Source organism: Microtus pennsylvanicus, chromosome 12, assembly GCF_037038515.1.
Source record: "Microtus pennsylvanicus isolate mMicPen1 chromosome 12, mMicPen1.hap1, whole genome shotgun sequence".
Lineage (NCBI taxonomy): Eukaryota > Metazoa > Chordata > Mammalia > Rodentia > Cricetidae > Microtus > Microtus pennsylvanicus.
Genome location: NC_134590.1, coordinates 63,241,091 through 63,310,786, shown reverse-complemented (window position 1 = coordinate 63,310,786; position 69,696 = coordinate 63,241,091). Strand labels below are relative to the sequence as shown.

At 50.3% G+C, this 69,696-nt stretch overlaps 2 protein-coding genes across 7 annotated transcripts; one reads left to right on the top strand and one right to left on the bottom strand.

Annotated features, from left to right (window-relative positions):
* Window positions 1-14,467: 14,467 nt before the first annotated feature.
* Fgfr3 (fibroblast growth factor receptor 3) lies at window positions 14,468-28,550 on the top strand. Of its 6 annotated transcripts, none has more exons than XM_075943953.1 (18): window positions 14,468-14,645; window positions 14,988-15,201; window positions 20,163-20,432; window positions 20,736-20,789; window positions 21,413-21,582; window positions 21,665-21,788; window positions 21,873-22,063; window positions 22,909-23,059; window positions 24,344-24,534; window positions 24,834-24,982; window positions 25,211-25,332; window positions 25,418-25,528; window positions 25,605-25,795; window positions 25,905-26,027; window positions 26,105-26,175; window positions 26,390-26,527; window positions 26,649-26,754; window positions 26,908-28,550. In XM_075943953.1, the coding sequence occupies exons 2-18, from the start codon at window positions 15,099-15,101 to the stop codon at window positions 27,052-27,054; spliced, it is 2,412 nt and encodes an 803-aa protein (XP_075800068.1). In that variant the 5' UTR covers window positions 14,468-14,645; window positions 14,988-15,098; the 3' UTR covers window positions 27,055-28,550. The 6 variants fall into 6 exon arrangements, with proteins under 6 accessions (XP_075800068.1, XP_075800067.1, XP_075800071.1 ...); XM_075943952.1 differs by having other exon boundaries at window positions 24,344-24,541; window positions 24,838-24,982; XM_075943956.1 differs by lacking the exon at window positions 22,909-23,059 and adding an exon at window positions 23,737-23,881 and having other exon boundaries at window positions 14,469-14,645.
* A 2,294-nt stretch (window positions 28,551-30,844) lies between these two features.
* On the bottom strand, window positions 30,845-68,653 carry Letm1 (leucine zipper and EF-hand containing transmembrane protein 1). The gene is made up of 14 exons (XM_075943958.1): window positions 68,386-68,653; window positions 63,787-63,847; window positions 53,369-53,819; window positions 51,683-51,826; window positions 50,783-50,920; window positions 50,007-50,210; window positions 46,549-46,668; window positions 43,338-43,469; window positions 42,775-42,915; window positions 42,075-42,209; window positions 38,449-38,583; window positions 36,268-36,455; window positions 34,858-34,996; window positions 30,845-33,707 (listed from the first exon to the last, which is right to left on the bottom strand). The coding sequence occupies exons 1-14, from the start codon at window positions 68,462-68,464 to the stop codon at window positions 33,558-33,560; spliced, it is 2,217 nt and encodes a 738-aa protein (XP_075800073.1). The 5' UTR covers window positions 68,465-68,653; the 3' UTR covers window positions 30,845-33,557.
* Between the last annotated feature and the right edge of the window lie 1,043 nt (window positions 68,654-69,696).

The following is a 69,696-nucleotide window of genomic DNA, read 5'->3' as shown; positions in this document are numbered from 1 at the left end:
GGGACCCCACTCATGCCTTCTGTGGCTGTCCCTGAGCAAGCATGGGTCTTGTCCATCTAGCTGACCGCGGGTTCTGCCCTCTTAGCCCCTTTCCACCCAGCAGCCAGGGAGCTCTCGAAGCCTTAATCATATCATGTCATGCCCCTGAGTAAAGCCTGTTATTGAAGGCAGGCTGGCTGACCCTTCCTTTGCATGCTCTCCCCTCAGTCCCAGCGAAACCAGGGCCCCTTTCTCTGGTTGGTGCATAACTGTCCCTGCCTAGCACTGCGAACACCCTCACATATTTGAGGATTCAAGGTTTGAATGCCAACCCCATTGCCCAAATTTCCCAAGACCTCCAGGTCCCTGGGACCCCCTAGAAGGCATGGTGTCTTCCAGGTAGCCGTGTGGGCAAGGGCACAGTGGCAGTTCCTATCCCAGCCCCACTGAGTCCCCAGAGCTTGAAGGCAGTGCTGTGGGGCTGTCTGAAGCCCGCTTGCTCTCTGTATTCTGCCCTATGGTCCCACCACTGACCAGGTACTAAGCTGAGCAGTGCCCACCAGCATCTCCAGTGCCCCAGGCTGAGCCTGCGTTGACCCTGGGCTGGACTGCAGTGCTGGTCCTAAGAACTGGTGTGCAGTCTGTTTTCTCCTGCCAGCCAGGACCAAGCCCCAGGAGGCTATCAGAGAAGTGGAACCTGGAACTGGCAGTTACCAGGAAGCGCAGAGGCTCTGCAGGGTTGCAGGAAGTCCTGGTTCTCATAATCAGCTGACTAAGGAGTGAGGGCAGGCAGCCTGGCACCCATCCTACGTGGACACGGCAGCCACCCCTGTAGCTGAGGGGCGGTGGGCCCCAGACAATAATGGATAGTAGGCTGAAAGAGCAGGCTAGGTGGAGCCTCTAACAAGGAGCTCTTGGCAGCACCCTAACCCACCACCACTCCCAGCTCTTTTCAAAGTGGCACAGCAGAAAAGGGGTGGGGGTATTGTTGGGGATCACTAGGCCAACCTTCCTCTACAACCATTTTCCAGTCAGCCATGGCTCTCCAGCTACAGAGGCAGGGCCTTAGCGTATATGGCTCGAATGACCCCAGGGGCCATGGGAGGTGTGAATGAGCAAATGAATGACCATCCAGATAGAGCTAATGTGAGAAGGGGTGGGGAGAGCTAGTGACCAGCCATTAAGTCGCGGGCCTGGACCACCCTTACTTTGCTTTGTCAGAAGCCCAAGACCTAAATCCCTCTGTATCCCTCTCTGGGCAGGTAAGGGATATCTAGCATCTATTGAGATGTTGGTTCTAGAACAAGCTGCAGGCTTCAGTTTGGCCCCTGCGGGAAAGCCCTGGCCATGGCCAGGTCTGGCCCCCTAAGCCTCTGTGCGTGGGTGGCCACATATGATCTACTTCAAAGAACACTTCATTAGACATGCCTTTGAAAAAAGCCCTTGGTCAGCTGGACCAGCAGAGTGGAATGTGGCTGTCCTCTAGTTAGCTGGGCCCAGGAGCCACCTTCTAGGCCATCATGCTTTATAGCATTTGTCTGGGCTGGGTTGGTGGGAGGAGCAAAGTAGCAGCCAGGCTGAGAGCCAAGTTGTGAGCGCTGTGGGTACTGTCTACCCTGAGGGTGCTAGCTTCGGCTAGGTGTTCATGTGCAGGTTGGGGCATCCATCATGCCTCGGGGCTTAGCCAATCACTCACTGGTCACTTTATAATTCTGGGTCCAATCACAGGCCCTGCTCCAAGTCAGGAGGTCATCACCCTCAGGGCCCTCTGCCCTATGGTTGAGAGTGAGGCAGGAATGTTTCTCTAGGGAATGAGATAGGAAACCGGGAGGGAGTGGGGACAACCCCAGGGAGAGGAGCTGACTCTCAAAGGCCCTGAGGTGGTCTGAGAAGCTGCGGTGGAAGTGTAGGGAGAAAGAGAGCCCAAAAGCTTGTGCTAGAAGCCCTGGCTATGTAAGGGGCCCAAGAGCCATATATCCCTGTCAGAGAGTAGATACAAGCCCACTCGGGGTTGTGTTGTACATACAGGCTCCTGGGCTGCCTGGAAGGAAGCTAAAGGGGAATATTGTTAGGAGGCCATGAGGACATCAGGTGGTTTTGGGCAAATGCAGTAGCCAACAGCTCTGTGGGCTGCATTCCGTCCTACTCACGGCCAAGTGTTAGTCATAGGTGTCCCTGCTCAGTGTCCCTCGGCTGTCCTGTGGATAAGGTGTCTCAGTGTCAGAATATGGTCACACTGTGGCTCTGTCCTCTCCGAGAGTGGCTCCTTGCTGTTCTCCACACGTAGTTCAGGATGGGAGGGGACAAGGACATAGACTATTAAGGTGGAGATGAGCCCTACATTTTTTTCTACTCAACTTGGCTTCAGTGTTCTTTGTGTTTGTTTGGAAACAAGGTCTCATTATGTAGCCCTAGTTGACTAGGAAACTTGCTCTGTAGTCTAAGCTAGATTTGAACTCACAGAGACCCATGTGCCTTTGCTTAGGGTTGGGTGTAAAGTTGTGTGCCACTACACCCTGCTTGTTGTTTATGAGATTGATCCTATTCTGTAGCACAGGCTGACCTTGAATTTGAGATTCTGAGTGCTGGTATATTTTAAGTGTGCTACCATACCTGGCCACACTGTTCTTTTTTGTTTTATTTTTTGTTTTGGTTTTATTTTCAAGACATTATTTCTCCATGTAATAGCCCTGGCTGTCCTGGAACTCACTTTGTAGACCAGGCTGGCTTCAGGCTCACAGAGCTCCTCCTACCTCTGCCTCTCCAAGTGCTGAGATGAGATTAAAGGCATGTGCCACCATGTTCTGATATTTTGGTTTTGAGACAAAGTCTGGATATATAGCCATGGCTGGACTGGAACATGCTATATATCCCAGGCTAGCCCCAAACTTCTCGGGATCCTCCTGCTTCAGCCTCCTAAAGGCTAGGATTATAGGCACAGAACGCCATGTCTGGCTTTTATGTAGTGCTGGGGATTGGACCTAGGGCTTCATATTAGAGGCACACACTCCCTAGCTGTGCTTCACCCCAGCCTTTGCCCTGTTCTGTCCTCCTTTCAGCTGCCAGGGGGCTCAAAAGTGCTCAAAGGCCCAAGAGCAGTAATTCTTCCTCTCTGAAGTTCTGGAATGCTTTTGTTTTCTTGGCCTAAATAAACATGATGTGCAAAAGCTGTATTTTCTAGGAAGTGCGAGGCTCACCCTGCACAGCAGCTGTGCCTGCTTCCCCAACAGGCACTTTCCTCTCTGGCAGCCGAAGGCCTGGACAGGCTTAGCCTCCCCCAGTGAAACTTCAGCAAAACCTCCTTTTTAGCAACCAACCCTAGACTAGGAAAGAGTCAGTGATTAGCCTGGCCAATGGTCTCCTAGTGGGCTCTAAGCCCTGGTTCACACACACAGCCCCTCTCCTAGTGGACCCTAGACCCTGGTTCTCTCTTTCTCTCTCTCTCTCTCCACACACACACACACACACACACACACACACAAACACACACACCCCGTCCCCTATCATGGGCAGTGGACTTATCTGAGCTGCCTCCTAGCACGAAGTGTCATTCACAAAAGTGTCCAAGCTGTGGGCAAAGCCACCCTGGCAGGTGCTGGTCTAGTGGAGAAAACACACCAAAGAAGTGTGGCAAGAACAACTTAAGTTTAAACGCCAAACCTTCCAGGAGTCTCCCAGAAGTCCATAGGTTGCAGGCCTGGATCATGGGGAGCTGACACGCATCAGGCATCCTGAACAAGAAAGGCTCATAAGGCTCTTGTGTTCCTTAAGGGCTACAATTTCTGCACACTGGTGGAAGATATCTATCCATGCTGGCTGTCCTGCAGGCCAGCTGGTAGCAGCTGGGGGTGGGTCACACACCGCCCTGTTGTGGGAGTCCGGATGTTGTGTAACAGTTTCCTCTCAGATGGAAACATTACATCCTGCAGGGAAGCTCCTTGAGCAGGAAGGTAAATAACTCAAAATAGCTTCAGGAAGTCCCTGAAACTGACCAGATTCACTACGCCCCTCCCTGACAGAGTAAACAAGGAATGCTGAGAGCCCCCCTCAGACAAATGAAGAGGCAAAGACAATGCATGGGATCAGACCAACTCCCTGGAAAAACCAGAAACCAGTCAAGCTGCTTGGAAGAGATTTTAGACCAACTGAGGCACTTGGAAAGGCCACTCTCCAAGTTGGTGAGCTGCCTGCAGGCTGTAAGGTATGCTTCAGGCTCCCAGCTCTGTAAGCAGTCACCTGTACTGGGGTAAGCTTGGGTGAACAGTTGTCATTGGTTCATTTCCACTCCTATAAGTAACTCCTTACTCATGTTCCTGTAAGGAACCCCATTAAGGCTCATGTTTCACCAGGTTGGACTTTGGTGGTCTCCGTGCTTTAGTCTGTTGTGTGCTCCCTAACTGGGAGGAGTAAATAGGTATGTTCCATCTCCCCAGGAAGTTTTACCACATACCACTGGGTCAGAAGCCGGTGCTCTCCCAAGGTGTGCAGGGGCTCCTGCAAAGTGCAGTGTTCAAGTTTTGTGCCCTGCTCATTTCTGCATCTGAAATGCTCTCAGGGCCACATTTGCTTCTGGAGGGCCTAGCACAGGTAAGACACTGGTCAAGGCCTCACATAGCTGTACTTAAGTCACCTGATGAGCTGGCCTTGAGTTTTAGGAGCCCCAAGTCAACCTGACGCCCATCCACATACCCCAGAGCACTTCTGAAAGTGCTGATGGACGATGACTGGGCTCAGCTTGTCTCCATTAGCCATTAGCTCCTCCCCTTTGGCTAAGGGACCAGTGGTCTGTAACTAAGGACAGAGCCCCTGAGAGAAGCGCTGGAGATCTTGGGTGGCATGGGGACTGGGCTGAGACCCAATCGCAGACTTTCTCTGGATGGCTTGTTGATGTGAACTCACGGACTGGGTTTTTTGTTTGTTTTGTTTTGTTTGAGACAAGGTTTCTCTGTGTAGCCATGGATGTTCTGGAACTCCGGGCATATGGCAGCATGCATGTTATGGAGGTACTACCCCAGAGTAGAGATTCTGATGCCCCAATTCTGTCAGATTAGAATCACAAGGTACACACTCTTAGAACTCACCTCTGGTTTTCTCATCAGTCTCTTATGTAAGTCGAGATTTCCTCCAGGCCCACCTGGTTGGTTGGGGAGATGGCTATAGGCTGAGGGCCTTCAGAAAGCTTGCCGTGGCATTGGTGGACTCTGGCAGAGGACAGGGCCAGGGCTGACCTCCACGTGAGAGAGAATGAGGTTGCAGACTCTGAACGTGTCTTGTGGTCAGGTCTGAGCCACCCCTTTCCTGCATGTCCTGGTCACAGGTACCAACACAGTCGCTTCACCATGTGTTTGCTTGTGCTTTGCTGCTGGACCATTGCTGTTGCTAGGCTACAAGCATCCTGTTTAACTCTGAACCCTGACTTGGACCAGGTCTACCCACCTTCTCAGCACTTGTCCCTTCATCTCCATCTCAGCCTCCTGCTTTCAAACATCTCACCGTAGATGCTTTTTGTCACTAAGTTTGAATCTTCTTTGCTCCTGGCCAGCCGTCCCAGGGCTGAGAGTCTCCTGATTGGTAGTGATTACAATGTCCCCAAGATCCACACTGTGCCCTCCAGAAGTCTTCAGTTCCTAAACCTTCTCTTAGGCCTAGGTCGTACTTTATGGTCCACATTTTACAAACAACACTGCAGAGTAGACCTGACCAAAGCTTTTCATGAGCTGGGAGTCCAGGCCAGCATTGTCAAATAGTGGGAAGGATGGTCAGGTGGTTGTCTGCTGGAGGCCAAGGCTGGAAGCCAGTAAGGGATCATCTCAGTCCTGGTGTTGATGGGGTTTGTCATCCTGCACATGAGAGATGTTTAGGAGCCCCCAGGAAAGAGCTGCGCTGACTGTGGAGGCCTGGGAAAGCCTGTGACATCAGGGCAGGTGGTCTAACCTTCAAAGCTGAGCATAGCTGAGGCAGGTGGGGCTGTCTTCACTTTCTCTTCCAGAACAGGAGGTTCAGGGCAGGCCTGGAGAAGTCAAATAGAGAGGCCTAGGGGAGCGGCACCCATCGAGTCTCCACCTGCCCAACCTGCTGGTTTCTGGCATTACCAGTTCCGTGAGCTCGACAGTAGCAAGCAGTAGAATCCTTTAAGCCCTTTACAAGAAGAACAAGTGTGTGTGTGTGTGTGTGTACACGTGTGCGTATGTGTATGGGGGGGCTGAGGGTGCTATTCTGGGATCCTTAGGTCCATGATTCAAGGTGAGACACAGACCTGTCCCTGGGAGCAGAAATGGGGGCTCAGAGTGACAGGGAGCTTCACTCCTGTATAGGGACAGGGAATGTAGTAAGGGTCCTGGGCAGAGATTGAAGAGGGTCTCTTAATGCTGATAGGTGGGTGTGCAGTCATAGTTTGGACACTTGCCTTCTCTTATAGACCTAGCAAGGGAGACTGGGATCGACTTCATGGTGGGATGTACAGAAAGGCGGGCCTGGGAATCCCAGGCCTCTGTGGGGCCAGAAGGTGTCCCAGGGATGAAGTAAGCGAATGGAGAAGGATGCCCTACCCCTCTGCATCCTACCTTCCATGAGCCAGGTCAGTGTTACCCCCTTGTACAACCAGAATGAACACTGGGCACAGAGGGTACCGCTGTGCGAGGCTAGCCCCATAGGCATGGGATAGCCATTGCGGATCCTGGCAACTTTTCTGGAGTAACCATGAGTGAAACTGGCTGGGTGCTCTGAAAGTCCTTGGGTGGGAGGATGTGCTTAGGGGTTGGGGGCAGGGAGCCCGGATAGATGTTCCTGGGGCAGGCAGAAGGGGTGGTTCTTGATTTGCTGTGTGCCTCAGGGCAGGTGGCTTGCGGCCCTTTTGAAGACTTGGCATCAAGTACTACTTTATCCTCATCTCAAAGAGCCCCAGAGGTGCAGGGTCTCAGCAGCAAGTCCTTCCCTGAGGGCAGTGATCACTCAGGCTGCCCAGTATACATGGGTTACCCAGCTTTGGTGGGCTAGCCTGGGCTTGGGACTGTCTGCAGCTGTTCTGACCTAGGGCAGTCACCTGAGGGGAAGAAGGAAGCCGAAAGCTCTAGCTGAGACTCTTGTGGCTTCCACATAACTGCACATGAGTGCACACAAGTCAGGAGCAGCTGTGCCCAGATGGGTATAGGTCCCAGGTTGCCTCCATGAGAGTCCCTGCCCTGCCTTGGGCATACGCTCTGCTAGGTGAGATGAGGTGGTGCTGACACAGGGGCCTGCCCAGCCTTGCTCTGACCCAGTTTTCCAAGCCCAACCCAGTCCTCTGCACCCAGGCAGGCAGGCAGGCAGGCATGGGGCAGCAGGAACTCGCAGAACATCTTCTCAGGAACATCATTACCCTAGTCCACAGCAGCTCTTTGGTCCAGGGCATTTGACTGACTGTATATGACCACACAGGCATCTCCAGGACCTGAGATGCCAATGATCCCACATGATCCTACCTTGGAGTCATTTGTCCTGAGCCTCTGTCTTCTGCCTCCAGGTTAACTGATGTATTGTCCATAGACGGGCCCTGTAGTCCTCTACTGCAGACCTGGTAGTGTCTACCCCCTCCTTGAAGCCCGTCATAGCCTTCCTAAAGATGAGGACTCTTACGTGACAGGGAGATGTGGAAATAAGCCACGGAGTCACAGGAGTGGGTATAAAGGCTCAGGAAAACATTCCAGTGAAGGGGAGGGAGGGAGGGTCCTTGTGGACAAGGAGGCTGGGGTAGCAAAGCCAGAATGAAGCCTGCTAGGAAGGGGAAAGGGGAGGGAGGGTGGATGACTGTGGGAATCCAGCTCTGGTGGCAGGCTGGGTAAGCGGCTTTGATCCACACTGAGGCAACACAGTTTTTTTTTTCTAGTTTTAAGATAACTTGGACTTGGGAACCTGGGCTCTGGCCCCAGCTGCCGCCCTGGGCTTTACCCCTGCTCTGCTCCGGGGAGACACTGGCTCTCTGGGCAGGCTCTCCTGGATGCTGGAGTATATATATAGTTCTTGAGCTGAGTTGTCAGGACCTGAGGACCACAAAGCTCCAAGGAGAGGAGCTTGGTGTGCCCACCTCAGGAATAGACAGGACCTCCCCTTAACCCTGCTTCTCAGAATTAAACTTTCTGTATCCCTGTCCCAGGCATCCGTTAATCGTCTTTGACTTGGGCTTGAGAGGCCATGGCACCCTAACTGGGGCCTATGAAGATGGTGATCACGGGGCAGACTAGTGTGAACAGGGACTAGTGTGATCATGGGCACAGTAATGGACTGTTGTGGGGGTGCACACTGCCTGGGAACCCCATATCAGACTCCAAACGTCTGCCTTGGTGGTGATCTGTACCTTCACATCCCAGAGGCTGCCCCACCACACCCTGAGTCCCTCTCCAGCCCAGTGGACAATAAAGCTGTCAGCAGCCAGGGCCAGGGCAGGCAATGGGCGTGGCTAGGAGGAGAGGGCATCCAGAAGCAAAGACATCTCTATTAGGGGTTTCAGACTCTGCGTGTCCATCCTGCTCAGTGCTGGGGCCTTGAGGGCCGAGAGCAGGTGGTGGCTCAGAGAGAAGGGGCTAACTAGATGGTCAACGAGGAGCCCCCAGTGAGGAGCCGTGACCTTTGTCTAAGGAGCAACTGCCTGCCCAAGCCTCAGGACTGTTAATGTACCTGCAGGCAAATGTATTTGCCTTCTGGGCAGGAATCTCCTGGTTGTACATTCTGCTCAGCCCCTGAGAAGACCCTGACGAAAGGGATCCTGGCAGCACCTGTACTGGAGCTGAGCTGCAGAACATCGCCCACCAGCCCCTGGTGGAGTCCAGCAGACAGCAGAAGACCTTCAGATGCGGACTGAAGAGAGCAGGCCTCTGCCCTTCACCCCTACATCTAGTTCCCTTCACTTAGCTCCCAGGCCCTGGATGCCTAGTTTGTGAACCAGGGCAGGGACTAGCTTAGGGACCCAGGTCCACTGCTAGGCAGGCTGTATCTTCTTACTGGATTCTGCTGGAGACTTAGGAGCTTAAGGGTAGGCCTGTGGCCCTGGGGAGGCTCCTGAAGTGGCTACAGGTCGTGAGTTGGCAGCCTCTACCTGGTGAGTTCTTTGCAAACACCCACCTCTTCTAATTAGCCACAAGCAGCCTGTGTGCTGGTATCGCTAGTATTCCCCAGGATCCCCAGATCCTCCAGCACTTTCAAAGTCTCGGGTCTTGTGGGTGGGCTGGCCCTTTTCCTCAGGCTAATGGGGCTCTGAACCCGACTGCTCTGAGGACTCCCTAAAATGTTCCACCATTCCTAAGCTCAGCTGAAACATCTCTGGAAGCGCCGTGGTCACCTCTGGTGACTAAGTTCTAAGACAGTGCCTCCTTATTCCCCATCTGTTAAATGGGGCTGCTGTGACTACCAACTTCACTTTCTCCTGACCACACAGGACCTGGATTGTCCAACACGAGCCATCTGATCTTTTTTTGTTTTAATTTTATTTATTTTTAATTTTTGGTTTTTTGAAACATGGTTTCTCTGTGTAGCTTTGGGGCCTGTTCTGGAACTTGCTCTATAGACCAGGCTGGACTTGAACTCACAGAGATCCATCTGCCTCTGCCTCCTGAGTGCTGGGATTAAAGGCATGAGCCAGCACTGTCTGGCCAGTCCAAGCAATCTGTAGGAGGGTTAGGAACACACACACCCCAACTAGCTACTATCAACTCAGAGATGGAGCTGGATGTTTGGTTGAGGGTCACATGGATGATGGGTGCCAAGGAAACCAGCAGAGGGGGACAGAGCAAGACTGCCATAGGTGATGCCAGGGGGGCCAGTGGACTGAGAAGATGGGGTACAGTGCGATAGAGACCCACTGGGGTGGAGGAGGAGGGTGTGGCAAGGACTGCTGGGCCCTGGGGCCTAGATTCCTAGTTCTGCCGGAGCCTGCAGAGTTAGGACTTGTTTATTCTTGGCAGGAAGGCTAGTCCTGGGGAGTAGGAGGGGGGAGCAAAGCCTTAAAAAAAATAATAAAACATTCATTTAGAAGGCTTCCAAGGCGTGCTGAACTGCAAAGGGGTCCTGGAAAAAAATGCTGAGAGGGTTTAAGTGTAAATGGACCCAAAACACCATAATTAAATTTCCCTTAAATTTACCAGAGTTTGGGGTCAAAGAAAAAATAAAACTTTAGGGAAAATACACTTGAGGTTTCAGGCCAAGAGCTTAGGAAAATAGATTTCTGAACTGCTCAGCAGCTACCGGCCTGGCCCTGCCAGTCCTTGAGTTGTTGAGGCCTTAACCCCTCTTTGCTCGGCACTGCCCTGTGCACTCGCTGCTCCTGGGGACTTCCGTGGCACTGCCGTGGCGTCTTGTCAATTCTTCCCGCTTTCTGCTGAGTAGCCCTTCTATACCAGGCAGCCTCACCCTTGCCCTGCCATCTGCCCACAGCTCTGATCTCCATTCTTTGCTCAGCCAGGCATATTTTCCAAACCCAAGTTAGGACCTGAGGTCTAGTGGTCTGAGTGAACCAAGGGACAGAAAGGCCAGAAAGCTTGGTCTGGAATATCACAGTATGTCCAGGCTCCCAACAGTGCGTGACTCATGTTATTGCCCTTTTTGCTCAACCTGCCAGGAAGCTCAGTGCTAAAATTAAGGACCTTATATAGTAGCTAGTATTGGCTGAAGGCTTTTGGAATATTTTCTCTTCTTGTTCATGTTCTTCAAAATTCCATTTCTGTGCTAGGTGGTGGTGGTGCACACCTTTGAACCCAGTATTTGGGAGGCAGAGGGAGGTGGATCTCTGTGAGTTGAAGACCAGCCTGGTCTAGAGAGTGAGTTTCTGGACAACCAAGGATACACAGAGAAACCCTGTCTTGACTCACCCCCCCCAAATCCATTTCTGTTATAATGTGCAAGTCAAAGATACTTTTTAAATGATCAAATTCTGAGAGTAAATGTGAAGAGCAGAAATTCCCTACAGTCACTCATTGCCACACCCCCTTCAAACCTGCTCTCCTTCTTCTTTGGGGGAACCGAGTGAGGCCAGTCCTGTAAGGGGGAGTTCTGAGCCCCTTTCACATGTTGTTGCACTGACTCCTGAGCCTGTTGGCACACAGTAACATGTTTCCCATTATAGATGAGGAAATGGGGACCCCTAGGAGGGGCAGAGCAGCTCTGGGACTCTGAAAACCTGTCCTTTCGGCCAGGATGCAGAGTTTCTCGGGCCTTAGTTTCCCTATCTTTTCACTCTGCCACATTGCAGCAGCCCCCTGCTGGACCAGACATCCTTCCTGAGGGCAAGCTAGTTCCAGGCATGGGACTACCCCTGCCTGGGTTCCAGGCCCACTGTCCCTATAGCAGCTGCCAGGAGCCCTGTAGTAAGAGGTGAACTATGAATTAAGGTCTGTCCAGGAGGGTCCCTCTGATGACAGCACCTCACTGCCATCTCCCCGGCCTTAGCCCTGGCCTGGCTGGGGAGGTCAGAGAAGGGCAGATATCAGGGTGCCTACTCCTAGCCTGTGGGGATGTTTTTCCAGGGCACATGTAGCTGGTGCCCCTCCACAGTCTCTCTCCTTGTTGTTGAGCAGCATAGGCCCCCGAAAGCTGAGGCCACCAGCTTCCACTCAGATGGAGCTGAGCCCCTTCGCGTGCCTGACTTGGTCTTTGCCTGACTCATCGTCTCTGAAGACTCCATCTATCTCGTGGGGCTTAAACAGTTGATGGGGTCCCAGGAAGTAGCCAAGGAAGTGTAGGTATAGATGGGGACTTTAGCATTAGGAGACCTTCCCACCCCATCATCAACACTGGCTTTTGGCAGGCTCCACCTCTTGTCCCCTGGGATTCTGCCATGGACCAAAGTTGCCTACCTTGTCAGAGTTTTATTTATTTATTTATTTTTTAATTTCTTTTTTTAAATTTATTTATTTATTAATTGTCAGAGTTTTAGTACCAGTCTGGAGTTCAAGTGAGGGGCCTGGGATAAAATAGTGGCTAAGTTTGGGACAGCATTATGGAGATTTAAGGGCTGGTGCCACTTGGCACAGATGACAGAGTGGTGGGTCAGCCTTACCTTGTGTAGCTCTCTGAGAAGCATGTGGATTCTTGCTGAACTCACTGACTGGGGAAAAATCACTCTATACAAGAAAAAAATCACTCTGAGTCTGGGGTTGGGGCACATGCCTTTAATCCCAGCACCCAGGAGGCAGAGGCAGGCAGATCTCTGTGAGTTCGAGGCCAGTCTGGTCTACAGAGTGAGTTCCAGGACAGGCTCTAAAGCTACACAGAGAAACCCTGTCTCGAAAAACTATGAAGTAAAATTAAACGGACAACAGCCATGCCTTTCAGGAATTATGTCCTGGTATAAGGTAAGACAAAGTGAGCTGCAGCTATGGGGGCTGGTCATGGGGACCAGGGACATGGGGATCAACTCCAGAGAATCAGTGGAGTCTCAAAAATGCTGTGCTCTTTTGATGTAAGGGCCACCAGAGAGTGGCAGCCATGCTGGAGAGTCCTTAACACCCAGGCCATGTCAGGATGTGCTCAGGAACTACCAGGTACATAGTGTGCAAAAGCTGGCTCCCCACAGGCAGGTCTGTGTGCCGACTCCTGGGATGAGAGATGGGAGATGTGGATAAGGCACAGAAGAAGCCATGTGAAGATAGAGACTAGATGACCACAAGTCAAGGATGCCTGGAGGCCCCAATTATAACAGGCAGGAAGAAGCTTCCTCTAGGGCCCACTGGCAGCTCATCTTGATCTCTTGACTTCTGTTGTCCTGAACTGTGAAAATAAATTTAAGACAATCAGGTTTTAATCTGGCAGTAGGCTTAGAACAGGAATACATGTTGTGAACCCCACACAACTAATCTTTAAAGACAGGGACTAGTTCCCCACATTGCTGCAGGGGAGCAGGGTCCACAGGAACTGGCCAATGCCAGCCCACATGGTTGGGGAAGGAACAGAGTAGAACCCTGTCTGGAGCCTTCTCTTCTGCATGTATTGCCCATTGTTCAAATCTACCCAGAAGCTGGAAAGCAAGGAAGCCTAGGAGATATGGTCTGTCGGGCACAGGGTTCAGAGAACAACCACCACTGGTCTGGGATTCCCAAGTGAATATTTCTGCCCAGGAGTCATCCCAGGAGTACAGAAGTACTGCTGTCTGGACGGATGCTCAGCCTCCAGGAACAGAGTGTGGAGGGGTCTGCTAAAGCCTCCAGAGGAAGGGGGTGGTGGTGGGGGAAATAGCGGTCAGAGTTCACATTCTGGTTCATTTACTGATAATTAATCTGCCAGCAGATTAGGGGAGAATGTCTGCTATGATCCCCTGGGGTGGTATCCTGGGAGTGGGCTGCTACCTGGGCGTGCCATAGGAACCCAGGCCTGGGTCCTAGCCAGTCTGCAGTGAGGTGTGCTTGGTCAGAGCAGGCAACGTGAGTGTCAGTAGACTTGAGGGCTCTGGGGACAGCCCTGCTCAGAGATCCGGGAAAGGTTAAGAGTGACCAGGGAGCCGCTGAAAGGTTCTCAAGGCCCACCTTCCTTGTATCTGATAAGCAGGGTGAGTCCTTCAAGCCCCACCACAGCCAGACTGGACAGAAACGTGGAGCCAAGACCCCACCTACTTCCCTATCTCGCCCTGGCCTCAGGCCTGAAGCTTGATCATGAGACAAGATTCCCGGCCTTGTGAGGGTAGATACAGAAGCCACCAGTCACAGGATGGTGGTGGTGGGTGCTATTTCAGAGGGTCTACAAGGCAGCACTTACAACAGCTTGCCAACATGATGGGGTGGCCAGGTTGATCCTCCTGGGAGCAGCTGTTAGTGTGACGCTCCGCAGATGGAATGTGTCCCCAGCATGGATGTGCTGCGTTAAGACCTCCCCAGGCTGGAGTTCAGACAGCCAGTTCTTCCCCCTGGTATCCCTAGCTCTTCTCTTATTCCGAGGCTGGGAACTAAGTTTACTTCCAGCCTTGTGTCTTGGGGAAGTGTGAACATCACCCTGAAGCAGGGCATTCAGGCAGCTGAGTTCATGTGGGTCACCACCGGTTGGTTTGATAAGTACAGTATCCTTTTCTAGGATGCAATCCCTGCGTCTTCAGTCGTCGTGTAAACGCTGCTCCATCCTTCACCACAAGGCCTCTTCACACCCATTTGTCCGCCTGGAATGCGATCAGGCTTAGCACCCGCGGAATTGCGACTCTGCACAAGGTTCAGCTCAGGGGCCGGTTCACTGTGAAGCCGCCTTAACACCTGGAAACGCCACCAACGCCGCCCCTCTGAGCCCCTTCGTCTTATTGGACGAGGCAGCATGCTGGCAGACAGTCCTGAGCTCGACGTTGCTTCGAGGGGTCGAGTGTGCTACCCTGGCATCTCCCGCTCGGTCCCAGCTTGGCTCCCACGCCCTCCGGGACCGCCCGGCGCCCCCCGCCTGACCACGCCTCCTCGGATCCCCCGCCCCTCGGCCTCCCGGGAAGGGGCGTTTCGGGGCGTGGCGGGAGCAGGCCGTCCCCCGACTGGCTGCTGCGCGCCCGGCAGCCCCAGTTCAGTGCACTCTGGCGGCGGGGGTGGCGGGAGCAGCTGGCGCCGTGCGGTCCACTCCGGCCCTGGGACTCACCGGAGGGCGGACGGCCGCTGGGACAGAAGAGATCCTGGGAGGTCTGGTTGAGAGCTGAGACCGGGACTGCGCGTGGTGAGCCGGGCTCTAGCAACCGCCAGGTTGGTGTGAAAGACCCGGCCGGCGCTCGGAGGGGTCGGGCGGGCGCTGAAGCGGTCAGGACCCGAGGCGGACTGGAGCTGGAGCGGTCCGTGCGTGCGGCGAGGCCGGGCCAGGCACGGGCTTCCCGATCTAGAAAGTTTGCTGCTACTGCCGCTGTCCTGGGAGGGTTCTGCGGCAGCCAGGGAGGGGAGGAGGGAGAGACCGCGGTTGGGAGGAGGCGGCCGGCGCCAGGCGGCCCCGAAGCCCAGGGAGGCGGCGGGCGGGGCGGCGGGGGTCCGGGCGCAGGAGCGAGGCCGCCCTCCTCCCCTGCCCTCCCGAGTAAACTCTGTGTTCTCCCGCAGTTCTCCCGCAGACTCCGGAGCGGCGCCCTCCCACCGGCGCCGGAGCCGGGCGTGGGGGGTGCAGCATGCCCGCGCGCGCGGCTTGAGGACGCCGCGGTCCCCGCTCCAGCCATGGTAGTCCCTGTCTGCGTGCTAGCGTTCTGCTTTGCTGTCGTGGCCGGAGCTACCTCCGAGCCACCCGGCCCAGAGCAGCGAGTTGTGCGGAGAACGGCAGGTAAGGAGGACTAACCTATGGTGTCTTCCGGGGGGGGGGGGCGGGGAGGGCGATCTTAATGGCCCACAGAGGTTTTGAGAACTGAAAACTGTCCTTGAGTGGGGAGCATCACGGCCAGTGCGTCCCGATTCTGTGTCCCGTTCGCAGATCGCTGTCAGATCTGGAGCGGCGGTTTATGGTGGGTCTGGAGTCTCAGAACCACCACTCAAGTGAGAACGGTGCGCGGTGACCCTGGTCCCCGACACGCGGGAGGGCTCGCGAGCCGATTTTCCATGATTCTCACTGTCGCTGCTCTTATCTGCGAGGACGGAAAGTGTCTGTTGTTGGTTCCCTCGTGTTCCTGGCACAGTTGCTCGGTTTTGGCCAAAGTGAAGGTTGGACTTTGGAAATGGACGGGAGTAGTATCCCAGCCAGAGCTCAGCACTGTCGTCCAGGGTCTCGCATGACAAGGTGACAGCTTCAGCGCCGCTGCTCCTCTCTGATCCTGCAGGCGGCCTGAGGGGTCGGTTCCCAGGGGCGCGCACGGACCGCCCTTCAGGCTGCACTCTGGGAGGTGAGGGGCGGTTGTCCCGGGATCGTGGCGCCGCCTACGTAGCCGGGCTGGCCGCCAAAGTCCGTTGGGACTCGGAGTGCCGTCAGACGGGGCCGGAGGCTGAGAATACGGGAGGGAGCCATGGCCAGTCAGCCCTGCGTCCCGCCGCCACCCAGGGGTGCGACGCGCGCGGCCCCTGGTTGTGCCCGGCGGCAGCGTGGCAAAGCAGAGCAGTGGTCTGGCGGGAGGCCGCGCGGAGGGAGGCCTTCACTCGGTAAGCTGTCGCCCCACCCGAGCTGAGGCCGAACAGCCGCTCCTTTGTACCCTGGCGGCCACAGGCCGCGCATTGATGGCGGCGCGGCCTCTCGGGGAGGTGCGAGTGCGGCGAGCGCAGCGGGACGAGGCAGATGGCGGCGTGCCCCTCCCGGCGCCCCCTCGCCCCTTTCTCCCTCAGCGGCTGCAGCTTCTCGGAACAATGTCATTTTTTTTTTTATGAATGAAAGTGGGCCGGTAGCCTGAATGTGCGTGTCTTTCAGCGGCGTGACAGAGGCGGTCGGGAGGTCAGCGCGCGCTTTTAGCGCCTGCTACGACGGCCTGGCTCCCGGGCGCCGAATGGCCGGCGACTGGACCACATTAGCATGTGTATTCAGATGAAGATATTACTCCCTGCCTCGGGTGTCAGTGAGCAAGGGTAGGGGTGGCGGGGCGGAGCGCACACCCTCACTGTGCTCCAGGCAGTGACTGTGGCGGCCTGGCACGTCCTTGCTATAGGAACCAAAGTTGAGCCGGGCGGCCCGGGATCGGTGGGATTTGCGCCCATCCCGCGCCCTAGCGTTTGAGCCTGTGAGACAGGTAGGGAATTGATAGACCAATAAACTTAATCCGGTTCCTTAACGAGATGGGCCGGGCAGTAAAAATACAAAGACCTGGTGAAGTTTACAGAGGTCTCGGCTGGCGCTTTCCCCGGGAACATAAATTACCGAATTGGAGCTGGCTGGGGTCAAGAGTGCGGGGCGGGGCTAAGGCTTCAGCCTACCCTGGCCACCCCTGGAGGGACGAGCCCAGCTGGTGTGCTCTGTGGGTAGAGAGTAGGCCGCAGGGGGTCCAGAGTTGACCCCTACAGGGGCCTGAAGCAGAGGGTGACAGAAGTCGAGCCTTGCGCCTCTCTGGGCGTTGCGTGCGGCCCCCCCCCCCCCCCCCCCCCCGCAGAGCTGGACTTTGAGCCCTGCAGGCCCTCGGTGGTTCATTAACCTGGGCTGATCTTAGGCCCTGAAGCTTTGGGTCCTATGCTGAGCCTAGCAGCCCCTTGTGCTTCGGGCCACATTCATGTTTCACTTGGGGCCTGTCGGACCTGGAACTCTCCCCCTTCCCTTTTTTAAACCGTTGTGCCTACAAGGCAAATGAATTACCCAGGGGAGGTTCTGGGTATGTTGAGGTTTGGGGGAAAGGGGGCCTGCCAGGTTGGGAAATGACTGAGCTGTGAGTAAAGCCACCTGGGGTTGAGGCCTGCCTAGGCTTGGGTACCCTCCTAGAACTTAAGTTTCCTCACCTGTCATGCCAAAGAGGTCTGGTAATGGCTGGGTTGTTTCGGGGATTAAACCAGATAATCCCCAGTAAACCCTCATTAGCCCGCCCAGCCTCTGGATTCTTTTCGTTTTTTCTTTCTTGACTTTACTATGAAACTGGAAAGTGGGATGCCTCCTGGTGGGATGGCAGGGAGTAGGGGAGGAGAGGAAGGCGAGAGACCCTTCCTTGGCTTCACAGTTCTTGGGGCACTCTCCTTTCTCTTTGGTTGTTTGAATCATAAACCTGCTCATACCTTCTACGCCAGGTGTGTTCCCTCCCAAAGCAGATGTTGCCTGGATCCGGGTCCTGGTGTTGCTCCAAAGCTGAAGTCCCTGGAGTCCTTAGGGTGACCTCAGAAACAGGTCTGGATTTGCTGCTAGTTCTGTAGTGGTCACTCTTGTCTCAGCAGTAGTGACCAGACATAGTTTCGGGTCCTCAGGACCGGATGCAGCCCTTGAGACAGCTGGTCAGCCATGGGGTCTCCACAGCATTGTTTTATTCAAGATGCCGAGAAAGAGGTTCTCCTCATCCCCCAACAGGGCCCTAGCCTCTTAACCAGTCCTTTTTGGACCTCAGGTCTGCAAGTACGGATTTGTACATGGTATCCTAGCGAGGGGAAATCTAGGCCATGTGGGTGAGGACAGACCCAGCAAGGCCTGAGTGGGACACAGTGTCTCCTAGCCTGCCCCGTAAGCATATAGGACACACGGGTCCACCTCCTTATGTGGTGGGGGACGCTGTCTCCTCCGTGGGTACAGCAGAAGTGCCAGTGCCTGTGTGTTGCATTTGGTCCACCTTTGATGGTGGCTCCTAGGACGTTATCTGTGCGCTTCTGGAGCTGATGTTATGGGAGCACCACTGGCCAGTGCTCTGCTCCTACCATATTCTGTGTTGTCTCAAGCACCATCCTGCACTGTCCTTCCCTTGTTACCTGCCTAACTCAAGTTTTTCTAAGCTTTGTGACCCTGGGGTGGTGGTGGATAACGTTGCCCCAGGCCTCCAAACTTCAGGCTTCTTGTTTCTGCTGGCTCCTAGTGGACAGGGATGGGTGGGCAGGTCAAAGGTCAGGTCTTAGATGACAGAACCATTTCCCCTCGCCATCCCAAGCCACCTACTTCTTTCTCCAAGGGGCTGACCTAGGGGCTTGTTGTGTCCTCTTCGTTTGCCTCTGAATTAGTTTGAAGCAAATACTTGTGTTGAATGGCTTGACCTGTTGTCTTGCCCAGACCAAACCGGAACCAACTGACTGTTGCCCTTGGGCCAAAGCCTAGACTGAGGCTGTGGACTAGCCTGTTTTGGGGGGGGGCTCAAACAGCTCCCAACACTGGGTGGTCTCCATAGGATGGGGCAGCAGGATTGGAAGTCCAGATAGAAGGCCCCTTGCTGTGGCACCTGGCCAGGACAACTTTTAAAGCCCCAGGGCTCTGTGGCAGATGATCATGGGTAACTCCAGGGTCGTCTGGATCCCTCTGGCTCTCAGAGTCCTGGTGGACTATGAACCCTGTGGTCTGACTCTGGGATGGACAGAATTGGGCCTGACCAAGGACTGCTGTGGCCAGAGTGGACCTCTGGGCCTCGAATCTAGGCCATGCGTCGGCAGAATGACAAGTGACATTATAGCCAGTCCAGCTGGATCTGAAGAAGAGGTCTGCTCAGGGACCACCCACTCCTGTCCTGGGCCGTGAGCCCAGCTGCCCCTGTGATGGGCATTGTTGGATCCTGGCAGGGAGGCCTGGAGGTGATCGCCCAGCTGGTAGTGAGTCCCTGAGTGTGAGGTCTTCAGTGCCCCTCATAAGCCGGCTGCACCTGGGCAGGAGAGATGTGATGGGGGTCCCATGTCCTTAGTCACCCTGTGAGCTCATCTGGATCCTTTATCCCACTGGCCAGAGACAGATGTATCCAGGTTGATTGGTGTTCTTAATGTTTGTCTGCCCTATCTTTCTAACTGACCGCTGTGTAGAAGGGGCATTTAAGCCGCAAGACCTGGACTGTCCCAGCCCAGGGACCTGGTGCACGTGGCTGCTGATGAGGTCCACAGCTCCTGTGATAGCAGCCCTTGCAGAGTGTCCCAGCCAGGGCTGTCCACCCAGGTTCTTGCACGGCCTTGTGTCGTCCCTTCTTTCATTCATCTTTATTTTGTGTCTGAAACAGTCTCACGCTGTAGCCAGGCTGGCTTCAGCCTGTGGCAGTCCTGCCTCAGCCATCTGAATGCGTGAGCCCCACCATACCCAGCTTTCCCCTTGCTATTGCTGAAGTGTGTTCTGTTCCCTGGCTCTCCACTAATATGGTTTAGAAGCCAAGACGAGGGTTGGGTGCTAAGAGGGCCCTTGAAAGGACTCCCTATTTCTTTGTGTTTTGAGCCAGAGGCCCGTGAAGAACAGCCTGTCCCCAACCTGCTTTTGTGCCTCCCTTTAAGCCAAGGGTTGTTTGTGCATGTCCACATGGTGGAAGAATCAGAGGAAGAAGAGTTGTTGATGACCCTTTTCCTGGTGCTGGGAATGAGCTCAGGGCTTTAGACATACCTGGGAAGTACTGTACCAAAGAGCTGTCCCCCACTTTCCACGACACTTGTAGATCTGAGTTAGTGGGGGTGTTGCTGTGTCTCTTCATGTCTTTGGAAGACAGCTTCTTAATATAGGACAGAGGCAGAAGCCTTAGCCCAGACCATTGAGAGCTGCGACGCTGATGCTCCTGGGCTCTAACTAAACCAGCTCCACCCCTGGTTTGAACACTGTCAGTCACCCGGGCCCCAGGAGCACAGCCCTCACTTGCCTGCTATAGCTTTTGCTAGTGTGTTTACAAAGTGGAATGCGGGGCCTTTGGCGTGCTGCTTTGACACATCTCTTTCCATTTTCATCCACAGAGGTTCCGGGGCCTCAACCTAGCCAGCAGGAGCAGGTGGCCTTTGGCAGTGGGGACACCGTGGAACTAAGCTGCAATCCACCTGGAGGTGCCCCCACAGGTCCCACTTTCTGGGCTAAGGATGGCACAGGGCTAGTGGCCTCCCACCGCATCCTGGTAGGACCCCAGAGGCTCCAAGTGCTGAATGCCTCCCATGAAGATGCCGGGGTCTACAGCTGCCAGCAGCGGCTCACTCAGCGCGTGCTGTGCCACTTTAGTGTGCGTGTGACAGGTAAGTGGTGGGTGAACGGAGCTGTCAAGTGTGTTGAGTATCTTAATAGCTGGGAGATCATGCAGTCCTGGGCAGGGTGGCTGCGGCATCCCTTGCCCAAGAGTGTTGCTTGGTGCAGATACAGAGGAGGGGGATACCCCCAAGTATGTACTGTCTAAAAGAGTCGCATTGCAAAAGTAGGACCCCAAAGACAGGGAGCAGTGGGCCCTGAATGTGGAGAGCAGGGGACACCAAATATGGGGAGCAATGGATCTCTGGATGTTGGGGTATCACAGAACCCCTGTCTATTTGCAACTATTGCAGATGCTCCATCTTCAGGAGATGACGAAGATGGGGAGGACGTGGCTGAAGATACAGGTGAGCTTAGAACCTATGCACAGAGAGCTAGCCAGGGTTGGGCTGGGCTGCCTCCTCCTCATAGTCTGGTGGCAGGAGGATGACATTGCTACAGCTCCAGGAGCAGTGAGGAGGTGGAGCTGGCCTGAAGGATTTCGGTCTGAGTACAGTCAGTCATGGAGCTCAGGTTGCTGTTGAGGAGCAAGTCGAACCAGGGATTAAGGACCCTAGTGGCTGTTGGTTAAGGCCAGCAGGAGAGGAGAGTGGCTGTGCTGTGCTGAGATCCACGCTGTGTAAGGGGGCATCACAGATAGTGTGTGCTATAGTGTAGCTATAGATGGGGAGGCTAGGTTGTGCGGACTGAGTACTTGGGTGGCCTGGCCTGGCACTCTCCCAGGATCTGCATCCTACTGGGATCTCCCTTCTGGGGATCTGCAGCAGCGTGTCTGCACCAAAGGGCAAGGAGAGGGCATGGCAGGTCTGAGAGTGCGGCAGCTGTGGGTGCATAGTGTTGAGGCTTCAGGGAGCCCGTCCAAGCAAAGCAGAGGACTCTCAGTATAGAAGGGTAGCATGCTGGAGGGTGGGTGGGCAGGCGGTTTGGGAAGGGTGCAGTGATTAGTTGTTATGGGTACTTGTGCCACCAGGGGCCCCTTACTGGACTCGACCAGAGCGTATGGATAAGAAACTTCTGGCTGTGCCAGCTGCAAACACTGTACGCTTCCGCTGCCCAGCTGCCGGCAACCCTACCCCCTCCATCTCCTGGCTGAAAAACGGCAAAGAATTCCGAGGGGAGCATCGCATAGGGGGCATCAAGGTGGGTCTGAGAGGGGCCCTGGAGTGCCAGGGCCTGGCCGCAGCCTAGTCTGTATCCGCTCACGCCCTGACTTTACCTGTAGCTTCGGCACCAGCAGTGGAGTTTGGTCATGGAGAGCGTGGTGCCCTCTGATCGCGGCAACTATACGTGCGTGGTAGAGAACAAGTTTGGCAGCATCCGACAGACATACACCCTGGACGTGCTGGGTGAGGGCCTGGCCGGGGGTGGCTAAGGCAGGGCATCCCTGGGCTCCTTGGCCCACCGCCCCTGACTTGGCTGCTTCTTTGCAGAGCGTTCCCCACACCGGCCCATCCTGCAGGCTGGGCTGCCAGCCAACCAGACAGCCGTTCTGGGCAGTGATGTGGAGTTCCACTGCAAGGTGTACAGTGATGCGCAGCCACACATCCAGTGGCTAAAACACGTGGAAGTGAACGGGAGCAAGGTGGGCCCTGACGGTACACCTTACGTCACTGTGCTCAAGGTAGGCGCTGCTGCCATCTGGTGGCTGGATGGGTCAGCTGGGGCTGCCTCAGCCCCCTGGTTCCCAAGTCGCTCTTGGCTGAGAGATTTGTTGGGATTTAGGCCCAGGTGTTGACGTTTCTGAGCAGGGACCGCAAATCTCAGTGCTTCTCACCTGCTCTGAGCTCCTGGCAGACTCAGTGTTACTTTTGCCCTGCCATGGAACTTGTTTCCCTGTATGCCCTGAGTGCGGTGACAGTTACCGTGGCCCAGGGCAGGAGGATGATGGCTGAGTTAGTAACCTCTGGATCCTAGAGGACTCACTAGACACTCCCAAGCTGGCCTGGATTGGCTGGTGTCATCTGCTTGCAGTGTTGCGCTGGCTCTGCCCTGTTCCATGGCCTTGGGTGGGGGCCACCCGAGTTGGGACGTTTGTGACACTGGAAGCCCAAAGAGAAACATCTGTTCAGAGACAAGGAGGTCTGGTGGGGGAGGGGAATAGACACTGGCAGGAACAGAATCCTGGCTGTTGAGAGAGGCCGCTGGGGCCTTGTCCGGTGTGCCTCCCACTATGGGTGTGGGCGTTATTGAGCATAAGCTAGTTGCCCTGACATGACCCCTGGGGCGAGGGTTTGGAGGCTGTGGATTCTCTGTGTGCATGCGTGTGTGTGCGCGCGGTTGTTTAGAAGTCCTCTCTGAAACCACACCTACCACGGCAATGATACATACCTCTCCTCCAGGCAGCCTTCTAGGTGTTGCTGCCCAGCCCCCAGCCCATCCTTAGGGATCTCCCTTGCCCTGCCTCATCCTCATGTCCTTCTGGAGCTGGCTCGGGGTGTGCCTGAGCCCAGTCTCTTGTCCCCGCAGTCCTGGATCAGTGAAAATGTGGAGGCAGACGCACGCCTCCGCCTGGCCAATGTGTCGGAGCGGGACGGGGGCGAGTACCTCTGTCGAGCCACCAATTTCATAGGCGTGGCTGAGAAGGCCTTTTGGCTGCGTGTTCACGGGCCCCAAGCAGGTAACGACTCTGTCCCATGCCTGCCTGGCACGCTGAGCTCCAGCTCCAACGCTCCAGCCACGCACCTGCCTGCATGCCCTGCACGACCCCTGTCCTGCTTGACCCCGCCTGCGGCTCGCATTCTGCGAATGATCCCTCCGATACAGTGGTGGTCCTCGGCTACTACCATTGACTGGCCTGCTTCAAAGCCCCTCCCCTGACCTATGCTGTCCACTTGCATTCCCCACTTGGCACACTTGAAGATCCTTAGAGCCTCCCAGGGGCTGAGCCCTGTGCTGTTCGTGTCGATTTCACACCCATCTCCGTCTGGCTCTGCTGCCCTCTGCCTTCCTATTCACGCGCCTGCCCATCTTTCCAGCTGTACCTCTCCTGTTTCTGCACTAATTCTGCATGCTGCCTCTGTGTTGGCACCATGCTGCCCACCTGCCTGTTGCTCACCTTGGGACAGAGGACTCGCCACCGGTGGAGGGACTGGCTTCAGGCTCAGTGCCTCGGTGCAGGAGGCAGAGGGCCCTGGGCCTCTGTGGCTGTCTGTGGCAGGGCCATGGTGGTGGCCGTGGTTGTGGTGGTGGCGGCGTTTTCCTTGCAGCCTGGCTGGATCATCTCCGTGTGGACTGCTGTGGTTCCCAAAGGGAAGTGCTGGCGCTTGCCTATCGCGCTTTGTTCTCTTTTTGTAGACGGCAGGCGCTAACACCACCGACAAGGAGCTAGAGGTTCTGTCCTTGCACAATGTCACCTTTGAGGACGCGGGGGAGTACACCTGCCTGGCGGGCAATTCTATCGGGTTTTCCCATCACTCTGCGTGGCTGGTGGTGCTGCCAGGTACTGGCTTCTGCTCACGCTGCACCTGTCTTCTTGGGGTGCTGGCTCAGGACATGCCAAAGCTGCCCGTGACTGCAGGGGGCCCCTTACGGCTTACTGCTGCCCATCCTGAGAAAATTCACCCTGTAGCCTTGTGCTTGGTATGGGAACATTAACCTGCTCTATCTTGGTCCTGCGAGGATCTCCCCTTCATCCTTCACTTGGGCCCCCATAGTCCTGATCTGTGGCTCTGGCATCTCCTGGGTGGCAGTGTGGGTGCTTTTGGTTCTGCTGGGCTTCTCTTCTGGGTCTGGCCCTGCTGACTTACAGATGTTTTTGACTACATTACCAAGACAAGTGGGGGCCTTGGGGCCCCCTGTTTCTGAGTATCCTAGGTCTTTTCCCTCCCCCACTGGTGCCTGTGTCCAGCCGGTGGGAAGCCCGAAAAGGCTGGATGAGGCCCCGAAACTTGTGTCTTTACAGCTGAGGAGGAACTGATGGAAGCGGACGAGGCTGGCAGCGTGTATGCAGGCATCCTCAGCTATGGGGTGGGCTTCTTCCTCTTCATCCTGGTGGTGGCAGCTGTGACACTTTGCCGCCTTCGCAGTCCCCCAAAGAAGGGCCTGGGCTCACCCACCGTGCACAAGGTCTCTCGCTTCCCGCTTAAGCGACAGGTAACAGAAAGTAGATACCAGGTTTTGAGCTTCTTGTTGTGCCTTGGGTCTCCTAAAGTCCACCAGTACCCAGGGCCTGGGTCTCACTTCTCTGCAGTTGGGTGGGCTGATCGCCCCTCTTCCCATCTAGAGCCCAAAATTCTGAGAGGCAAACACTTTTTTAGGTGTCCTCAGTAACCCCTATAAAAATCAGAGCAGCCAGTACTCTGCCTCACGTAGACTTGGGGCTATACCACCCCATCCCCTTTGCAATGCTCAGCCCACATTGTGTGGTACCAACCTGTCCCTGATGACCCAAGCAGGTATCCTTGGAGTCGAACTCCTCTATGAACTCCAACACACCTCTGGTCCGCATTGCCCGGCTGTCCTCAGGAGAAGGTCCTGTTCTGGCCAATGTTTCTGAACTTGAGCTTCCTGCTGACCCCAAGTGGGAGCTATCCAGGACTCGGTCAGTGGTGATAATGGACAATATGTTATTTGGTGGGGTTTAGTGTGTAGTTGGTGGGGGTTGTTGGAGATGGGGTGATGCCCCTGAGGTGGAGCACAGGGTGAGATTTGAGGGGTTACTCTGTCTTCACAAGCAAATGCCCAGAAGGCTTCCAGGACACAGGGACACATGACCATGAGACCTGGGGGTGCTAGGCACACAGTTAACTTCCTCTGCTTCTGTGAGCAGGCTGACACTTGGTAAGCCTCTTGGAGAAGGCTGCTTTGGCCAGGTCGTCATGGCAGAAGCTATCGGCATTGACAAGGACCGCACTGCCAAGCCTGTCACCGTGGCTGTGAAGATGCTGAAAGGTGAGAATGGAGAGAAACGGAAGAGAAATGAAAGGGGCCTTTGAGGGCTGTGGGGCTACCAACTGACATGTCATTCCTGGCACAGATGATGCCACTGACAAGGACCTGTCGGACCTGGTGTCAGAGATGGAGATGATGAAAATGATTGGCAAGCACAAGAACATCATCAACCTATTGGGGGCCTGCACACAGGGTGGTAGGTGCAGCAGGCGGGCAGACTGGTGGGTGGGGACTCTTGAGCAACACAGCATCTCAGGTGTGTGTGTTCCCAGGGCCCCTGTATGTGCTGGTGGAGTATGCAGCCAAGGGCAACCTACGAGAGTTCCTGCGGGCACGGCGGCCTCCAGGCATGGACTACTCCTTTGATGCCTGTAGGCTTCCAGAAGAACAGCTTACTTGCAAGGATCTAGTATCTTGTGCCTACCAGGTGGCACGGGGCATGGAATACCTGGCTTCCCAGAAGGTGAGCAGAGACAGGCCCAGACCAGCTGGGGCCTCTCTGGGTGGAAGAGCGGGTGACAAGATTGCCTGGGCTGGGCTGGGGTCAGCTGAGCCCTTGCGTGTCTCCTCAGTGCATTCACAGAGACTTGGCTGCCCGGAACGTGCTGGTGACTGAGGACAATGTGATGAAGATTGCAGACTTCGGCCTGGCCCGCGACGTGCACAATCTAGACTACTACAAGAAGACCACAAATGTGAGTCCTGGGTGGTTAGGGGGTGGGGCCCCCGTACCCGTGGACACGCGAGAGCTAACACCTCTCCCTCTGCCCAGGGCCGGCTACCTGTGAAGTGGATGGCACCAGAGGCCCTGTTTGACCGAGTCTACACCCACCAGAGTGATGTGTACGTGTCCACACATAGGATGAGGGAGTTCTGGGGACAGAGCCTTCCAGGGTCCTGGTGTTCTCAGTTTATCCTTATTGGGCCATCAGCGCAGCCCTGGTGTCTTCCTTGTCCTGATGCCCCCACCCCTTTCCCATTGGTGGCATGTCCTGGTTCAGGGCTGCTGCAGCAATGGGCCAGGAGTAACAGGGCCTTTGTCCTCACTCCCTTGCAGCTGGTCTTTTGGGGTCCTGCTCTGGGAGATCTTTACACTGGGGGGCTCACCGTATCCTGGCATCCCGGTGGAAGAGCTTTTCAAGCTGTTGAAAGAGGGCCACCGCATGGACAAGCCTGCCAACTGCACACACGACCTGTGAGCAAAGCATCCTTTCCTTTGCTGTCCAGTCCCTGGGAATGGCAGGATTCCCACCAGGGTCCCTGGGATGAGGTAGGGCTTGGCAGCAGGCCAGGAACTCAGAGCTGTTTTGCCACAGGTACATGATCATGCGGGAATGTTGGCACGCAGTGCCTTCACAGAGGCCCACCTTCAAGCAGCTGGTAGAGGATTTAGACCGCATCCTTACTGTGACATCAACCGATGTAAGTGCCACTCGGTCCTGCTCCCTGTGGGGGGTATTGCTCCTTGGAGCTCCAGTTGTGGGGCTGCCCTTCAGGAGCACAGGCTGAACACAGATGGCCATGGGAGTGGAGAGGGTGCCAAGGCACAGTCCTGACAGCCTTCTCTGCCACCAGGAATACCTGGACTTGTCGGTGCCGTTTGAGCAGTACTCCCCAGGTGGCCAGGATACTCCTAGCTCCAGCTCCTCAGGGGACGACTCCGTGTTCACCCACGACTTGCTGCCCCCAGGTCCACCCAGTAATGGGGGACCTCGGACGTGAGGGGCCAACAGTCCTGCAGATCAAACCCAGCCAATGTTTACGCGGACCCTAGCCCGCCCTGCTACTGCTGGTGTGCAGTGGACCCCAGCCAGCCCAGTGTGATGGGCCAACAGTGGACAGGACTTGCTGTGTGTGTATGTCCTTGGCTCCTGGGTGCAGAGGCCACTTGGGGACACGCACTGCTGTATAGTGGTCTCCTGACTGGCCAGGGTTGGGAGCACCAAATGTAGAATGTAAGAGGGCCCATCCTGTGCAATTCTGGGGTTCTGGCTCCCTCATTTCCCACTGCCACCTTGCAGGGACCGTTGCAGAGAGGACCATACTCCATGTCCAGGGTGGACCTTGGCCTTTTGGGTGCCCAAAGCTGAGCCTGTAGGGAAGCTCTGCCCTATGTGGCAAGCCTCCCTCCTAATATGGCACCTTATGCTTGGGGGTGAGTCACAGCTCTCCACCCCCGGGCTTTTTTCACCCGCCCCTCAGACTGAAATTACGGGTACCTGAAGGTGGGAGCCATAACGTCTGTCAAAAGGTTTATTCCAGAAGCAAATGTACATTTATATAAATAGATGTCCTGTACAATATATATATATATACATATATAAAAAAGAATATATGGAGGCAGGCAAAGCTGAGGCCAGAGGAGCAGGATACCCCATGGGGCTCTCTGGTAAAATGCCAAGAGCAAGCCGAGAGGCAAGGGGCTTTTCTGGCAGCACAGTTTTGTTTGTATCCAGACCTGTATATTTGTAAAGCTATTTATCAACCCTCGGACCCCCAGGTTCCTAGCATTTAGTCCCAGGGTATTTGTATTGCAGAAATTTTAAGTTATAACTTATTAACAGTTGAAGAGGTTTATGCTGAATTTAGGGGGTTGCTGAGGTGCATCTGGCCCACATCAAGGCTGGAGGCGGGCCCTGGAAGCTTGAGCAGCCCTCTTAGAGTTGGCTCCAGTGAGCATTTTTTATTTCCTTTGGCCCTCTTTTGTGGGGGATTAGATTTATATAGGAACTTCCTTCAGGAGTTTTTTTTTTTAAAGTTTCAAGGTGACTGGTATTTTCATACAGATTATTCTAATTGATAGTATTCCAGGCAGAAGCCTATGTTCAGGGAGGGGCCAGCCCTGCCTGAGGTTCGATGTTAATAGATGTTACAAGTTTATATATATATATCTATATATAATTTATTGAGTCTTTACAAGTTGTATTTGCTATAGGCTTAACACTTCTATGCAGTGCTTCTAGACTTTATAGCCTAGACTGCTACCTTTCAAAGTTTGGGAGTAAGAGTGGTGAATTCAGTTTGTTGCTTTTTGTACTGTTACAGGCCCTAGGCTTGGGTGGCTGTCCCTTGCCTATCAGCCAGCAGGGCCAGGACAGTGGCTCAGGGTGACTTTTCTTGGGACCCAGCACATAGTTTGTCAGTCCACACTGGCAGATGTGATTTTGTTAACCAACTTACTTTCCAAAAAATAAAGTGAGAACTGGTTCTGATCTTCAGAGTGCTCTCTTGTGTCCTGGGACCTGTGCAACTGTGTCCTTACTGCGGGGGGTGTGGACTGGGAGGGTGAGGAGACAGGTCAGAGGCGGAGGCATAACAGCATCTAAGGAATCAGCAGTGTCTGCTCCCTAGAGCAAGGTGCTGGTCTCAGGCTCCCAGGGAACTAATTACCTGCTTTTCCCTCCCAAAGTAAGGACAGCTGGGTTTTGGGGGGGGGGTGTGTTGCTTTCCTGTGGCCTAAGTAGCAGGCAGAATCTTAGGGTTACCAGCACCTAGAGGTCCAAAGGACAGGATGCACTAGGAGATGTGTCCTCAGGAGGGGGTCATGGGTGTGTGGAAGAAGTGCACTTGGCCTCTCTAGCTTCCTGGCTGTCTTGACAGGAGGGATTCCATGAAGACATTAAGTGTATGTGGTAACTGTTGCAGGAAGGTAGGTGGTCAGACCTCTGGTTTCTGCAATCTACACTGGGCCAAGCATGATGCAGGTGATGTGCGTTCCAGGACAACAGAGAGAGAACTTGAGTGTTTCCTTCCTTCCTACATCCATTTCGTCTGTCATACTTCTAACCTTAGGAGACCTGGGGGCTGAATGAACTGTCTCTTCTAGCTAGGATCAGGCCCACCTTCTAGGTCAGGAGACTTGCTTAGCCATACTAACAGAAGTTTTGGTTCTAGACAGAGCTTGATCTTCAGGGAGGTACTGGATTTTAGAGGAAGCCGTAGGTCTCGTTCTGTTGTTGGTTCACCATAGCAGCCCCAAAATGGAGATCAGTTTCCATTCCAGCCACACACACACCTGATGATAGTGACCAGGCAGGGGGTGGCAGTTAAAGGTCCTGACGAAAGTCTAGACAGCAGTGTGTGACCAGACGGATACATTCCCATCCCTGAACCAGGCTTGACACTTCCTGGGTCAGCTGTGTGCCAGTCTGGCGCCCCCTAGTGCCATGTTGAGCATAGCTTCCTATGGCACCCAAGAAAAGTTTTAACATCAAGGGGTTGGTCCATGGTGACAGAAAGTGGACCTGAGGGTCAGGGGCCATAGGTCGGGCCACTCTTGTCCATAATAGTCCCGTTGCCACCTTAGAAGAGGTAAAGGTTCGGGCCTTGAGCTGCACCACCAGAGTCTACTGTACGGGCATTGCCCAATGGGAAAGGAGTATGAGTGGCTCAAGCTGCAAGCATTGGATTTGCATTCAAATCTCCCATTCCTTACTGAAGTCAGGCCTTTCCTGCTCTGCTCTCTGGTGGAATCTCTACCTGACTGCCTTGCCTTTTAGATATGGGTGGTAGTGATGGTGGATGGTTTCCGGTTTGTACTGGCTAGCATCAGGGACACGCTAGCTCTCCGGAGCCTGCTTATCCACTGGCATGTAGCTGTGTCCCCAATGGTCTGAGCACCAGCAGCAAGAATTATCCTCCGGGCTGGAAAGATGACTCTGATTTAGTTGAGCACTTGCTGCTCTTGTAGAGGACCTGGCTTTCATTTCTAACACCTACATGATGGTAGCAACTATCCTTAACTCTAGTTCTGGGGGACATGACAAACTCTTCTGGTCTCTTGTGGGTACATACATACTTGCAACAAAACAGATAAAATTTTAAAAAGGAAGAGAAAGATTTATCTTTCCAAGAAGGCAAGAAACTGATTGTGTGCCAAATGTCCTGAGAGATTCGGGCACAATCACATCCCAACCCCCCTGGCACATAAGGCTTTTCTAGAGTCACCTGGGGACTTGCATTTCCTGGCCAAATCCATCTCGTCTGAATGTTTACTTGGTCCTCACTACAGCCAGTGGGCATGTTGTACCCTGTAAATACCTATCCCAACCAGCAAGCAGTTCCTACCCTTGCCCTGCAACTTGTACCTCTTGATCCTGGAGACCAATGGAATTTCAATCAGGCATTCTAGAAGACACCAAGAATGGCTACAGGAGACCACCCAAGACGTGCTGGGGTCCTGGGAAGATCAGGAGATAGATACTATACCTTTACCCTCCTCCCAGCTGGGCTACCCAGGGAAGCTGCCTCCACCGGGCCCATTGCCCTCTACATGTCCCTGTGGCTGGATTCTGTCTACGAGACAGTAGTACACTTAGTGTGGGCACAGGTCCCACTTCTCTGGGACTCCTCAGCCACAGTCCCAGTTCCTGCCCACCCTGTGCAGATCACGACAGGCACAACGTGGGGCTGTGAGATGACAAGTCTGAGGCCATTTAAGGGGGTTTGCAGGCTGGGAGAGCCTGGTAGGTGTCAGGACTACTGAGCTGGACAAATCGTCTTACAGCAGACACAACAGCAGTGGTACTTTATTCGGTCACCTCCTTACATGAAGCTGTCGCTTGCCAGTCTCCCAGGGCCCGAGTCTGCTTCAATTCTAAGAAGTACTTACTTGCCTGACTCCACAAAACAGGGCTGTTCCACAGAATGAGGGGATACCTCAGGATGAAGGGATACAGGTCTCCTCAGGTCCCACAAAGCATGAGCCTGGAACCAAGTCTTGAGCCCCTAAAGGTGAGCTGGCACTGAGCTGCGGGGAGGATTAAGCCCCGCTAAAATCTGAGCCCACCTGACGCCCACAGCACAATTCTTATTTAGGAGGTCTGAGTTTCTCTTCGATCTCTTTACTAGGCAGAATGCTCAGGGCTGTTACATGGGCATGGAAGATGTTTACATGTGACCCCACTGGAGGCTCTGGGATCCCTGGAAGTCAGAAGAGGATACAGAACTTGTTCCCTTACCATGGCCCCAGGAGGCACAGCCCAAGACCATGAGGATGGCCTTTCAGAACTGCATGGTGCCCTGCACATTGAGGATGTTGATAGTCAGAAGGAGCCTGTGTGGGCAGGTGGCTGGGAGTGTAAAAGGGAATGCCAGATTTCATTTATCAGGTGTGGGCACCTGGCCCCTGGGCAAGCACTGGGGTACAGAGCAGTTATGAGAGTTGAAATACAGCCAGCTCTCAAATGCTCAGCTCATATACAGTTCTGTCATGGGGCTGCTACTTCTTTTCCTTTTTCTTTTTTTGGGGGTGGTGGTGGTGGTTCAAGACAGGGTTTCTCTATGGCTGTCCTAGAACTTGCTCTGTAGACCAAGCTGACCTTGAACTCAGAGATCCACCTGTCTCTGCCTCTGGAGTGCTGGGATTAAAGGTGCGCGCCACCATCACTGTCCAGTAGACCTGCCATTTCTAAACCTGACCCAGCTGTACTGAAGTCAAGCAATGAAACAGATGTGGGCCAGTTCCAAAAACCAAGGCAAGCACCCACTTGCTAGGCCCTGCAACATCACAGGGTGAACCCACTTTCCAGGGTGATGATGTGACCTGTGAGGGCAGAGTCCACAGTAGGACAGCAGGGAAATACCCGAGTCAGCAACAGCCAGCACAGCCACTGACAGTGCCCAGTAACAATGAAGGAGGAAGACAATAGGTAGACAAAGGACAGGTCCCAGAATGCTGCTCAAAAGAGAAACGATTCATTGTGGGAACACATTTGGCAACCACAATCTTATCCTCAGAAGTACACACCAACAGTGGGAACCAGGCTGCTAGGGTACACAAGGACGCACAGATGTGACCATATATTCACTAGGCTCCTTCCACTGTTACTCTGCACAGGCTTACGTGTGAGAATTATTTTATTCTTGTTTAGCATCATATGCTTCCTTTAAGAAAAGTTTCAAGAAACCGAGAAAGTTCCATTCTAGTTGCTGCTTCTCTGCACATCTTCTAGATCCTGTCTCGAGTCATTTTCCTGGACAGGATAGCCCAAGCTGAACTCAGGATCTTGCTTTCTGTGATCCTAGGATGGGATTACAGTGGGAGGGTGGTGGTGAGGCCACAGGATACTCAGCCCTGGCCTGCCCAAGCAGCCATCTCCAAGTAAGAAAGGGTGCTAGCCACTCAGCAAGAGCTCTGGGCGCTGAGCTAGTGCATCTCCACTCAGGGGTGCCAGCGAGCTGTTAGCAGGCACGGAACACCACGCCGAAAGCTCTGTGGCACCACAGACTACTTCCTCACTGCTGGAGGCAGGAGCACATTCAAGAGCATCTGTGACAAGACAGCCTTGTGAAGCCCCATCTTGGCCACTGTCCTGGGCAGGACTTAAGTTTTATGTTAAAAGCCACACAAAGCCTCAGGTCTGTTCAGGTTTCAGGTATCAGCTCTATCCCCCAGGGCTACTCAGCAATGTGGACTGCCCAATTTCATTTCAAAGGCTTCTTCAGTGTATGTCCCCTGTTAATTACAGAACTACTCATGAGCTAGGCGAGTAGTCATGTGTGAAAATTCAGTACTAGTCAGTTATAGAATTAGGTGAAAATCAATGGTAAATTGAGAACGCTCCAGTCAACATGCTTCAGAATCCATACAAGAGAGACAATGCTGTCAGGGACTAGTAGTTACGACACAACTGTGGAGGAGTGAGCATACAGATCTCCTGGAGGAATCCCAAGTTCTCAGACTGACTTCAGCGTCTTCAGCGCAGAGGAGGCCTGCATTGTGTCTGTCTACCTCCTATTCCAAGGCCTCTGGAGAAATGCAGGCACATTTACTTGGCTCCACACAGGTGCTGGGAGTCCACTTGGTTCTCACTCTCCTCTCAAGGGACAGAGGCTTGGCCAGACCCTGAGTGAGTAAGGACATAAACGGAAATACTTTCCTACCCAGCCTAGCCCAAGCTACCTTTGGAGCTAGGGGTCAGTGTGAGGCTATGATCCTAGTGGTGGCTGTCCCCTTACCCCATGGGTTAGGGCCATTTAGTACCACACCAAGGCATGAGTCCAGACACAATCACTCAGAGGGCTCTAGGGCTCCAGGCTGACTGAATCTTCATGGAATGATGAAAATTAAAAATTGCTTGATTAAGGAAGTTTCTGATTTATTCCAGAGAAAATATTAGATTTGCCACTAAGAATCACCTCATAGCAATCACTCTTGTATCATCCCCACTGTGGTTGGTGTAGCATGATGAAGGCAGACCCTGTGGGCCAAAAGCCAGGCAGTTCTAATTCTTCACTTCTGCGGCCTCTTTCTCAGCCTTTTCCTTGGCCTTTTCCTTCTCTTCCACCTTTTCCTCCTTCTCTAGTGTGGCCACAATTTCGGCTACTTGGGTGGTAGAGATCTGAACATCTTCTTTGTCCACCAAGTCGATCACCTGCACACACAGGAGAGGGGACTTAGAAGGCTGTATCACTGCATGATGGTGTCCCGGGGACAGCTCTGGGGAGGCAGGACTTGACTCCTCTGAGCCATCTTCTTGGCTAGGCACTGGTCATTTCACTGCATGCTATGGGTGCCTGGGTATCAGACCCCCAAGGCTACAGACCTCACAGCAAGACTGTGGCATCAAGTCCCTGTTCCAGTCACCATGGCTCTGCCATAGTGCTGGAGGTCTAGGACCTGCCCTGAATGTGGCTTCCCTGGTACAGCAAGGGTAGGCATTGGGATATATCTGCTCCTGCCATGAAGACTGGAGGGAGAGCGAGGAAAATGCTCAGCATGTATGTCTGATAGCGCCTTGATTTAAAATGGAACTAATGGTAATTATTATTTCTGGCTAGAAAAACCACTAACTTGTTAGGTGTGCTGGAAGCCATGAAGGCAGTTTTTTCCTTCAAAAAACATGATTTATAATTTAGGTAGGTCCACGGTAATTTGCAGGCTGGAATCCAGACGTCCCCTAGAGGCTGGGTCCTGACTTGGGTATGTGGGCTGATGTACTTGGACCTTAGCCACCATCCTACATGCTCTACCCACTCAGTGTTTCTCAGGTCTCAGGCAGTCCCCAAAGGGGTCCTGACAGGTGTGTTCACCCTGTTTTCCAGAGCTAAGAGGATGTAAGGTCCTGTGGTACATGCAGAAACAGTCCAAGGAGACATTTGATAGGTGGGCCTGTGGCAGGGCAGGGACTCAATTTTGTTATCTCAACATTATGTCTATAACTTTTATAACTTCTTAATTCCAGTGTGATTTCAATGGAGAACAAAGGCCTGAGACACCTGGGCCTGCAGACCCAACCCCCTAATACAGTCTTTTTTTTTTTTAAGTTATTGTATGTACATTGGTGTTTGCCAGTATCTCTCTGGAGCTGGAGATACAGACAGTTGTAATCAGTCATGTGGATGCTGGGAATTGAACCCTGCTTCTCTGTAAGAGCAGCCAGTGCCCTTAACCACTGAGCCATCTCTCTAGTTCCCTTCTGAGAGTCTTAAGGCTCTGAAAAAGCAGCTCCTCCCCAAACCACTGGGCCCTAAATCAGAAAAGGAGTCAGGCTAGCTGCTGGCTCAGGCCTTACTGAGACCCACCTTAACAAGGTCATCGATGTTGATGTTGCCGTCCTTATTTTCATCCAGGGCTGAGGCCAAACTGATCAGCTTGTGTTCTGGAATGTGCTTGATTTGCTTCATGGCGGTGATGAGCTCACTGACACTGATGACACTCTCCCTGGGGAGTGTAGTCTGCATGTGATATTGGCCAGGTGCTCGGCCTCACGCCTTACCCATAGCTCTTCCCATAGGCTCTGATCCTGCGGCCATGCATGAACTGGAAATGTCAGCATGACTCCTCCCACATGAGATCCTCAGGCTCTTTCCCTTTAGGATGCAATGCCAGCATGGAGACTGGTAGAAAACATCCTTGGATGCTAGGAAGATTGTTTAGCAGCTATCAGCGCTCTTACTGCATGAGGACCTGAGTTCAAATCCTCAGAACCCATGTAAAAGCTGGGAGTAGTCACATATTTGTCTAAAGCCCTAGTTCTATTGGGTGGGGGCAGAGGCAAGATCATGGGTTTGCAGGCTGACAGCCTCCATGTGCACATAGCATGTATACCAGCACACATACACTTGCACAGATAGCACATATACAAATACCACACTCACACTCACACATACCACTTATACACACACATAAAACTGAAAAAAAATCTGAGGCTGGAGAGTGATTAGTGATGGCTTAGTGATTAAGAGCACTTGTTGCTCTTGCAGAAGACCTGAGTTCAGTTCCTAGAACCCATGTTGGGTGGCTCATAGTTGTCTATAATTCCAGCTCTAGGGGATCTGATACCTTCTTTTGGCTTCCATGGGTACCCACCCCACAATAGAGAGCACCACAGGTCCCTAGGCTGTGTCTGCCAGGGAGCCAACAGACAATATAAGAGAGAAAACATCCTCATCCGGAGGTAACAAGGGTCGCTAGGTACAGGGCTTGGAGCAGAAGCAGAGTCCAGCTGCAAGCACCTGCCCTCCCTGTAGAGTCTATGGTCAGGACTGTGGCAAGCCTACTCATAGCTGGGTTACAAAAGCATGGAGTGTGCCACTGTCTCCTGGTGGCTGCTTAAGCAAGCAGACTGTCCACAACAGTGTCATAATACCAGGGTTTGGAATAGGGAAGAAGCGGGAGAAAGCCTGGCAGTTTGAAGAACGTGGAGTCAACTTAAGCTCAAGGGGATGGCACCATGGAAGGGGAGAAAAGACAGGTCAGGGGACACAAGGCAGGGAAGAGACAGATCTGAGCTACCTAAGTAAAACAAGCTCTGGGATATAGAAACTGAGTTGTGAAGGAAAGAAAAATAAGAGCAAAGACTTCTTGGGGTCCTGGCTGCTCCTGAGCAATAGGTGGGGCAGGCAGAGGCCAAAGATATGCTTTGGAATTAGATCCCAGCCAAAGCACCTGTCAGCTGCAGCCAGGCTAGAACAGGTTCATGGCTCACTTACCCTGTTGGAGAACTCTCCTGGGGGCCCAGTTTGCCATTCTGTTGACTGGTCTCTAGCTGTGCAATCAGGCCATCGATCTGCCCAATCATCTGCTGGACTCGCTTTGTCAGCCTCTTGCTAGCTGTGGATTCTTCTATATATTTTTCATCACCGGTCTTTGAAAGTTCCTTTTTGATCTCCTGTAAGTCCTAATTTTTAAAAGTTTGTATCAAAAGAGAGGGAGGGGCCGGGCGGTGGTGGCGCACGCCTTTAATCCCAGCACTTGGGAGGCAGAGGCAGGTGGATCTCTATGAGTTCGAGACCAGCCTGGTCTACAAGAGCTAGTTCCAGGACAGGCTCCAAAACCACAGAGAAACCCTGTCTCGAAAAACCAAAAAAAAAAAAAAAAAAAAAAAGAGAGGGAGGGCTTTATATTAATTTGAACTTGAAAAAAAACCAAATCATTAATTTGTGTTGGGATGTGGCTCAGTGGTACAATGCTTCCTACTATGCACAAGATCCTGTTTGATCCCTAGTACAACAAAACAAAAAACTAAATAAAAGAATTCAATTCAGCCTCAGAAAATTGGATGATCTTATGTCCATCATGCAAATTTGTTCTTACTAATTTTTTGGTTTAGCCTACCGTGCCCACGATTATTTATTTATTTATTTATTTTGATTTTCGAGACAGGGTTTCTCTGTAGCTTTTGGTTCCAGTCCTGGAACTAGCTCTTGTAGACCAGGCTGGCCTCGAACTCACAGAGATCCGCCTGCCTCTGCCTCCCCAGTGCTGGGATTAAAGGCGTGCGCCACCACCGCCCGGCCCACGATTATTTTTGTAAGCTCAAAAAAAAATATTTTTTTTTTTAGAGGGAAAAAAAACCTATTCTGAATATCAAGTTCCTTTGTAGTTACTAGAGAATGAACATCCAAAGGCTCAAGGAGTTCGAAGCACCTTCTATCTTTACAAGGAGCAAAGATGAAAGGGACAGAAGCAGGGTGAAGAGCCAAGGGGAATGAGCACTGTCTTCTCTGTCTGGTGAAAATGTGCCTTCTGATGGAGAAGTTACACAGCCAGGGGGGCTACCACAGGGAAGATGAGAAACAGCAAACTGATTTTTAGCAATCTCCAAATCATTACTTGCCCAATAGAGTGGGGATAATAATACTGCTACCTCAGATTAGAAAATAATGTCTGTTTTTTGTTTGCTTGTTTGGTTTGGTTTTTCAAGAAACAGTTTCTCTGTCAAACAGCCCTGGCTGTCCTGGAACTCACTCTGTAGATCAGGCTGGCCTCGAACTCACAGAGATCCACCTGCCTCTGCCTCCCGAGTGCTAGAATGCAAAAGGGATGAGAGGGGATATGGGAAGACTGGGAGGTGAACAGAATTGGGTGCATGATGTGAAACCCCCAAAGATTCAATAAAGAAGTTAAAAAAAGTCAGGCAGTGGTGATGCCTTTAATCCCAGCACTCAGCAGGCAGAGGCAGATGGATCTCTGTGAGTTCGAGGTCAGCCTGGTCTACAGAGTTTGTTCAGGACTGGCTTTATAGCCAATGAGAAACCCTGTCTTCAAAAACCAACCCTCCCCGCCCCCCCCCCAAAAAAAACCTTAAATAAATAAATAAATAAAAAGAAAACAGTGTCTGTTCGGGCTGAGGATGTAGTTAGCGGCAAAACACTTGTCTAGCATGCACAAGGCCCTGGGATCGATCCCAGCACTATGAGAGAAAGAAAAGGAGGGAGGAAAGAAGAAACGGAAGGAGGAAGGGAGGGACAATCAATAGATAAGAAAAGAAAAAAGTCTCTTGAAGGGTTATGAATGAAAGTAAGATTTCATGTATCAAGTGACCAGGCTGTTTACGTGACACTGGGGTTCAGATACCTATCACTATCTACTTAGCACCAGCAAGGGTATCATTTACCTACAAAGTGGCCCGATTAGAATTACTGTGGTGCCCGGACTCTAAACTGGGGCTTATACATGCTAGGCCTTGTGCTCTGTCAACTGTATCCTTGGTCAAAATTTATTTTCCATTTGACTTTTCTCTCCACATTCTCTCTGGGCATCTTGTTATGTACATGACAGGAGTGTTACTTGATGCTTTGGGGTCTGATAAAGCTGCATTCTACCCACGCTCTGCATCTGATGAAGGCCTACGGACAAGGTCCGCATCCCCGCACCGTATGCCCACCCACCTCACTGTAATCCTGGACATCCTCTTTGAGCAGCTCCAGCTCCTCCTTCTCCTTGGTCAGGGACTTCTTCTGTTCCTTTAGCTTAGAACAGGCATCACTGAGGATGTCAATTTCCTCCTTGGTTATTTCTTCTCCCTAGAAAGAAATGAATAAGAAGATAAACCTAAGTCAAGGGAACAATGGCTTCTGTCCCTAAATGTTGAAAGCCTTTCTGTTCATGCCACATAGGCAAGCACTTAAGGACAGCCTCAAGTGAGTTAGAGCTCATCTCTCTGCATCTTCTTGGTGCATTGTACCCCAACACATTCATCCCATAGCCAGCAGAATGAGCACACTGGTTATCCCCAAATGCTCCTTTCTATTCCCCAGGATTCCATCCCTAGGCAAGACTGACTTGCCTCCTGCTCTACAGGACAGGCTTTGTTTTCTAGAACTTTATAGGAGAGGAATTAGTAGGTCTGCCTCTTGACCGGCTCACCTACTTTGGCATCTAATGGTAAAGATTTTCTAATCTGGACAGCAACATCAAAGCATATCTTTCTCCTTCCTATTGGCCTTCAGTGATTACAATGACAGTTGCTGTGAATGTCTGTGTATAGCCACTGGTGGGGCAATGCCCAGGACTAGGTCAGCTGATCACAGAGTATAGGTTTGAGGTTTTAGCAAACCATAGTTTCCAAAGTGATCTAGGTCCCCCACACCCTCTCCAACACTAGATGGAAGGTCAATTTTTTTTCTGTTTTGCAGTATTGGGCACAGAACCTAGGACCCAAGCATGCTATGCAAGTACTTTATTGAATCATATTCTCAGCCCTATTTTACATTTTTTTAAAAAAAGATTTATTTACTTATTATGTATACAATGTTCTGCCTGCATGTATTCCTGAAGGCCAGAAAAGGGAATCAGATCCCACTATGGTTGTGAGTCACCATGTGGTTGCTGGGAATTGAACTCAGAACCTCTGGAAGAACAGCCAGTGCTCTTAACCACTGAGCCATCTTTCTAGTCCCTTATTTTATATTTTTTAAAAAGTGTTTGGTTTTTTTGTGTGTGTATGGGTGTGTTTTGCATACATGTTTGTCTGTTACCGCATGTCTGCCTTGTTCCTGAAGGGACTAGAAAAGGGCATTAGATGCCCTGGGACTGGAGTCACAGACAGTTGTGGCTGCCATGTGAGTGCTGAGAATCAAACCTGGGTCTTATGGAAGAACAGCCAGTGTTCTTAAACTCCAAGACATTTCTCTAACCGCTGCTATTTTACTTTTTATTTGGATAAGGCTTTCACTAAATTGCCCAAGCTGTCCTTGAACTTATGAATCTCCTTTGTTAGTCTCTTAAGTAGCCAGTCATTACTGGGGGCTGGAGAGATGGCTCTGCAGCTAAGAGCACTGGCTGTTCTTCCTGCACCATCTGGCTCAATACTGACAATTTCTTTCTTTCTTTCTTTCTTTCTTTCTTTCTTTCTTTCTTTCTTTCTTTCTTTCTTTCTCTCTGTCTCTCTCGCTCTCTTTTTAAGATTTCTTTATTTTATGTATACTGCGCTCTATCTGCATATACACTTGTATGCCAGAAGAGGGTACCAGATTCCCTCTGTAAGTCACCACGTGGTTGCTGGGAATTGAACTCAGGACCTCTGGAAGAACAGCCAGTGCTCTTAGCTGCTGAGCCATCTCTCCAGCCCCCAATAATGACAATTTCAAAAAAATATTTGTCACCTTATTTATTAAGTTGTGAGAAGTTTATTTACTATTTATTATAATATATATATACACACATTATTTATGTGTGTGTGTCTCCGTCACCTGAGTACTGTGAATGAAGGCATGAGTTACTATGCTATATATGAGAATTCTTTAGAAAAAAATTAACTTTTTAATTGTATGTGTATATGTGGGAATGTGCACAGAAGTGTGGGTACCCAAGAAGACAAGAGGTATCAGGTCCCTTAGAGCTAGAGTTACAGGTGGTTGTGAGTCTCCAGGTGTGGGTGCTGGGAAAAGAACTTGAACAAGAATAATGTAACTACTGAGCCATCTCTCCATCCTCCACCTTCTTTATTTGTTTAATGATGTAAAGATGTGTTGTATTCTTTTATGTTGCATTTGTTTAACTCTGTGCAGCTGTGATTCTTTGCCTGTCTGAAACACCTGATTGGTCTAATAAAGACCAATAGCGAGGAGAAGAACAGACAGGTGGGGCTGGGAGGTAGAAAGCACAAATAGAAGAAGACATCTGGAAAAACAAGAACAAGGAGCAATAGGGGCCAGCCACCCAGCCACAGAGCAAGCCATGGAGAAAGAAGTAAAGAAATGTATACAGAAACAGAGAAAGATAAAAGTCCAGAGGCAAAAGATACATGGGATAATTTAAGTTAAAGAAAGCTGGGTGGAAATAAGCCAAGGTAAGGCCAGATATTCATAAGAAAGAATAAGCCTCCATGTGTGATTTGTTTGGGAGCTGGGTGGCAGCCCCCTGAAAGGAATCAAAGAGTAGAAAACAACCAAAACAACAAGGGATCATCCTGTCTCTGCCTCTACAGCCTGCTGCTTCTGCAGGATTGTCTGGGAACCACCCTGAGTTCAGATTTTTGGGACTTCTGCCACTGCCATGACCTTCTGGCCTTGATCACACTGCATGTCTATTCTGGGGTCTCCGAGGCCATGCAGCAACCTGCTCTCTCTAGGCCAGTCTTCAAAGGAGCCCTTTAGGCTCTCCTGGGCTCACCCACACCCTCCTCTCCAAACTCCAGGGGCTGGACTGGGGTCATAAACTTTGTCAAGCTCCCTTCTTGCAAAGGCTATTGTTTGTTAGAGGCAGCTGCCGGCCTCAGCTCTTCACACTTTCTGCTTTCATCAAGAACAAGTTTTACCCCCTCCTCTAAGCCCTGAATGTGATCCTGATCCTCCATTCCCTTCAAGACGCAAAGGGCTTTTGCCATCCTCCAGGACCCCCAGCGGAGACTTCCTGAACACACAGCTTTCACCTAGTCAGTCTCCTCCTCCTTCTCTCTCATTCAGCGACCAAATTGTCTTCTATCCACTTAGGAGTCTTCACCTGCCCACCACACTGAATATCTGCTCCTTCATTAGGATCCCCTGGCATCTGAGGACAGAAGGACCCAGAAGATATTCATGTTCTGTCCAATTTATTGATAACAAATTGACAGAAGTTTCTCAAGGAGCCTCACACCCAATCAAATGACACCAGGGTGGGCCTCTGCACAGGAAGCTCTGCTTTGAGGGCTCAGCCTTTATTTCCCTTCCCACTGCCCAACAGAAGGACAGGGGCCTAGAAACCCATGAGGAGCCTGGCAGCCTCATCTCAGTGTCAAAGGCTCTAAGCTTCTCATAGCCCTAAGGCTGGTCTCTGCTTCCTTGCCACTACTTCATCTCTCCAGGGAGTAAAAGTATCCCTGGAGGGGCTCCATGGTTGTGGAGGTGAGCCCCCCAACCCAAGAAATGAGTGAGTCAATGGGGTTTCCAAACAGCACATACCATGATCTCTGAGAGGGTCTGAAATGTGGACTGGCTGGAGGGTAAGAAGATGCCTTGTCCAGCAAGACCTCTTTAGGAGCTAAGGAACCCACAGTCCAGCCCTGCTCCTCCCCTGGTCATGTACAGCTCACCTTTAATCCCTCTAGCACAGGTGCTGTATCCTTCAGTGTCTCTGAGGACACACTCACAACAGGCACCTCTGGCTGAAGCTCGGCCCCTGGCCTCCCAGGAATGGTGGCTTCTACTACTTCTGGCTGGGTGTCCTTCTGAAATGTAAGCAGTAGCACAGTGTCACCTTGGTCCACACTCAGCATATACTCCTGACAGGTACACTTGGCATAATCTACTAAATGACGAAGAAGACCCACAGATCACCCAGCCGTGGTAGTTCCCTGCCCCAGGATGAGCAGGCCACCTGAGCCTCCTCACAGACTCAGTCAGAACATGCTGCCTGTCTCTGGGGCTAGTCCAGGTGAACGGATGGACGTGAATAACCTAGGCAATTCCAAGCTTCAGTCACAGCTTCCTGCAGCTTTTGAGACCATAGGGCCAACGGGTGAGCACAGTTATAGGGAGTCAGCCGCTCTTAGGAAAACAACCCTGAGAAGGTGGGTCCCTTGGTGACTCCTGTTTGGGTGCTAAGCCAGCCCCTCCTATGCCAATTGTGTCTTGACTATAGCTCCACAGTCAAGCACTCCTGTACCACTCCGACCCCTGCAGGCAAAGACAGGATAGGACTGAGAGTCACATGCGCGGCCATAAGGCAGGCTCTAGAAAACTTGGACTGGGACAGCCTTGGTCCTAGACAGTCAATCACAGCAGACTGCTTACCACCGCCTCGGCAGCCCTCTGCAGTTCTTCCAGGTGCTCCTGCTGGATGGCAGCCTCTTCCTGCAGTGTGGCCTCCAGCTTCGCCTTGTTGTCTACCTGCTCGCCCTCCACCTCTGCCGCTTTCACTTGAGCCTCCTTTGCCTTAGAGGGAAAGTGGAAGGAGAAGGTAACTGCCAGTGAGCCTGAGGTGCCAGACCTATAATACCTTTACCTCGAGCTGAGCAATGTTACCACCTAGGCGTCATACAAAACAGAATACACTAGTGGGAGTTTGCCTCCTAAGTGTTCAGAGGTGCTTCCAGGATCCCAAGGGTAAGTAGGGTTCCCCATCCATCAGAGAACTGTTTAAGTTTCAGAGCAAATCTCAAATACATCAATTCAGATTTGTCACCATAGCATTGCTGTGCTTGAGACCGAGCCACATGGGGGCTGAGCAGGGAGACAAACCAGGGAGCTGTGAAGAGGACAGCAAGCCCAAGGTAGAGAGGTTCCCACAGCTGTGGAGGCGAGGGTACCAAGCCCACAGAGATAACGAGTCAAGAGAATCTTCCGACAATACATACCACGATTTCTGGAAGGGTCTGCAAGGTGGACTTGAGCTGGTCAGCAGGTGAGAGGGTGTCTGGGAGGTACATGGCCCGGGACAGTATGAGCAATGATGTGGGGATCTCATGATGGAGGTGCAGGTCGAGCCACTGGAATCAAAGAACATGCGCTAGCAGTGCTGTCCTTGCTGACCCACAGCCCCAATGCCTCTCCTGCATCCCAGAGTTCCCTTCTGTGGCTTTGACTTAGTTGAGGGACACAGAGTCTAGGTGCCACAGCAAACATGATTGAGCAAATAGGTTCATTAAGTCACTAAAACACATTTCCAAAATATATTTCCAAAATATCTTTCAGGGACTGGAAACAGCACTTGCTACTCCTGCAAAGGGCCTGGGTTCAGTTCCTAGCATTCACATGGCAGCTCACAACTGTTGGTACCTCGAGTTCCAGGGGATCTGACACCCCTTTCTGACTTCCATGGGACCTGCACATACAAGATGCACAATCATACATGCAACACCCATTCACATAAAGATTAACGTACACACTCACACACAAACACACACACACCTTAGTAAACTGAACAACTGACCATCAGCTCCAGGTACTTCAAGAATGGTCATTATGCTCTGTGCTTGAAAACAGGCTGGTACACTGGCCCAGGGATGGTGGTGGATATCTGTAATCCCTGCACTAGCTGAGGTAGAGGATCACACGCACACGTTTTATGACAGCTTGGGCTATACAACCCGACACTTAAAAAAAAAAAGGCCTAGGGTACCATACATATATATTACTTGTACCCATTACTATAGCAACTTTTATTCATTTATTTTACATTTGTTTATTTGGGAGGGGTGGCAGCACGTGCCGCAGAGGCACATGAATAGAAGTTAAGAGAATGACTTTTGGGAGTCTTTCTCCTCTTGTACAAGGATCCTGGGAATCAAACTCAGGTTGTCAAACTTGGAGGCAAGCACATTTACTCACAGAGCTATCTTACTGGTCTATGTGTTTAGATGTAAATAAAAAAATTTAGAAAGCAGAAGGATACCTAGAAATTCAGTCAGACTGGGTAATATAGTAGGAGATTTTGTCTAGAAAAATTGTCCTTTCTTTTTTAAAATTTGAAAGCCGGGTGGTGGTGGCGCACGCCTTTAATCCCAGCACTTGGGAGACAGAGGCAGGTGGATCTCTGTGAGTTCGAGGCCAGCCTGGTCTACAAGAGCTAGTTCCAGGACAGGAACCAAAAGCTACGGAGAAACCCTGTCTCGAAAAATCAAAAAAAAAAAAAATTGAAGGGCAGGCTGGATGTGGTGATGAATTCATCACCTCATTGGCAGGGGCAGGCAGATCTCTAAGTCTGAGGCCAGCACAGTCCACATAGCAAGTTCCAGGACACTGAGGGCTACACAGTGAGAACTGGTTTCACACAACAACAACAACAAAATTTAGAGGACAGGGGCTGTAGCTCAGTGGCAAAGAGTTTGCCTAGCATACGTGTAGCCTCTAGTTAAACCCACAACACTATGCTAAAAGCAAACTGAAGGCTGACAAGATGGCTTAGCAGATAGAGACATAATCCCCCCTCCCCCAACTCCTAAGACAGAGTTTCCCTGTGTAGGGTGGCTGCCCTGGAACTCACTCTGTAGAGCAGACTAGCCTCAAACTCACAGATCCATTCCCAGCACTTACAAGGATGCTTACAACTGTCTGTAACTCTAGTTCCAGGGCATCCAACACCTTCTCTTAACAGCCAAAGGTCACCAGGCATGCATGTGGTACATATATAGACATGTAAACAAAATACTCATACACATAAAAATAAAATAAATAATCTTTAAAAAAAAAAAGAAGAAGGGCTAAGATTAAGTGAAAAAGGAGAGCAGCAGAAGAAAGGCAGAGGTCAAATGACCATGACCTTGGATTTCACAGTTCACTAAGGTGCACAGCTTTTAGGTCTGTGCTGGAAACCTAAGTGATGAAGAAGCCCTTGGAAGACAAATTAGAAAGGATTGCAAGGTGTAGCGGCGTAAACGAATGCAGACAGATTGTAACAATATATATAGCTTTAATGTAAAAATAGACTTACAGAACCACCGTTCCAGTGGAGACCAGGAAAGCAGAAGCGACAGCTGGGAGGACTCTCGCAAATATATAGGCAGACATTAGCCCGAGGCGAACACGCCCCCTAAGGGGCGGGACTTATCCCTACAGCAAGGGCCAGGCAGTGGTGGCAGGCACCCTTAATCCCAGCATTCTTGAGGCAGAGGCAGGTGGGTCTCTGTGTAAGGTCAGCCTGATCTACAGATCTAGTTCCAGGACAGCTAGGGTTGTTACAGAGAAACTCTGTCTTGAAAAACCAACCAAACCAAAGAAAACCAAACCAAACCAAAAACCAACAAAAAAAGGGTTGCAGAAATGTGTTTAGTGGGAAAGTAGGCGTTCACTCATCCTTGGTCACATGTGAGAGTACATGGAAAGTGGCAAGAGGGACAGGTGTGAAGCTGAGTTAGGAGGAAGACCAGACTCATCTCTCCAAAGAAGAGGGGCTATAAATGTCACTCACTGCCACAAACCTGCACAGGGACTATTGCCTCAGGACCCTCCCACTCAGGTAGGGTGCAGTGCCACATACCAGGCACCCACTTGGAGAAGCCCAGGCTTAGCGTAGCTGAGAGTGTGGATGCGATGGTAGTCAAGTCGTGAGGGTGGTCTGATTCGATTTTTAGTTGAAGATGGTCTTAAATTTCTAATTGTTGCATCCACATCTTGAGTGCCAGGATTACAGATGTGAACAGCCATGTCAGGTGGCACCAGAGATCCATCCTGTGCAAGCTAGGCTAGTCTCTCAACTGACCTATAGCCCTAGACCTCTTTCCTTCTGTTTGTTCTGAGATAGGGTCTTACACAATAGCCCAGGATGACCTCAAACTTAGTGATCCTTCTGACTCAGCACGTTTCACCATGCTCAGGTTTGTGTGTATGTGTGTACTCCCATGCAGTGTTAAGGATTGAATTCTGGGCCTGATATGCATACCCCTTGTGCCAACCTAAGGACTTTTCCAGTTTGAACAAACACACACACACACACACACACATACACACACACACACACGCACACGTGCAAGCATACATCTGTGCTGGTCTGGAGGAAAGATAGATAATTCCTAACAGAGGAGAGAGAAAGCTACTAACCTGCCCCAACTAGTCACTGAGGTCACATACCTGGTTCAGTTGGTCCTTCAGACGGTCTTCTGTGACGCCAAGTGCTCGCATGCCTCGTGCTCGACATGCTGCCTGCAATTCCTTGACATTCAGACTGTTCACTCCTTCCTCAGAAATCAACTGGAAAAGAAAGCCAAGTATTGCTTTTCAAGATCATCTGGATCTAAGACATTGATGTTAACACACCTGAGGTTGGAGAAATGGCTCATCAGTTAAAAGCACGTGCTGCTCTTGCAGAGGACCTGGATGTGGTTCCCAGTAGCCACATGCTGGCTCACAGCCATCTCTAACTATAGTTCCAGGTAACCTGATGTCCTCTTCTGACCTCCATTAGAACCAGGCACTTATATGATGCACATGTAGGCAAAACACTAATACACATACAATTTTAAAAGTTAAAAAAAGGTGGGGTAGTGGTGGTGCACACCTTTAATTCTAATTGGGAGGCAGAGGCAGGTGGATCTCTGAGTTCGAGGCCAGCCTGGTCTAAAAAGGAAAGCTCTCTATCCCTACTCTGCAGCAAGGTTCCATGTGACTCTGTTGCTACAAGTGACATAGCTGTCTCTCCACACTGCTACCTGGTCCCACCCACAAGTTAAGTATTGTGGGATATTATTACACAATGTGAAGATATATTGCTGTGATTGGTGTAATAAAAGGCTGAAGGGCCAATAGCTAGGCAGGAAGTATAGGTGGAATTTCCAGGGAGAAAAAGGAAGAGAGGAGGATTTTAGGTGCACAAGACAAGACAGGAGACATGGAGAGGAAACAGGAGGTACAAGATGGAAGAGAGGTATTGCCATGTGGTGGAATATAGATTAAAATACATGGGTTAATTTAAATAATAAGAGCCAGTTAGTTAGGAACAAGTCTAAACTATAGTCCGAGCTTTCATAATTAATAAGGAGTCTCTGTGTTACGATTTGGGAGCTAGCTGGCTGGACAGAGAAAGACTAGTTACAGTTAAGGGGTAACTTTAGAACAAGTGAGGGCATGGGCTCCCATTGCACTGGCTGACCCTCTAAGGTAAACACCCCCTTCCTCACTTCTGCAGATACCCTGGCTGCCAGGGCAGAAGTCCCTCATTACTGCCTCCCACCAAGCTCCCACTGACACCACAGAACCTGGTCTCATGACTGTGGACAGGTGTCGAAGTCCTGACTCCACATGACAGTGAGGGGTAGAGGGGAACCACGGGTCTCCACTTGACAGTGAGGGGTAGAGGGGAAAACATGGGTCTCCACTTGACAGTGAGGGGTAGAGGGGAACCACGGGTCTCCACTTGACAGTGAGGGGTAGAGGGGAAAACATGGGTCTCCACTTGCCTCTAATGACACCTTGACAGAGAGGAGGTAACTGTTACTGCCTGCTGAGGATAAAAGTCAGCTCCTTGCTAGCTCTCTCCTTGCTAGCTCCCTGCCACTTTCCCAGCCCAAAGCCCCCTGGGCTTGCTCACTGAGTGCGTCCTTCCTGAAAGACTCTCTGTTAATACAGTCAGTGCCTGTAGTTCTGAAAAAATGATATAGCAAACAGACAAAAAGCAAGAAGGACGACAAAGGCAAAAGACCCACAGACTCCCCAGTCCTACAATATTAGTTATGAACTATAACTAGTATATTTGGGAAAGAAAAACAAGGGCATGTATACACCTTTAATTTCAGCACTTGAGAGGCAAAGGCAGAGGCAGGCAGAATTCTGTGAGTTCAAGGCCAGCCTAGTGCACACAGCAAATTCCAAGACAGCCAGGGCTAAGTAGAGAGCCCTTGACTGCCTCAAAATAAATGAATAAAAAGAGAGAGACAGGGAGGAAGGAAGGAGAGGGAAGAGAATAGAAATTAGGAAGGCAGGGAGAGGCAAGTCAGACCTGGTAATTCCATGATTTGGGAGGCAGAGGCAGGAAGATTCAAAGTTCAAGGTTAGCTTGATAACTGAGATCCTGTCTGTTCAAAATTAAAAAGCAAAGAAAGAGTACTAAGGCTAGGTGTGGTGAGACTTGACTACAATCCCTACAGGGGGGGAAACAAGAAAATTAAGAGTTGACTGAAGGCCAGGGAAGCAAAATGGCACTTCCCATTAAGCTTGATAACCTGAGTTTGATCCCTCGGACCAACATGGATTAAAAGAACTGACTCACGCAAGTATATCTGACTCCACACATATAATGTGTGATGCCCAATGCTTGCACACACACAGACACACTAAGTAAATAAATGTTAAAAAAAATTGTCTTTAAGGTTCAATTCCCAGTATCCACATGTCAGCTCATACCTGTCTGTAACTCTAGTTCCAGGGGATCCAACGCACTCACACAGACATTCATGTGGGCAAGCACCAATGGACATAAAATAAAAATAAATAAATCATAATAAATAAAAAAGAGTTAAATTCTAATCTTTTTGTTTTTTAGTTTTTGGAGACAGGGTGTTTTTGTAGCTTTGAAGTCTGCCTTGAAACTCACTTTATAGAACAGGCTGACCTCAAACGCACAGAGATCTACCTGTCTCTGCCTCCCGAGTGCTGGAATTAAAGGCATGTGCGCAACCACTGCCTGGCTAAATTCTAATCGTGGTTACATAGTGAGTTGGTGGCTAGGCTGGGTTACGTGACACCCAGCCTTGGAAGACAGAGGCTGGGCACTGCCTAAAGCAAGCTAGCTAGGAAACTAGCTATAGTGTTAAGTTTTGGGTTTGATTGAGTAAGATGGAAGAACAATTGAGGACGATCCCAACATCATCCTTGGGCTTACGCATACACATGAACTCACTCGTGCACACCACAAATGAGCAATACATACCCATATAAATACTACATATGCATGAAAAATGGAAAAAGAAAACAGAGCAAGGCTGGAGAGTCTCAACAGATAAGAGTACTAGCTGTTCTTCCATCATGCAAGGGTTCAATTCCCGTCACCTATAGGGTTAGTCATTCTCAACCATCTATTGCTCTAGTTTCAGGATCTCATGCCCTCTTCTGAACTCTGAGGGTGCCAGGCACACACATGGTACACATAGATACATACAGTTAAAACATTCATACAGAAATAAATCTAAAGGAATTAGGGAAAAGAAAAGAGGGTTAAAGGAACAGCCCAGGAGTCAGAGTGCTTACATAGCACTGTGAGGCTCTGGGTTCAATACCCAGAACCGTTCTTCCCAAGCAAAAAGAAACAAATAAACAAAACAACAACAACAAACAAACCAGGCGTGGTGGTTTATGTTTGTAATTCCAGCACTCAGTAGCCTGGGGCAGGAGGATCGCCACAAATGTGAAGCTAGCCTGGGCCATTTAGTGAGTTCTAGGCCAGCCTGAGCTATGTGAGAACAATGACAAGAAAAGCGAGAAGACAGAGCCCTGAGGAGAGAAAAGGGAATCTGTGCAAAACACAGAGATGAGAGGGCGCCTCACAGTGGCCAGAACAGGACTCTGCAACAGCTGTGACTTTCACTGCCACTCACTTTGTCATCAGCCTTTATGGACCTCAGGCGCATGGTGAGCTGGAAACGCAGGAAGTTGTTGGTGCCGATGGACTGAAGCTCCAGCAGCTTGCACAGTGCCACCAGCTGAGGCCTCGTGAGGTTATCCAGGGTCAGTTCATCCTCAAATAATTTGGAAAAACGCATGATTTCCTCATTGCTGGGTCTTTCTCCTGTCTCCCGGATCTGCAGAAGTAATCCCAAGTATTAATCACGAAGTACAAACTATGCATTCTCCTGTTCCCAGAGTTAGCTTTGGGTTCCAGCTGGAAGTAAGGAACCGAGAGAGCAGATGCAGAGGGCCAGACCACCTACCTGTCACCAAGCTCTCCAGGGGTGGTCATACCTCAGGCACTCTAAGCCTGCAGGAAGCACTAGATACACAGCACCTACTCGTGCATCACCATCCAGGCTGCTGTCCACCAGGAGACTGGGAATGCCAGTGTGCAGTCAGTTCTGCTGTACTCTTTCCATCAGGGCTGTGGGCACTGCCCTGGGCTCTCATGCCACACCCCAGTTTGTCAGTGGCAGGAAGAGGTGCATTTGTATACACTACAGCTCCCTTGAGAGGGACTGAGCACAGGGAGCAGGCAGTTAGCTTAAGCTCTGTCCTTAGAGCTTTATCTTCTGAGTATACAATTTAAAAGAAAAGAAAAGAGAGAGAGAGAAAGAAAGAGAAGTAAAGGAAGGAAGAGGGAAGAAAAGGCCTAGTAGTGCTTGACATTTGAATCATGGTGTGACAGATGGGAATACTACACCTTCTGGAAAAATGCAGAGAAGTCTTTGGTGGCATTCCCCTTGGCTGCCTTGTTCTTCAGGGCCATTTCCTCTATGGTGTCCTGGAGAAACTTGGCTAGCTCTAGCTTTACCCGAAGCTCTTTCTTCAGCCTTTCCTCCTATGAGAGAAAACTAAAGGTGAACCCTCTTGCATTCCGCCATGACCTGTCTCTACAGTAGGAAGTAGTCTTGAAGCCTGCTTAGAATGCTGCCTACTATAAGACAAGTCGCCCACATCCCATATTCTTCAAGGGACAAAATCTAAATGTGACATATTCTTAAACTCTACTTCATCATTTTTAAAAAATGTCTGTGGGAAGCCTCAACCTTACCTCACAGCAGATGTTGGTATATTTGTTTCATGAGGGACCAGACAGTGAGGTTTTGGGGCCTCATTTGGTCTGACATAATCACTTAGCTCAGCTGGTGCATCACAAAAGAACCAGACAACACATGTAATAGTGTGTGGTCTGAAGGAATTTTAGACTCATTTTCTTTCTATTTGTTATTTATTTTTTTGGGTGTGTGTTTGTATGTTTAACGTATGAGTATGTACATTGACTTACATGAGTGCGGACATTGTGTGTGGAAATCAGGAGATACCTTGGTCCTCACCACCACCTTGTTTGAGACAGGGTCTCTTTTTTGTGTTTTGCCCCTAGCTGACACATGATCTTTCAAGAATTATCCTATATCTACCTTCCATTTCATGATAGGAGACCTGGGATTACAGATGTACTACCCAGCTTGGTTTTTACATGCTTCCAGGGATTTAAATTCAAGACCTTGTGTTTTCATGCAAATATTTCTTTACCGATTTAGCTGTCGCCCTAATCCTTAGACTAATTATCAAACTGCATTCAAAGTCCCAGTGGCCTCACCTTGATGGACTGGGTTTCAAATGTGGATGGCAGCATGTTGGGGAAGAGCTTTACAACTACAGGCAGCAGGAATTCCATGAAGGGCACGATCACGAACACCAGGAAGGGCACTAGACGGAAGAGGTCTGCACAAATCCGGAGAAACTGCAAAGATGTGGAAAGATCAGTGGGCAGAGCAGGGCAGGAACATCTCTCTTACCATTACTACACCACGGTGTGACTCAGACTCTTGGCAGATAACCTCCAGAAACCCACCTCTTTCTCACAGTCTAAACATGCTAATGGCCTTAAGAAAAATAGGACTGGGTGCTAACCCACAGCTCACCAGATGCACAGAATGTGAGACCGGCCCAAAGGAGGGCCATTTAGATAAGATAGCTATCTACGAAAGCTATCCCAGAACACCCCCTGCAAGTAGAGGAACCTGTGAAGTTCTTCAAATGAGTTTAAATTTTTCCACAGCAGAGCCTACTACAGGCCACAGTCTGACCAACTCCTTAGATGCCCTAAAGGCATGTTTCTCACAAAGTACTTGCTTGTTTTTAAAGGTCCCAATCTCTTTCTCTTTTTCTTGTTGTTGTTTTTATGTGCACGAATGCTTTGCTTGCATGTATGTCTATGTACCATTATGCATGTCTGGTATACAAAGAGGTCAAATGAGAGTGTCTAAAGTCTTGGTGACTAGAGTTAGAGACAGTTGTGAGCCACCACACTGGTGCTGGGATTGAACCCAGATCCTCTTCAAGAGCAATAAGCATTCTAAACTACTGAGTCATCTCTCCAGCCCCATGGTTCCAATTTCTTTAACAACTGCACTATCCTTAGCTCCAACTTTTGACTGGCTTTTCTGGCCCAACTGTAAGTTTTTCAAGTCTTTCCACTCAGCTTTTGCTCCTGATCCCCACTATAAACCTGGGTAAAAACAATTATTTCATTATATGTGTGTAAGCACATGTGTGTACCTATCATGTATGTGGGAGGGTGAATGTGTGCCATAGTACACACGTGGAAGAGAAAGAACAACTTGGTGCAGCCATTTCTCTCCCTGTACCCTTACATGCTTCGGGAACTAAACTCAGAAGGTCAGGCTTGGGTGAAAAGATCTTGTCTTGAAATTTCCTCTGCCAGATTAATCTGTCATCTTTAAACTCAAACTCCCACAAAGTCCTTTTTGTCCCCCCCGCCCCCAGAGACAGGGTTTATCTGTGTAGCCCTGGCTGTCCTGGAAACCACTTTGTAGACCAGGCTGGCCTACAAACTCACAGAGAACCTCCTGCCTCTGCCTCCCGAGTGCTGAGATTAAAGGTGTGCACCATTATCACCTGGCATCTCCCATATAATGTTAAGTGCAACAAGTGCTTTAATGACTGAGCCATCTCTCCAGCCTCAGGAAGGGCCTTTTCAGAGCTTAAGGACAGAAGGAATTACATACCAGGCTCACAGAGTCAAAGAAATAACTGAGAGACTTCCCCAAGGGACATAGTGTCTATGAAGTAGAAACAGACCCAGATCAAGGGCAAGGCTGAAGGAAATCACCAAGGGAGGAAAGAATGTGTTAGTATTCACATTACAGTTCACTAGGAGGATGAGAAAGGTTCATTTTTTATAAACCTTTACTGACTTTTATCAAAAGGAGTAGAATAAGCTGAGTAGAAAGGAGAGCACGGCGGCGTGCCCCATCCATACCTGCCTGCGCTCCCGGCGGGTCAGCGTGTGGCCATTGAGGATGCGCCACAGCATGCGGGCAGCTATCTTGGTGTCGATCCAGAGCAGGCGGAAGCCATGGTAGTAGTGCTTCAGTTCATCCAGTATCTTCTGCCCAAGGGACTTCTTTACTACCACTTGAACTGGCGGGCTGTACACAGGGCCACCCTCTTCCAGCTTCTTATTCTTGTCCTTCAAGGACTTAAGGGACTTCTCTATCACAGAGTCCTCTCCTAGGGGAGGTGATGAGTGCCAGCTGCGCACAGGAAGGTACTGAGGTCCTGTGACAACCAATCTTGCAGAGGCAGGTGTCCATGTTGCCCTTGCAATGGTGCCCTGGCACTCAAGCCTCTGAGTCCAACAGCTGCGGGGCTCACCTTTGAAGCAGAGGTACACAGGGTTGACTGGAGGACAGCAGCGAGATAGAATTTTCCTTGAAATGGGAACAACAGAAAAACCGCAATGAGAAATCCTACCTATCTGACCACTCAGTACCAAATACTAAATCATACTCCATGGTGGATCAAATTAAGTATCCCACTTCTTTGAAGGAAGCCTTTAGAAGGGCTAGGATGGTGTGTGGCCTAGCTAGACCTCACACATGAGTGTGAGCCTTACTGGCCTAACTCGTAAGTCCTCAAAGACACACAACAGTAGGGAGACATGCATACATAGGAGAAGTCCCTGGCACCTGATGCAGGAAGTGATATTCATAACTTTGGAATTCGAGGGTATAGGGTCCAGAGTCAAGAGTCCATCCAGTTTGGATATTCTCTCTCAACAGGTGACTCTTGGTTGACAGAAGGCACTGGAACAAAGGGAAAACGCCAAAGGAGAGTCCAGGGTCCATTCCCTTACCTGGCTCTAGCATGACTCCCCCACCTCTGTCCCTTCTTTCCCCCTCAGTGTACTCTGACGCATGCAGCTACCAAACACCTGCCATGGAGAGATAAGAGGCACATGTGTCCTCAGGGCCTATGCCTCTTCACCAGAGTGAAGGCTCCGTAGGAGCCCTAAAACAGGTGGGGCCACAGCCAGAGGCTGTTTCCCAAAACCTTAAGACTTCTTCGTCCACACAGGATCAAGCTCACAGGACAGCCTGGAACCCAGTAGTACTCATTCACAAAGTGACCACAAAGACCAACTGCAGTGGGGACCAGGCCTAACGGGCAGCCCAGGGTTTGTATCAACAAGACCTTTTCTGACACCATCTGGAGCCAGAGTCAGTGCTGAGATTGCCATCTGCTCATGAAACAGCTGAGCTTGGTCAGGTTTAAATCGTACATTAGAAACCTCTCCCCGCCAGTCATTTACAAACCAACCTCTAGGTGGCCACCAACTCTAAAACCACTCCAGAGGCCTGTCGTGGGGGACCATAACCCACTGAAGCAGACGGAGCTCAACATCTGCAGCTCTGGGCTGATGAAATGGCTCAGGGTATAAATCTGCCTGCTGCCAAGCCTGATGACTTGACTTAGATCCCTGGGACCCACACTGGTAACGAAAGAGCAACTCCTGCAATTAAATTGTCCTGACTTCTATCCTGGTGCCATAGCATGAAATCCTGCCCCTACACATAATAAATTAAAATAGTTTAAAAAAGCCTGTGTAGCCGGGCAGCAGTGGTACATGTCTTTAATCCCAGTACTTGGGAAGAAGTAGAATCCAGATCTCTGAGTTTGAGGCCACCGTGAGCTACAGAGTAAGATAGTGAGTCAGTATTTGTTAGTCAGTACTACATATAAGACCCTGTTTCAAGTAACAGTACCACACACACACACACACACACGCGCGCGCACACACTTACACACACACAAATGCTGGGCCACTTGCTGCAATTGCAATGACCTCATAACTTGACCTCTCTGGACTTCAGGAGCTTCCTTTGTAATCTCATGTTAAAATACACTTAGGAATGGAGCTAACAGTGACTGCCCTGTCAAAGCAATGGGAAGCAAGGTATGACTCCAGAGCCACAATGCTTCATAGGTACACTAGTGGTGCACACGGCCTTGGCTCACAGTGCCTAACGTACAGTGATAGCTGGGACAGAGCACGATCAGCCCACCAGAATCAGGGCATGAGACTCAATGGGCTCCAAGGCTCTAGCTGCTAGGCTCAGCTCTGGTGCGATCACTGGGCATTCTCCAAACTCCAAATCTGTCCTCTGTCACAGCCTACAATGATTTGACAGCAAGCAGTGATATCAGAGAAGAGTGGTATGGACATCCGTGGACCAGTGAAAACAGTGACTCAGTGTGTCTGTGAGCATGTATGGCAGCCCCCACCCCCGCTTCATCTATCTCCTTAGGGCTCTGGTAAAGTACTGTCAATCTCTTCCCAAGCCACACCCAGTTCCACACCTCTAGCTTTCCTTGGAGCTATGAAAAGGCCCTTGAATCCACTCTGTCCTGAACCATAGTGTTACATCACTCAGGGTGAGGCTACAAGGAACAAGACAGCACAGCCAGATTCAGAGTACCACTCAGCTTACCAACAGAGAGACGGCAGGCCCTTCCTTCCTACCCCCTTACCTTGGCCTCCCCTTGCCCCTTCAAGTATAGAGAAAGACAGTTCTACACTTGAAACAAGTGCATCATCAGGCTTTTTAAATATCAATCTCCCATCCTCACTGAGGAAAGGTGTGGCTTCCACAGAAAGGTTGATGCCTGCAGGTGCAAGGGCAGCCAATGGGTCAAGGTAAAGACACACATACAAAGATGAAGCGGGCAGCACAGTGTTCTGGCTAAGGGCTGGGTCAAGATCTTGCTCTTCTTAAACTCATCAGAGAGTTTGTTGTTGTTGTTGGGGAAAGACTGGGTATAAGAGCCTCATAGGTCAGAGGACAATTTGTAGGAGTCCATTCTTCCCTTCCACCATGTGGATCTTGGGGATCAAACTTAGGCTTGGTGTCAGAGACCTTTACCCACTGAGCCATTATCACTGACCTATCAGAGAAGTTACTAACCACTGTTAGTAACAACTTACACATAACGTTTTGCCATTTTTAAGCAGTGGAAAAATCACTTTTTTTTTTGGTTGTTGTTGTTGGCAGTGCTAAGAATAAGACCCAGGGCCTCCCACATGTTAGACCAAGTGCTGACTACTGAGCTACAACCCGGCCCAAATTATATAACATTCTTAAATTTTCCACCAATACAGAACTCATCCTGGTGCTGCTGGTGCTCACTGGCGCTAACCAAAGGGCTAGATTATAGGCCTAGCTTCCACCACCCTATCTCCTGACTTCCTCTTGTTTTTGCCTTTCCTCTTCTGAAAAATAACCTACCAAATGAAGTGAAATAGCACCAATCAAACACAGTATTTCAACAAGAAATACACTGGAGCTGGCAAGATGGCTCAGTGGGTAAAGGTGCTAGCCATCAAATCTCACGATCTTATTTCAATCCCTGGGATCCACATGGTAGGAGAGAACTGACTTCCCAAGTTTGTTTTCTGATCTCCACATGCGTACCATAGCACAGGTTCACCTTACATGCATACCCCAAACAAACAAACAAATAGCCAATACGCCCCCCACTGCACCCACCTACCTCCATAATGAAGCCAGGAATCTTAGCAAGGGTGATCACTTACTTAAGTGTCCTGAGGCTATGTTCTGCCCAGCCTGAATGTCCAGGCTTCAAGTAAGGAGCAGAAAGACTAAGTAGCACTACAAAAGAGCAGTGTCTGAGCCTTAGCACACGAGCTACATATTCTGAGCTATCTGGAAGGCAGGAACAGGAATGGGACACACAGACTGACATAAGTCACACATACACAGATGCGGACGACAGATACCCCCCCTGCTGTCAGTGTTTATAGCTTTCATCAACATCACACAAATGTCAAAAGTATGCCTGTAGGCCACTCCCAAGAGGACAACTCCCTTGGTGCACCCCAGAGCCTCCAACCACTGGGTGCTCCTAGAAAGGCATGAAGCAAGCCAGTAGCCAAAGGAGAGGCCTTGCCAGGAAGGACACCAGCCACAATAAGTCACTCTGTTCTTCAGGGAAGTGATGTCAAGGAACCAAGTCATCCTCAGCAGAAAGGAAGAACAGCAGAACAATAGCCTCCAAAATCAAGAGATGATTCCAGAAGTGCAGACAACTCTCCACTTAGAGGCCTGTGGATATACCACATCAGACCACACCTGCTTCCTGGTTTAGGAACTAGATGATACAGGGGGGGAAAAAAGTATAGTAGAATACTTAGTACCTAGTCCCAGCCTAAGACATGAGATTCTGAGAGCTTGGATTGCAGCGTCATTATGCCCTGGGATTATGCTCTGCAGAGATATCCATCAGCACGATTCAATTTCCAAAAGCAAATTTTGCCACTATGAGCACTAAATGTAGTGTAAGAGCTGGCTAGATGGTTCAGCAGATACAGGCACTTGCCACCCTCCCTGATGACCTAAGTTCATCCCTAAGAACCACATGGGAGAAGGAAAGAGCCAATCACCATCCACCAAGTGGTCATCTGACCTCCACACCTGCATTATACCATGTATGTGTAAATACACACACACATACACACACAGGTACTTGCTGAAAAACGAATACTGGGAGCTGGCAAGAAGGCTCAGTGGGTAAGCCTGGAGACCTAAGGTGGAAGAATCAACTCCCAAAAGTTGTTCTCTGACTTCCACATACATATCAGCACACACACATTCACATATATAGATATGCTGTATGTATACAAATGTAAATATATCGAGCTATCCAGCCAGGGATGGTGGTGCACTCCTTTAATCCTAGCACTCTGGAGGGAGAGGCTGGAGAAGCTCTCTGAATTTGTGGCCAGCCTGGTCAACATAGTGTGTAGTTCTAAGACAGCCAGGACTACAAATGAGAGATCTGTCTCAGAAAAACAAAACACAGTAAACCAATACCAATGTGCACCTAGCAAGTCACCTCCAGAACTCATGAATTTCTTTCTTTTTAAAAAGCAAAGAAAAAAATTACAAAAATAAATAAAAATTTCTGAGAGTTCTATGTATTAAGTTCAGCATTCTTTTTAAGATTTATTTATTTATTTATTTATTTTTGATTTTTCGAGACAGGATTTCTCCGTAGCTTTTTGGTTCCTGTCCTGGAACTAGCTCTTGTAGACCAGGCTGGCCTCGAACTCACAGAGATCCACCTGCCTCTGCCTCCCGAGTGCTGGGATTAAAGGCGTGCGCCACCACCGCCCGGCTTATTTATTTATTTTTATGGGTGATTGTTTGGCTACATGTATGTTTATGCATCACGTGCATGTCAGGTAGCTATGGAAGACAAAGGAGGATGCGGACCCTATGATATAAAGTTACAGTTGGCTATGTGGGAATGGGTCCCAGGCTCTCGCAAATAGATCAAGCGCTCTTAACCAATGAGCCATCTCTCCAGCTCCAGGAGTCAAGATTTCTTACATGGGCTAGAGAGGTGACTCAGCTGGTAAAGTACTTGCAGTGAAGCATGAAAACCTGAATTTGGATCCCCAGTCCAAAAGCTGTGTACAGTGGTGTGCACCTATAATACCAGTACATCGGAGGTAGACAGGCAGATCACTATTGCCAGCCAGCCTAGCAAAATCAGTAATTCTAGATTCACTGAGAAATCCTGTTTCAAAAAATAAGGTGGAGAATGACTAAAAAAGATACTCCATGTTAACCTGTGGCTTCCAGATGCACATACTAGCACCACATACATGTGCTTACACTTACATTTACATGCACACAGATTCTTATACTGCTCAGCAAAATGAAAGTTTTTGTTGCTCATCCATAAGATTTAAAATGTATAAGATGGTCAATAGAACATCATAGTTACTAATGTTAGCTTTCAAAGCAAATGTTCAAAATGGTTAACGTACAAGAAAAATGCTAAAACTTGGCATGGTGGCACATATCTATAATCCCAGTACTGGGAGGCAGAGTTGATTTTGGAACTACCCTGGATTACACAGAAAGACTGTTTCATACCAAACAAGGCTTGGGGATGTAGAAGAGCACCTGCCTAGCAGTGTAAGGCTCTGGGTTTGATTCCCAGCACTGAAAAAAAATTTTAACTAATAAAGCACAGTTCTTCACATTTTAATATGAATCTTAAATGCTAAACAGCTGCTTGACAGTCGGGCAGTGGTGGTGCACGCCTTTAATCCCAGCATTTGGGAGGCAGAGGCAGGTGGGTCTCTATGAGTTCAAGGCCAGCCTGGTCTACAAGAGCTAGTTCTAGGACAGACTCTAAAGTAACAGAGAAACCCTGCGTCGAAAAACAAACAAACAAACAAACAAAAAAAGGCTGCTTGACAAGCAGGTGGTAATGGTGGCACATGATTTAATCCCAGTACAAGCAGATCTCTGAGTCTGAGGTTATTCTGGTCTACAGAATGAGTTCCAGGACAACCAAGGCTACACAGAAAAACCCTGTCGCAAAACAACACAAAACAAAAAGGTACTTGACAAATCTAATACACGTCCCTAATGGAAACCCTTTAAAACAGCAGGAAGTGCGGCCACCTCATGGCTAAGAGCGTCCAGCGTAATGAGCACTAAGCTAGCAGGGCTGCCATGCTGTGTCCCTGACTGAAGCTGGCCTGAGGCAGACGGGCACTAGGACAGGAGAGGTGGGTCCAGCCATACTCTGGACCTGTGCTGTTAGTGAGCTGAGCAGGAGGCAAACATCATGATGTGAAGAGGCCAGATTTTAGAAACTATCAGACAGACTGGCAGCAGAAAGCACCTGGCAATACAGTAGAAAAGGATAATGAGGGTGGAACACACCTAGGAACTGCCTGAATGGCCAAGGTCAGGACCTAACAGAAATGATACCACTTTTTCCAAAAAAAAAAAGAGAAATCTTTTTGTGGGTAGCTGAGGGAGACAGGGTCTAACTATGTATCCCTGGTTGGCCTGGAAGTCATTATGTAGACCAGGCTGCCCTTGAATTCATAGAGATCTGCCTGCCTCTGCTGGGACTAAAGGAGTATATCACCACACCGGATGGAAATGTCTGAAGAAAGCAGAGGGAAGGCAGGTAGTTTAGCAGTAGAAGATGGCTTAGTGTAAGGTCCTCAGTTCCATCCCCGCTCTTTAACTCCAAATCTTGGGAGATGGGGTAGCAGGATCAAGAGTTAAAGGCCAGCCTCAGCTACAGGAGATTCTGTTAAAACAACAAACAACTGAGGTGGTGACCCACACCTTTAATCCCAACACTTGAGGCAGAGGCAGGAGGATCTCTTAAATTTGAGGCCAGCCTGGTCTATATAAGGAGTTCCAGGACAGCCAGCGCTACACAGAAAACCCCATCTCTGAAGAAAAAAAAAAAAGAAAAGGAAAAGAAAAGAAGAAGTGCTAATCTTGGGAGTATTCATCCCAAAATGAACCTAGTAAGCCCAAGGGTTTAGGTTCTATTCTCAACACTACAAAACAAAACAAAAACCGCCAATCTCAAGTGGTTTGACAGGTTTAATGGTGTTTCAGTCACAACTCCACAAAGGTTGTTGTAGAGTAGAAGAACTAACAGATTCATCTAGGACACTCAAAATCTCAGAGTGATCAGGATGAGGAACTGGTCCCTACACGAGTGTCAGCTAGAGAACTTAGTAAGGAAAATGGCATATGGTTGATCCCAGTATTAGTCATATATACTGCCCTGCAGTAAGGATTACTATCTAGGCCAATTCAGTCATAAGTCACAGTACCTATTAATCACACCTTCATGAATTTACAGAGAGAAATGGAGCCTACAGAGCACTCCCCTAACCTCCACTTGGTGTTGGCACTTTAAAACCAAATCCTATTCTAACTCCTCCCAAGTTCCAAGAGCAAGGCCTACTGGACCTCACCAGCTCACCAGCACACTTCAGGAAGAGTGAAAGAAACTAAGCCAGGTAGTGGTGGTGCCTTTAATCCCAGCATTTGGGAGGCAGAAGCAGGTGGAGCTCTGTGAGTTTGAGGCCAGCCTGGTCTACAAAACAAGTTCCAGGACAGCCAGTGCTGTAACACAGAGAAACCCTGTCTCAAAACAAAAACAAACCCCCAAAAACAAACATAAAAGTGTTAAAGCAGCTCTGTACACAGACATTAATGCCACTACCAGCAGCACAAAGACGGCTCCGTGACAGAGGTCTTGAGACTATCCAATGAGAAGTCAAATGAACATCTCACTCAACAGGCGCACGGCGGCAGTCCACACAGGACTCTCTCAGTCAGCTGTGCGGGGATCTGACCAAATGATGGGTATGCAGTAGCCATCCAGCCACAGAAATGAAGCTGTGTCCAAGAAGCCTGCAAGCCTGTTCATCCCAGAACTTGACAGGGCATCAAGTCAAACATGCTTTAACAGAAATCAAGTCTTCACAAATGCCTTGTCTTTATTTTAGGGAATTAATAAATCTGTTACAAGAAGCACCACTGGTTGTATTTCAGAGCTGAGTAATCAGCTCCCAGCTCTAAGTGAACACAAACCCTCCAGAAATGAGAGGAGCACAGAACGGGGCACTACTGGTTTCCTGCTCTCCCAGAGGAAGTGACAGGGACATGGAAATGGAAGGAGATGAATCCCCTTTCACTGACCTGAGCTGACAGCCAAGGGCATCTCCTGGCCCTGTCCTTAGGTAAGACAGGGCTGAGGTAGAAACTCGGGCTGCAAGAAGCACAGCAACCCTGGGGCAAGTCCGAGCCTATATACAACAGAGAGTGTTGGTGCCACTTTCAAGAACATCCGGGAAACTGGCTTTCCAACACCATGAAAGCCTTATCTGAAACGCTGCCACCATCTCATAGGCACTGTCATCTTGTAGGCTTTAGGTACCAAAGGGAATGGCTAAATACACGATACTCACTCTGCATCCAGAGCGAGGTGAGGGGCATACTGTGAGCATCCCTGATGCAGGTACCTGTCGTGGAATAATCTTTTTGTACACTGTGAAGATGTGTCACTTGGGTTGGTGTAATAAAAAGCTGAACAGCCAATAGCTAGGCAAGATTTTCAGGACAGAAAGGATGCTGGGAAGAAGACAGGAGATGCCAGAACACAGAGCAAGCAGCATGGGCAAAATAAAGGACAAAATAAAGGTAACTGAGCCATGTTAAAAAAAATAGTTTAAAAGACATGGTTAATTTAAGTTATAAGAGTTAGTTAGGAAACAAGCCTAAACTATCAGCTAAGCTTTCATAATTAATAATAAGTCTCCAGGTCATGATTTGGGAGCTGGCTAGTGGGACAAAGAAGACTAGCTGCAGGTACCCTGGAAAGACCAAAGTATTCAAGGGAGGGTCTGCCTTGTCCTGAACAGATCCCAACACACCCAATACTGCCACAAACAGCTGAAAAGAACTAAGCAAGATTCTGTGGAAAGCCACTAAAGAGTTCAGTTGTGTGAGCACGGGGTGATTAGTCATACCAGGTAGACAAAACTATACTTATAACAACTATACCAAAAACCAGATGCCTAAGTAAAAATGACAGGCTGGGCATGTCAGAGCACACGTGTAATTCCAGTAACTGGAAGGCTAAGCAGTAGGGTCGTCAAAAATTCAAGGCCAGTCTTGATGTGGGAAGGTCATATTTCTATCTGTTGCTTTCATTGGTCAATTAAAGAAAACTGCTTGGCCCTGATAGGTAGAAAATTAGGTAGGCAGAGTAAACAGAACAGAATGCTGGGAGGAAGAGGAAGTGAGCTCAGAGGCCATGCTCCCCTCTCCTGGGCAGACATGATGGCTCCGACCCAGGATGGATGTAGGCTAGAATCTTCCCGGTAAGCGCACCTTGGGGTGCTACACACATTATTAGAAATGGGCTAGTCCAGGTGCGAGAGTTAGCCGAGAAGAGGCTAGATATAATGGGCCAAGCAGTGTTTAAAAGAATACAGTCTGTATGTTGTTATTTCAGGTAAAGCTAGCCGGTGGTGGGAACTGGGTGGTGGAACATAGCCCGCAGCTCCTATTACAACACAGTCTGAGCCATACATCCTATATATGGAGACCCTGTCTCACAAAACAAAAACAAACTGGGAGGTAGTGTCTACCTTTAATCCCAGCACTCAGGAGGCAGGGACAGGCGCATCTCTGTGAGTTTGAGGCCAGCCTGGTTTACAGTGTGAGTTCCAGGACAGGCTTCAAAGCTATAGAGAAACACTACCTTGAAAAAAACAAACAAACAAAACCTAATAGACAAAAACAACTACCAAAATGGAAGTACACCAAAATGCCAGTATACATAACTGGGTACTAGGATTATGGTACTTATTCTCCTAAAATTCACCAACATTATATGGTTATCACCATCGAAGCAAACACATAAAGATTTAAAAGGAACACAAGCAAAGAATAAAGAAGCTGTCAGTTTCAGGTGTATGGCCAACATCCTCAAGCAGACATGCACAGTGACACATTCAGTGATGGGCTTACTTACTCATGGCTTATCAACCCCACGGTGCTGGTACAACTGAGACAAGCTCGATCCCTCCGACTACCTATGACAAAAACAAAGAAAAGTCAGCAAACAGGTGTCAACCAGGCATCTTTGAAGGTCTGAACGGAACCTACCAGTAAGTTTCTGGAGGACTGTTATACATGATGAAGGGCTTCAAAGCATGGTGGAACAGAGCATCTAATCTCCCTAGTTGGAAACTGGGTCTGAGGCTAAGTCCCAGGGAAGGGGCACTGAAGGCCCGTGGTCTCCCGGTCTTCTCCCACTGTGCTAGCTATTGTTGGTGTAGGTAGGCAGGGGGAAGGGCACACTGAATCCTAGCAAGCAGACAACCTTACAGACCAAACAACAATTCCAAGGGACAAGAACTACTAGGGAAAAAAATACCAAGAAGCCCCTATAAGGCTAGCAATATGGTTTAGTGGATAAAACCACTTGCCCTCAAGACCTGAGTTTAATCTCAGTGCCTACATGGTAGGAGAAATAACTCCCAACAAGTTGTCTTCTGACCTCCATAAGTATGCTATGGCAGTCCAGGAATACATGCATACACACAATGAATGTAACTAAAGCAAAATTTTTATTTATCTTATTATTATTGTCATGTTTTTGGTTTTCGAGACAGGGTTTCTCTGTGTAGCCCTGGCTGTCCTGAAACACCCTGTAGACCAGGCTGGCCTCAAACTCAAAGAGATATGCCTGCCTCTACCTCCCAAGTGCTGGGATAAAAAGTATGTGTCATCACGCCTAGCAAAGCAAAATTTCTAAAGGAAGCCACTTATGGAAAAACAGTAGAGATGATCACTAGAACACACTTTGGACACTTTCCCTAATCCACTCTAAGTCTCCTGACACACTGAGAGTTCATTCACACCATTGTGTGAAGCAGGAAGGATGGAGAGAACAGGCTCTCTGCATAGTGGGGACCAGAGGTACCATTCTCAGCAGGGGCCAGGTGGCCCATGTAGAGGTCAGGCAATAGCAAGGGCCAGCAAGGTCACCTTGGCCCAATCCTCCAAGCAGTGGGAGTAGCAGTAACAGCATCCATTTACCAGTTTATGTCAGGAGGGAGATCTTCTGGCTCTATGCGGAAAGAGATCATATTTAGGGTCTGCTAGAACCTGGAAAACTATGGTCCCTTCACCACTATTCACAATTCATAACAAAGATATGGCTACATTGTTATTATAAAATCATGTTTGTTTTTAAATTTTATTTTTGTATTTATTTATTGTATGTGCACCCATTCAGAGGTCAGAAGACAACTTGCAAGATTTGGTTCTCTTCTTTTACCATGTGGGTCCTGGGATTGGAACTCAGGTCAGAAAACAAGAACCTGAGCCATCTAGCTGACCCTCAGCTACATTCTTACAAGCAACAAGTTTACACGGCTTTTTTTTTTTAATGTTAAGTTTCTGTGACTGAAAGTGTTACATGTTAAATCCAGACGAGGGCCACCCAAATTTTTCCAGATTCTTCTTAATCCAAAGAGGCCCAGAACTTCCTCTCTGCCCCTTCCAATCCTACTTCTACAGGATTTGGCTCAGAAACACCCCCAGAGAACCCCGAAGATGGAATGGGTGGACTTTACTCTGATCCCTTCCTGGGTTCTCCCCCAAATAACATCTGAGGGCTGGTCCTGCTCCACTGTCAAAGTCATCCAGGGTGACAGGCTTTGCAGGTCCATATTCCACTACGCTGCACAGGCTGCCTATATTTCTGCTGTCTGTAAATTTGGCGTTTGGTCTAAAGAGACAGCTCAGCAGTTAAAAGTACTTGCTACTCTTGCAGAGGACTTGGGTTCAGTCGCCAACATTCACACTGGCTGGCTCATAACTGCCTGCAACTCTAGTTCTATGAGTTCCGGTCTCCATAGCCACCTGCACCCATACAGACACATAAGTACACATAAATTTCTAAAGTCTAAAATAAGGTTTTTAAAAAATCTTATGTGCAATGATGTTTTGCCTGCATATATGTCTGTGTAAGGTTGCCAGATCTTGGAATTACAGACAGCTGTGAGCTGCTTTGTAGGTGTTGGGCATTGAACCCAAGTCCTTGGGAGCAGTCAGTGCTCTTAACTGCTGTGCCATCTCTTAAGACCCTCTTGGTTTTGATAATTTGCTAGAACAAGTCACAGAACCCAGCACAGTGCTCTGGTCATTGTCACAGTTTACCACAAAGCATACAAGTGAATAGCCAGAGGAGACAAGGACATGCCCAGGACAGTCCTGAGCAACCCAGGTTCTTTCTGCAGCATTCTTTCCTCTGGTCCACTGACCACTATATATTCTCTGCCTCCTAGGATGTTAGGGTTAAGTCCTAGCCCTCTAATCTCACTACAGCTCACTACAGGCCTCTCCTCATCTCCCCTCATCTACCTAGGCCTATTCCCTACTTTCCTTCAGTAACAAACCCAGTTGGGTATGGTGGCACATACCTTTTTTTAAAAGATTTTTTTATTTATTATAAAATAATAACCTCTTAACCTCTGAGCCATCTCTCCAGCCCCACCTTTTTTAAGATTTATTTATTTATTATGTATACAGTATTCTGCCTCCATCTATGACTGCAGGCCAAAAGAGGGTACCAGATCTCATTATAGATGGTTGTGAGCCACCATGTGGTTGCTGGGATTTGAACTTGGGACCTCTGGAAAAGCAGTCAGTGCTCTTAACCACTGAGTCATCTCTCCAGCCCCTGGCACATACCTTTAATCCCAGCACTTGAGAGGCACCAGCCTGGTCTATAGAGTGAGTTCCAGGATAGCCAGGGGTACCCAGGGAGACCCTGTCTGGGCGGTGGGGGGGTTGGGGTGGGGTAAAACCCATTGCTGTTAATCACTCCAAAAGCTTTAGGAAGTCAGTGTCAGGAACAGGGATAAAGACTAAATGTCTTTCCCTGCTTCACTTGGTCTCCAAGAGACTTTTACATCCTTCCAGGCAATATCCTCCCTGACCTTCATGCAAAGCTTCCAGGTCTGGGACACCTTGCAGCTGTCAACAGCTGCAGGAACTCGTCTCACCCGAAGCCAGTCTTCTTTGGTTTCCTTGAGCCTTGACTAGTCCTCACAGGCTTACAAAGTGACAGTGTGGACTGGATGCTTCTTTCTCATACACTCCAGATCTGTCGGCCCCACTTCTGCATACCAAGTGACTTCCTTTCACAGAGAACAGCATAGCAAGGCGAAGGGGAAGGAAAGAAATGCCACACTTCGGCCGGGGAACCAGGTCAACATCAAACATGATGAGTTTACCTTAACTGCAGCATGTATGAGAAAAGCGCTGAAAATCTGTGCCTTCCGCCCCAGAACTCTTCAGCAAAACACCAAAAGAGACACCCTACAACACACCTGACCTAAGTACTCACCAAAACTGTCAAGGTCAAGAAAATCAAAGGAAATAGGAGAAATTGTTACAAGGACTAATGGAATGTGTCTCGGAAGAAAACAAAGAAACACAAAGAGAATGAAGTATGTCACACAAAAGTGCAGAACAAGGTAGGTACTCCAGAGTCAAGAGAATTTTGGCACAATGTTGCCCTCAACTTATTCACTGTGATTAAAAACTAGGATGTTCATCCTATGCCTACTGCCTCTGACAGCACATTATTCCAGTGAGTCCCCTACCAGCTACCCAGCCCTGCCCTACTGGTTCCGCAGCTAACCAGCTGACTAACCCACTATCAGGGAAGCAGTACTTCTGTTCAAAGGGCACTGGTTAACTACAGAAAACATTCTTATGCCTAGAATAATAAGAACATACACAAAAACTACCAGATAATTTTTAATCCATAATTAGGCTATAGAAATAAGAAAGGCCAGAAGTACTTGAACAAGTTAACAGGTGGACAGCCCTTAGGGCAGAGGGAGCTTGAAAGACCGCACCAAACCCAGACTTTGCTGTCTTTCTACCGATCGTAACTGACTTCGTTGCTGTTGTTGTTTTGTTGTGTGTACCCTGGCCTAAAATTCGAAATGTTGACCAGGCTTGCCTGGAACTCAGAGATTCACCTGCCTCTCTCTGCCTCCACAGTGCTGGGATTAAGGGCATATGCCACCACGCCTTGCTCCACACCACGCCTTGTTCCAACTATTAAGGTGAGAACTGTGCTTCTATCAGTAAACTATAAAATCTTGGGTTCCACTCTCGTAGACCAAGTTTTATCCTTACCGTAACTTACAATCAGGACACATCCAAGTTTCCTTAAAAAAACTCCAGTCAGCGGCCACCCCACCCCAGGGAGTGGCCCACTGTGCTGGCATCACCCAAAACCCAATCTCCCCCGGAGTTCCGGCTTCCAGGCCTGAGCGGGCCAAAGGGCACGCCTGGGCTCTGTTCATCATCGAGGGGAGCGCCAGGGCAGCCACAGCCCTAAGGAACTTTCCCAACGCCTCCGTCGGTAGCGGTGACCTGCGGCGACCAGGGCAACTAAGGTCACAGTGAAGCTGCCCAGCCCCGGCGGCATAGAGCCGCCGGGTGCTTGTCATCGCCGCGCTGCCTCGGGGCATGGGGTAGATGGGTGTCCCGCGCAGGACCCTGACCACCCACAACAGGTCTCTGCTGTGCCGCGGCCACTTACCCCGCGGGGAGGCGGCGCGGGGAGGCGCGAGGCGAGCAGGGCCCCGGCCGCGGCAGCTCCTGAGCAAGATGGACGCCATGCGCCCGCCGCGGCGGCGTCCTATGGCGAGCTCCGCTTCCTCGGCGGATCGTCGCCGTCCCGACGCCTGGGACCGGCCCGCGCGGACTGTTGACGGCGGCAGTTAGCTCCGGCAGCCGGCAATCAGCTTAAGGACCCGGTACCGGTAGCGGCCATGTCCCGGCAAAGACGTCCGGAGGCGCGGGGCGGGGCTGGCCGGGCCGGCGCTGCTCCCATTGGCCCGGAGGCGCCCGCTCTGGCTAGGTGAGGGGCGAGCCCGCCCCAGACTACCAATCCCAGTGTGCAACGGGCGGCCAGTTCCCCGACTAGCCATCCCAGCGTGCATCCGGGTGGCTTTCCTACCCCGACTGCGAGAGCTCACCGAGGCTCCTCCTGGAAGGATGAGCTGCTTGCGGTTTGTCGCTAAGCTCAGGACTTCCTAGAGTCAGTCTTGCATGTTCGCAGCTCCGAGCCTCGGAGTTTCGTTTATCGGCGAAGTGGCGGCAGAAGAACCGACTACTTGCTTCCTTGCAACTAAGCTTATTCTAGGTGTAGCAAATGGCTCATGGGACTTTGTTGAAGGCTAGGTAGGGAGCAGATCGCTCTCCGAGGACAGGGCGACAGACTCCCGGAAGGAGGCTGTACTAGCTGGTCCTAGCTCCCTGGTTCGCGGTCAGGCCAGCAACCCTACTCCGTAACGGTCTGTGCTCTTGGCGGGTCACCTCTGTGGAAGCCCACAGCTACCCTGCCCACTCCAGAATAGATCTGGCAGAATAGATATTCTGGAATGGCAGGCTGCGAGGTTGTGGAGACCTAAGACCCTACGCACTCCACAGATCTGCAACCTAATCCCAGAGCACCAGACCTTTCCTTGGGACTTTCCTGCTTCCCACCACCCGGCTTTGGTTCTCTGCGGAATGCTTTTCCCGTTCTTACCTTGTTTCTGTGGTGTGAACTCAGCAGAGTACGTGAGGATCCTCAGTATGAACTTAATTCTCTGGATGCAAGCAAGTTCTGATTCCAGCTGGCCCCCGGCAAGGATGTTTAACTAGTATCCCAGCACAGCCCATTAGGAAGGAGTAACCTACTTGGTCATTTTTCTGAACCAGAACATAACTAAGAGGCCTGCGACGGCAGGATTTCCCATCACAGGACTCAGATGAGAGAGGGTTCCCAACGATGTCTGGAAGCTCTCCTGTGCACTAGGTAGTGTGGACAGCAGATGCAGAGTTAAGTGGAGTATAGGGATGGCAG

What these genes read in the sequence shown, in the direction of transcription:
- Fgfr3 (XM_075943952.1), top strand. Translation starts at nt 15,099, where the DNA reads ATGGTAGTCCCTGTCTGCGTGCTAGCGTTCTGCTTTGCTGTCGTGGCC. An exon ending in AATACCTGGCTTCCCAGAAG is followed by an intron (nt 25,796 to 25,904) that starts GTGAGCAGAGAC and finishes GTGTCTCCTCAG; the next exon opens with TGCATTCACAGAGACTTGGC. An exon ending in GCCAACTGCACACACGACCT is followed by an intron (nt 26,528 to 26,648) that starts GTGAGCAAAGCA and finishes GTTTTGCCACAG; the next exon opens with GTACATGATCATGCGGGAAT.
- Letm1 (XM_075943958.1), bottom strand. Translation starts at nt 68,464, where the DNA reads ATGGCGTCCATCTTGCTCAGGAGCTGCCGCGGCCGGGGCCCTGCTCGC. An exon ending in TGAAGGACCAACTGAACCAG is followed by an intron (nt 43,470 to 46,548) that starts GTATGTGACCTC and finishes CTTTGATTCCAG; the next exon opens with TGGCTCGACCTGCACCTCCA. An exon ending in AGACCCTTCCAGAAATCGTG is followed by an intron (nt 42,916 to 43,337) that starts GTATGTATTGTC and finishes TTTCCCTCTAAG; the next exon opens with GCAAAGGAGGCTCAAGTGAA.